Source organism: Salvia hispanica, chromosome 4, assembly GCF_029641045.1.
Source record: "Salvia hispanica isolate PSC_SH4W2 chromosome 4, Shi_PSC_v1, whole genome shotgun sequence".
NCBI lineage: Eukaryota > Viridiplantae > Streptophyta > Magnoliopsida > Lamiales > Lamiaceae > Salvia > Salvia hispanica.
In genome coordinates, this window is record NC_142695.1 from 23757249 (window position 1) to 23827644 (window position 70396).

At 35.4% G+C, this 70396-nt stretch overlaps 6 protein-coding genes and 1 pseudogene across 14 annotated transcripts; 3 read left to right on the top strand and 4 right to left on the bottom strand.

Moving 5' to 3' along the window:
• Nucleotides 1-2425: 2425 nt before the first annotated feature.
• On the bottom strand, nt 2426-9863 carry LOC125197128 (SEC-C motif-containing protein / OTU-like cysteine protease family protein). 4 transcript variants are annotated; one of them, XM_048095837.2, is made up of 12 exons: nt 9749-9863; nt 9577-9659; nt 9430-9490; nt 8906-9055; nt 8705-8766; nt 7269-7353; nt 6737-6886; nt 5102-5228; nt 4442-4575; nt 4243-4340; nt 3253-3391; nt 2426-2670 (listed from the first exon to the last, which is right to left on the bottom strand). In XM_048095837.2, the coding sequence occupies exons 1-11, from the start codon at nt 9794-9796 to the stop codon at nt 3265-3267; spliced, it is 1125 nt and encodes a 374-aa protein (XP_047951794.1). In that variant the 5' UTR covers nt 9797-9863; the 3' UTR covers nt 2426-2670; nt 3253-3264. The 4 variants fall into 4 exon arrangements, with proteins under 4 accessions (XP_047951794.1, XP_047951791.1, XP_047951793.1 ...); XM_048095834.2 differs by having other exon boundaries at nt 9415-9490; XM_048095836.2 differs by having other exon boundaries at nt 4442-4566; nt 9415-9490; nt 9749-9855.
• Nucleotides 9864-20860: 10997 nt separating this feature from the next.
• On the top strand, nt 20861-25987 carry LOC125192760 (filament-like protein (DUF869)). Of its 2 annotated transcripts, none has more exons than XM_048090399.2 (5): nt 20861-20912; nt 22247-22314; nt 22381-24688; nt 24760-24817; nt 25294-25987. In XM_048090399.2, the coding sequence occupies exons 2-5, from the start codon at nt 22308-22310 to the stop codon at nt 25768-25770; spliced, it is 2850 nt and encodes a 949-aa protein (XP_047946356.2). In that variant the 5' UTR covers nt 20861-20912; nt 22247-22307; the 3' UTR covers nt 25771-25987. The 2 variants fall into 2 exon arrangements, with proteins under 2 accessions (XP_047946356.2, XP_047946358.2); XM_048090401.2 differs by lacking the exon at nt 20861-20912 and adding an exon at nt 21123-21183.
• Nucleotides 25988-26161: 174 nt separating this feature from the next.
• LOC125192761 (protein IN CHLOROPLAST ATPASE BIOGENESIS, chloroplastic-like) lies at nt 26162-28502 on the bottom strand. Its single transcript, XM_048090402.2, has 11 exons — nt 28346-28502; nt 28145-28228; nt 27760-27834; nt 27632-27674; nt 27503-27560; nt 27190-27357; nt 27056-27118; nt 26877-26971; nt 26704-26785; nt 26503-26613; nt 26162-26433 (listed from the first exon to the last, which is right to left on the bottom strand). Exons 1-11 carry the CDS (start codon nt 28455-28457, stop codon nt 26293-26295), a joined length of 1032 nt encoding a protein of 343 aa, XP_047946359.1. The 5' UTR covers nt 28458-28502; the 3' UTR covers nt 26162-26292.
• A 5424-nt stretch (nt 28503-33926) lies between these two features.
• Nucleotides 33927-36369, bottom strand: LOC148927511 (uncharacterized; annotated as a pseudogene).
• A 9693-nt stretch (nt 36370-46062) lies between these two features.
• On the top strand, nt 46063-53432 carry CLF (SET domain-containing protein). 2 transcript variants are annotated; one of them, XM_048094645.2, is made up of 17 exons: nt 46064-46308; nt 47033-47134; nt 47228-47553; nt 47885-48046; nt 48499-48583; nt 48750-48896; nt 49006-49053; nt 49136-49207; nt 49591-50198; nt 50495-50648; nt 50725-50945; nt 51037-51168; nt 52142-52232; nt 52437-52484; nt 52570-52698; nt 52783-52860; nt 52934-53432. In XM_048094645.2, exons 1-17 carry the CDS (start codon nt 46261-46263, stop codon nt 53123-53125), a joined length of 2643 nt encoding a protein of 880 aa, XP_047950602.1. In that variant the 5' UTR covers nt 46064-46260; the 3' UTR covers nt 53126-53432. The 2 variants fall into 2 exon arrangements, with proteins under 2 accessions (XP_088913465.1, XP_047950602.1); XM_089057339.1 differs by lacking the exons at nt 52437-52484; nt 52570-52698; nt 52783-52860; nt 52934-53432 and having other exon boundaries at nt 46063-46308; nt 51037-51255.
• Nucleotides 53433-57396: 3964 nt separating this feature from the next.
• Nucleotides 57397-60709, top strand: LOC125197301 (PLC-like phosphodiesterases superfamily protein). Of its 3 annotated transcripts, XR_007172042.2 has the most exons (10): nt 57397-57545; nt 57637-57715; nt 57787-57909; nt 58002-58139; nt 58215-58313; nt 58407-58710; nt 58800-59023; nt 59098-59184; nt 60100-60484; nt 60567-60709. XR_007172042.2 is itself a non-coding variant. In XM_048096027.2 (9 exons), exons 2-9 carry the CDS (start codon nt 57647-57649, stop codon nt 60280-60282), a joined length of 1227 nt encoding a protein of 408 aa, XP_047951984.1. In that variant the 5' UTR covers nt 57397-57545; nt 57637-57646; the 3' UTR covers nt 60283-60709. The 3 variants fall into 3 exon arrangements, 2 of the variants coding, with proteins under 2 accessions (XP_047951984.1, XP_047951985.1); XM_048096027.2 differs by having other exon boundaries at nt 60100-60709; XM_048096028.2 differs by having other exon boundaries at nt 57400-57545; nt 57640-57715; nt 60100-60709.
• Nucleotides 60710-64874: 4165 nt separating this feature from the next.
• On the bottom strand, nt 64875-66900 carry LOC125192279 (F-box/RNI-like superfamily protein). 2 transcript variants are annotated; one of them, XM_048089808.2, is made up of 5 exons: nt 66655-66893; nt 66428-66574; nt 65803-65938; nt 65459-65557; nt 64875-65322 (listed from the first exon to the last, which is right to left on the bottom strand). In XM_048089808.2, the coding sequence occupies exons 1-5, from the start codon at nt 66753-66755 to the stop codon at nt 65110-65112; spliced, it is 696 nt and encodes a 231-aa protein (XP_047945765.2). In that variant the 5' UTR covers nt 66756-66893; the 3' UTR covers nt 64875-65109. The 2 variants fall into 2 exon arrangements, with proteins under 2 accessions (XP_047945765.2, XP_047945767.2); XM_048089810.2 differs by having other exon boundaries at nt 65206-65344; nt 66655-66900.
• Nucleotides 66901-70396: the final 3496 nt, after the last annotated feature.

The following is a 70396-nucleotide window of genomic DNA, read 5'->3' on the forward strand; positions in this document are numbered from 1 at the left end:
CTCTTTTACTTTACCTTCTCTTTAACAGTACATCAATTTCCAAAATTTCATGAAAATAAAAATTTGCCCTTGCTACTTTGGGAATAGAGAAAATAGTATTCTCTCAGTCCCACTACAAGGGTGGCGTTTCAATTTGGACGTTGTTTTGCAAAAATGATACTCCCTCCGTCCCCAAAAAATATGCACTTTGGGTTCGGCACGAGTTTTAATATAAAATTGGTAAAGAAAGAGACATGTAGAAAGAAAATGTAATTAAAGTATTATTAGTGGAGAATGGATCCCACCTTATTACAGAGAAAAGGTTGGAAAATGCATATTTTGTTGGATGGACTAAAAAGGAAAGAGTGCATATTCTTGTGGCATGGAGGGAGTAATAAATAATTATAATGAAGAAAAAGTAAAATAACTAAGAGAATAATTACATACATTATTTTCTATATTATTCTCTGCCTTAATTTACTTTATCTTCACTCTAACTATTTATTACTCCATCCGTCCCACAAAAGATGTCACACTTTCCTTTTTAGTTTGTCCCACAAAAGATGTCATATTTTCCTTTTTGAAAAAAGTTCTATCTCACATGAATATAAAAATTATATTTTCTCTCTCCATTTAACACACAAAATAAAACCTCCTAAAATCATGTACCGTCTCATAAGTGTGATATCTTTTGTGGGATGGAGGAAGTATTATCTTTAAAAAATAACGATTAGAAAGAAACGCTTCATTGGAGTTTTGGAGTACTACTAAAGTAAAAAAAAAAAATGGCATATTGGCATGCATGGCCTTTTCTCCTGTCGGTGCAAGGATGCAGGGTTGGGAAAAGATGCTTAAATTGGTTCAATGTGATTGTAGGTGACTTCTGCTTTCTCTTACGTCACTTGCCATAACAAGATCAAAATAAATTGGATCAATATGTGTGACTTCTGCTTCTTACATCATTTGTAATCAATTAAGGAGTGGGCATATTTGGTGCACACCAAACGAAAATGATAAATATTTGTACGATTTTTCTTTAAATCAACAAATTTATGACCAAATTTTATACAATTAAAAACTTATCTATTTAAATAAAAAATAGATTTATTTATATATTTAATTAAAATATATAGATATACATGGAAAGTACATAACATTGAGGTCATATATTTATAATTTATGTATAATTCTTTTTATTTTTTTAGAACTATAAATATAATTAGTACAAACTTTAGTTCAAATTTTAAAAACAATAGAAAGGAAATTCAAATATAAAAATAAAAAATAAGATTAAAGGCTAATAAGTCTTTTTAGCTTGTCCACTTACTATATTTATTATTTTAATATATAATTAATACATTAAATTATTCAAATAAACTTATTTTGGTTGTACAAAATTTGGTTGTTTATCATCACTCTTTTTAAATTTAGTCTCTAAGAAATAAGATTTGCGAATTTATATTTCTAAAAAATGAAGAATAACACCTTAATCACACTAATCACATAGTATTATTTTGATTCAAGAAATTTTAAAAAATAAGTGAAGAGAAAAAACAAAGTAAAATTGTATATAAAATAGTAGTACAATGCAAAAAGAGTGTAAGACATTCACAATAGTGGAGCATAAACCCGCTCTATAAATCTGCCATTTCCCATTTTCCTTCTGCCACATTATCATTTTATCTTTCAACCCTAATATCTGTAATAGCAATCTATAAATCCACACTATAAATCCGATAATTATGTTTTTCACGTCACTACTATTTTTATATTTTTTTAATTTATTTTATTATCAAACAAAACAAAATACTAAAATAACATAATATGAAAAACTTAGTGATATTCAAATACCGAAAAAAACAAGATTTAAAATAAAAATAAAAAGGTACAAATAAACTTCTAAGGGTTACTTGACCAAATATCTTAAATCATATCGCACTAATTGGCACCCTTGTGATCTCAGCAGGTCGCTGGATTGTTTAGAATCATCAGACTCAGTGATTTTTGTGGTCATAGAATGACCTAGATTTCTGGTATTTTTAAGCCCAATTTATCCCCACCTATATAAAAGGACCTTGTGCTTGAATTTTTGTGTTCACCCGAGTGTTGCCGCTAATTTTTTCACGATTTGATGTTTTATATACTATCAACGAAAAAGTTAAAGACTTTTAAGAGTATAAATAAATATTGTGTTATTAAATCTAGTAAGGATTGAATTTAGATCACATGAACAACAAATCCTAGTCAAATTACGTTGTGTTAATAAATCTAATTAGGATTGAATTTAGAGCCATGAACAACAAATTCTAGTCAAATTACAATTCTAGTTTTTCCTTACATTAATTTTAGTCAAATTAAAACTTTTAATAATTAAGTTTTGTAGAATACAGTTTAATTTCATTAGAAATTATCCAACAATATTGTGTTACATAAGTCCATCCCCGTATAACACATTAAAAAATCGAAATAAATTAAAATTGTAATTCCATTTTAAAGGACAGACTATACATAAGTGACAAACCTTATAAGTTCATCACTATTCTAAAATGGTCACAAACTCCCAAGTTTTTCACTATTCTAAGTTTCTATCCATCAAAACTCTGAAGTATGAGCCGTTTATGTGCCTCTGCCTCTGCGGGGATATGATAAAGCAATTCCTCCTCAATTCATCAAATTAGCTGCAAAAATGGCCTGCAACATAAAATAACAAAAAAAAAAAAAAATGGACATATGATCAATCCTTATCTTCTATGAAGACATACCACCTAAACGGACGAACAACATACGAATAAAAGTCTAGCATCAAATTCAGACAATGGAGTACGAGATTGCGGTTGTTGAACTGTTAACAAGTCAAACTTGGACGAATGAGAACCTAACTGAAATTTATGAATATAGTGCGGTGGGGTTTTGATCTATGCAAAACAGGATCTTAATACAAACACGCAGAACAAAATCATTAGGAGGACATTTTTAGGTCAATGTTAGTTTATTTTTAGGTCATTTTAATTAATGATGACCTAAAACGATCTAAAAATGACATCAAACTCAAATTTTATAAAATGACCTAAAACTGATTAATATTGACCTTCCGTGTTTTTGGTTAATTATTGACGATTAGATCACCTAATCCTAGGGCCAAGAATTGGTTTGTTGGATTTAGATGCATTTTTGTTTGGATCATCTCCCTAGTGCAGTGACATGTATATTGATGCATAATGAATTTCCATTGAAAAACTATTGACATTTCAAGTAGTATACTCTATTATCTACCTGGAGGTGTGGTTAAATGCATAGTGCACCCATGTCAAGCGGCCCTCCATCAGAATGGACCAAATTTGGAAGGATCGTGCCACCTTTTCTACCTTGCTTTCTGTCCTTCCGGCTCTTACCATAGTCAACTGTTTGGTTACTGTTAACATAGCAATGTATAGAATCAAAAATGAAGATATGGGTGGTCCGAGAATGAGTTGGTTAGTTATGTTGCAGTATCTGTATAGCGATAGTCTTTTGGCGTTTCAAAAGAATCTCAAGGTCGGACTTAAAAATCAGAATCGTTTTCGCCTTTCATTTTGAATCTAATGCAAAGAGGAAACAAAAAGAGAACTGGGATTTATACCTACTAAGTCGTTAGATTTCAAAGTGCCAAACACAGTGCTATGCAGTACAGAACAACATAACAAGATCAAGTACGCCTAGCTGCACTTCATAAAACAATAAGAGGCTTTAGGAAGTGTGTGTGTGTGTGTATTGGCCTAGTGGTAGATGTGAATGCCCTAGATCAAGGTATCGGGTTCGAGTCTTTGAAACAATTCTGTTTATTTATCTATCTAAAAAATGATGCTTTAGGAAAATTTGGAAAATGTGAACATGCAAAATAATTTGGCCGACTTTGTGCTGTTCATTTATGTACACATACAATAGTTTTCCAGCCTTACATGCTCTGCTGTGGGGAATAGTACGAAATCTTCTAGTAACCTGCCAAGCTGTTGAAGACCTATCTCTAAAGGAAATAGAGTAGTATTCGAGGATAGTAGGAATAAAAGGTCAAATGGTTAAGACACACTAGGCATCCAACTGAGACCAAAGCAACCATGAGGATCATGTTTTGATCCTGATAATTTAATTTGGCATCTTAGAGAAGAACCAGTTTTGACCATGAATAAGCTTAATGCCTATTTTACTAGCCAGGTGGGAGTAGCTTTTAATGATTGACAAAATAATCAACTGCGAAGAATTATAAAAAGGCATTAAAAATCATACACTGGAAAACTAGCGGATGATCTCCCAGCAACTGTACCGCAGCAAGCCTTGAACTTCTTTTTTGAGCCACATGGGCAAGCCTTGTTCCTCGGGATTTTCTGCAGTGAGAAAGTGATGCAAAGTCACACAGAAATCAGAATAAACATAGAGGCTAAAAAGTAGTTCTGAATTCGGCATCAGTGTCTTGCACGTGATAAACCTTTTCATCAAGTTGTGGATCTTTTGTGTTATTTGTCTCTGCGTCACTTCCAGATAATTCCAATTCGATTGTTGTGCTTTGAACCAGTAGCATATGTTGATCTTTGTTCTCTGCATAGTGTTCGTCTGGAGAACCTCAAAGATACAACATGAAACAAGTAAATATGTGGTCAATAAAATAGAATGATCATAAAAATTTAATGGAGAAGGGAAATAGAGCATGCTACAGTACAGGGAGAACTCCATAATGCATTACAGTGTGTAAAACTGATAATCGGAGATGGGAAAAAATGAAAAAAATGAATCCAAAATAGATTATTTCAAGTTTCGTTTCAATGATGATACCTTCATATTTTGAATGAGAAGGTTATTGGATATAAGCATGTGGCGTATAACACATAGCTCAATCACATCTTACAGTCTAATTGCCAAAGAAAGGGACAATAATATCTTGCTACATAAAATAGCACTTGCCAAATATTCAATTTTTTTTACAAATTCAGTTGCAGTTAGTAATTAGTAAGTATTTCTCAAAAATAAAGCCTCAATATCAAAAGACAAGCATAAATGTGCAAAGATACTTCATAAAGGATAACATATTCAAGCAGCATAACACAACTTAAATAACAGATGCAGAGGAATAATGAAGATTAAAACCAACCATTCCCCGTAAAGCTTTCAGTTAACGGAGAAGATTCAGCCTCAACAGCTATATGATCTGAAGATCCTTCTTCAGCCACAAGGACTTCTATCGCGGCATCAACATCCCCACCCACTTGTTGTAGAGCCTATATTGGAAATTAGAAACATAAAAAACAAACTATTACTAGAATAACTGATAAGCATACTCCATATGAAGTAAATATATAGCAAGCTCATATCAAGGAGACGAAAAATTTCTGTAATACCTCACATATCATACCAAAAAAAATCCAAAAATAGTTTTTGGTATAACACAATTTTCAGCACGGTAATGGTATCAATTTACCTATATTGCATTTACCTATACTGCAGTATAACGAAATATTAATATATACCAAACATTACGGTATATATAGTTATTTTTGGTATATACTATATATGTGACATATACCGCATACACGATAACGGTAAATAGAGAACAACAGTATATAGCAAAAAATATATACTACCTCCATCCTTTAAAAAGAGAAAGTATTTACATTTTGGTCCGTTCCTTAAAATTAGAAACTTTCTATTTTAATAAACTTGTGTTCCTCATATGAGGTAGTACTCATTCTTCACTAACATTAATTCAATCACTTTTCACTTTTTCTTTCTATATCTCTGTCTTACTTAACCCGTGAGTGCCAATGTTATCAAATAGCGGATATGGTGGCGCCATGGCGCTATGGCATGGCGTTAGGTGGTGAAAACGCCATAGGACCATGGCGCTGCCATAGCACCGCCATATCCGCCATTTGACAACATTGCGTGTGTACTGCATTTAGGAATGGGGCATTATGCAAGAAACATGGATGTTAGAGTTGTATTTTATGCTTTATTAATTGTTTTAAGAGTTTTAGATGATATTTTTTATTATTTTCTTATTTTTGAATTAATATAAATATATAAGTATTATTTTATTAATTTAATTATTGACCGCCATATCCGCCACACTAATACTCCATATCCCTGTGGCGGTTTTTAGGCGAACCGCCATAAGCCGCCATACGAGATTGATAACATTGCCCGTGACAATTCAAATGTTTCTATTTTTGAAAGGAGGTAGTAGCATTACATATTTTAAGAGTATATTTCTAAAATCTAAATATTATTATAAAAATTTAAACCCTAATCATATTCTCTACATTTGAACTACTGCCTCACGACCCTCACACACAGACTACACTCCCACAAATCATAGATTCAAAATTTCACAAGGCTCCCGCTGACATAGCCCCACCATGAGGTCTACCACTTCACAACTCCATCGTGTGTTAAAATAGTGTTTTCGTTATAACAGTATTTGCATAGTATGTTTTGGTATAACGGTATTTTCAATAGTATTTTCGGTATAATGGTATTTTCGGTATAACAGTATTTTAGTATGCCGTATTGAAATCCGGCATGCCACATAAGTCCACTAAAACGTAAAACTACGCTATAACAAATTTCAGTAAGACGTGCAGAAAAAGCAGTACGGTAACGCTATTGAAATTGGTCAACCGCAAATTCGGCATACCAAATTTTTGGTACAGTATACTGTATGACTGATTTACTACAGTATATACCATGCACCATGGAGGAGGGAAAGGGCATGTTCAAACATAATAACCTGGTCAACTTTTCTAATATCTTCACATCCACTTCTGGCCATCACCATTTTGATAGAGTCTTCACATAAAGCATTCCTTCGACATTCCTTTCTGGACTTCCTGGCAGCTGCCTTTGGTTGATTGGATTTTGCTGAAAGATCAGCATCACCCTTTTGACATAGATAGAAGTTATCAGATTCGAGCTAAAAAAGATACACTCCCTCCGTCCACGAAAAATAGTCTCATTTTTTCATTTCAGAGTGTCCACAAAAAATAGTTTCATCCAAAAAAGGGAAGTTTCTCTCAAACTATTAGCACTATCCAATTCACTTTTTTCTATCTCTTATATTTTACCCACTTTTTCTCATTCTCTCTCTTACTTCACCAATTTTTCATTAAAACTGTGTCGTCCGCCCATGGGACTATTTCTGGTGGACGCAAGGCATATTATACGAGTAATATGTGCAGAGATTTAAAATTCCTTCAGAGGGTACAAATAAATGTTAAAATTCCTTCAGAGGGTACAAATAAATGAAACCAATGAGAGAAAACCTTTATAACAATCGGCCTAGCTGGTCCAGAGCATGTGTCTTCCTTTGAGCGGACACTATTATAATGTTTTCCATCATGGTACCACCTGCAAGAGTGAGCAAACTCAGAGATGGAAAAGTTACTTGAAAAATATCGCTTGGAAGGTCTTTCTGGAGTGGGAGAGGAATAATAAAAACTATACAATGAAAAATATTGGTTTATAAATAATGATATACCAGGAGTTGAGAGAGTTGGGAAATGCTACTAATAATACTATAGGTGCTAAGTTAGGCAATATATAGTCTAAATAAATGGCATAGTCATGTATTCCATATATCATAACACCTTAATATCAAGCACGAGTTGAAAACATTGTTCAAGCATCAATAGAACTTTTCCAATTATTGCAACTAGCCGATATTTAGCTATTGGGTGATAAGATACATGGAGTTGCTTTAATGGGAAAGTACAAGCTAGTAGAGTATACTAGCTAACAAAGGGATATCTGAAGCTTCTTAAATAGTAGAAAACATACCTCCATTAAAAAAAATTGTACATAATTTATTTATTACTATTATTTATTAAAGGAAGAAATATTCTCCAAGATATCTCATCATCTCATTTTGTGAGCTAAGGATAGTAAAAAAGATGAAACTTGGGTGAAAACGATATAAACTTTATGAAGCAAAAGCAGGATTATATGTCAGGGTGCATTTAGTCCAGTGAAACATTTTAAACAGGCAAATGAATTTGTAACCTAAAGCTCAGCCACAGTCCACCACATACACCCAAACCACATTTTAATGGGTTTTTTTCTCAAATTAGACAAAAATAGGAAGAAAAAAAAAAAGTTGTGTTTGGGAGACTTTTTTTAACTTCCGAGTATGGGTAAGATGCATTTCAATTTCATGTCCCTACTAGAGACGCATAACAAAGACGTGTCACTTAAAAACTATATAGTTGGAAGCCAGCAGAACCAAGTTCATGTAGACTGTGTTGGCTTGAGTCGTGATCTCCTTTATAGCATCTTTTAAGTTATTTTTTCAAGGGAATTCAAAAGCAAATAACACAGCAAGCAATGAAAATGGGAGTCGAACTCAAACCAGTTCAATGCATGAGTCCGCCCATTAAACCACTAGAGCAATCTAACTTTTTACAATTTAAGTGACTTGTCTTCATTGGAGAGGTGAAACAGAAAAGCGTCACACATTTGGAGCCGCGAAACGCAAACGCTTCTTAAGTTTTTGGAACTTAAAAATCTCCCAAATATGGGATCTATTTTGTGCATGCTCCTGTTTTAGAAATTTACCATTCTAATGACTTCACAACAATCCATCAGTGAAGCAGCAGCATTGACGAAGGGAGATGTGAAATCATTAGAAGGCCAGATTTTCTAGAATTTTTTGTAATATGGAAAAGTTATCATACTCAAGATATGGACAATAAACAGTACTTACAGATGAATCATCGGAGCTTCATGTTTGTCAAAATTCTGTATGTACCACCGCGGAGACATATTCTGTTCGAATAAATTTATAATAAAACTAATTAATCAACAAAATCTAACATAATGTTCCATAAAATTGAGCACATAAGGCACTCATGCTGCTGATAAGTAACAAAATCTTGATGTTTTGGACCATGGAAACATAACATACTCTGTGAATGCATATGTTCCTGTGAGTAACAAGCGAAGCTGCTTGCAGTTCGATGTGCCCTGCCCAAGTACCATCCTCTCCCATGGATTGGCAGTAGTTGTCAAATGGAACCTCATCTTCCACAAAAGGCTCAAACGTTTCGCGGTTGTCCTATTAGATGCAACTCATCAATCAGCAATATGGCACTGAAAGGCCAAACTACGTTAAAAACAAATTTTATAAAGTGTCCAATTCTGCGAATAGTTGTTACCACCATATTGATCTCACTAAGATACTAAAGGCAACCTAAACCCAATAACCAGACACATTCTCAAACAATTCCACAACGAAAAGAACCACAATGAATCACAAACTCGATATAACCAGATGACAACAAACATCCCTATCATCTCAGTAAACAAAAATCATCATCACTATTGTAACAAATGCATAAGCTGCTATGATCACAAGGCCAATGCAATAAACCTAGTCTGAAACAGCAAAAATAACTCAATTTCTGATAAATCCACCTTGATAAATCTCACCACCATGCCACGATACTTCTGATGCTGATCCTCATCACCTTTCAATTGATCACCCAATGCCCTGCCACCAAAAGAAGAATTAATCCGATCACATTCGTCACTCGAATAACACACACACACGCGCATCGTGATCCAAATTGAACGCACCTGAAAAGGCAATTACCATCTGCAGTGACCTGAATTATCTTCAAACCTAAATCATCAAGCTGCTTCACTCCTCGCTTTTTGCTCTGTTTCACAACTCAAAACAAATATCAAACAAACCCCAAAACTTAGAAAAATAGCAAAGCGGCATCAGTGTTAACTAATGATTTATTACGTGGGTCTGTTTACTGGGTTTGGGCTTTTGATGCTTTGCTTTAGCCATATATTTCGCCTTCGATGGTTTTGTGACACACAATTTTCAAATTAAGGGTTGGAATTTTCAATTTGAGATTGATTTTTAGGGCTATCTCTATTATTTATTTCATCCCAAGTTGTTTATCATGGTAATTTCCTTATTTATTAGGGCTATCTCATTATTAAATTCTTTTACTTTATTTTATCGCAACTAACACGCCATGATAATTATTTCCTTAATTATTTTTCGATCACTTAGTTATTTTTGAAAGATTGAGATTTTTTTATATTAAGGATAAGGAAGAAGTTGAGAATAATATCAAAGTGCAAAGTGGGGTTATTACTTTTGGGGTTGAAGAAATTATTTCTCCACATTACTCCATAATAATAATGATGTGAACAAATAATCACGTTAGTTATCTTATCAATTAAATTTATACGTTATATTAAATAATCACATTAGTTATCTTATCAATTAAATTTCGACGTGATTTAACTTTCTAACAATTTCATTTTACATGAGGTTAATATAGTTATTCATGATATAAATTCGATTTTAAATCATAAATTGATTCTAGTTGAATTTAACAAATTATCTAATGTGAATATGTGTTCCAAATCGGGTTCATTGTTACATCAAAGGTTCGTGGATAGATTGGGGACGAAGGATCGGGCTGAAAAGGGTTGCTGAAGAGTACATAAGGACGGACCCGACCGGGTCAGAGCCAAGGGCTCAACCACCCATCCGAGTCACCGAAAGAGGTTAGTTATTCATAACACTTTCACCATGGGCAGAGCCACATGGAGGAATGGTGAGGCAAATGTCTCTCTTCAAAAAAATTATTTTAAATCCTTCTTTATATAAATGCCCCTCAATATCTTAAAATTTTGTACTCCATATAATATATTATTGCCCTTCCTCATATCAATTCATAGATCCGCATATGACTTTCACCACTTCCTCTTTTCATCCTATAAAATTTTGGTTCACTTTTGTGGGTGAACCTCATTATCCTTTTGGTTTTTGGTTAATCGGATCAAGAACCAATCTGGAAAAATCATCCATGGCTCGATTTCACAACGAGAAAATTCAAATTCACATTGTTTGGTATCAAGAGTGATTGGTTCTTTTTCTGTTTTACATTGATGGTTTAATCAATGATGAGCTATTCTCAAAAAGATATCTGATATTTTTTATTGGACGATATATTAATGTGAGAACATATATTTTTATATATTCATATATGAGATAAGTTTTTCTAAAAAGGAAATATGATATCTTTTGAAGGAATGTGTGACATCTACTAGAACAGAGAGAGTACTAAATTATCTTGCTTATAACATGATAATAGAAAACTAAAATAAAAGAATTCCTTTAAAATAATCTAATAAAAAATAAATTGTCTTGTGTAACTAATAAAAAACTACTATAAACTAAAAACTAAACTTGAAATCAAAATGAACGAAGTAAATAATCCTAATAATTCAAAATAGTAGTGCTTGACATCGACACTTGAGCTCCTCCTTGGCGTAGAAATTCATCATCATTGTCAAAGATGATCTTCTCATTTAGGTCACAAAACATCATGTATGGTTTCTTCAAGGTAGGTTTCACAGCATCACATTTCATAACCATGAACATGCATTCGAAGAGTTCTTTCTTCAAGGTAGGTTTCACATCATCACGTTTCATAACCATGAACATGAGTTCAAAGAGTTCATCAATCTCCTTATGAAGATTCTTCTTATATTCACCTTCACCGCTAAGATACAGCATCCCCAAACTTGCGTGAGAAGGTGGAGACGTCCAGTCCAATAAGAGCTTTCTTCTCATCGGGTGTTGATTCCATAGAGGCATCATCGTTGTGTACTTGGGTGTTTGGGTGATGTTTTAGAATATCAAAAGTTCACAGAGTGCATGTTATGTAAATATAATATACTATATACAGTAGTTAAAAAGGTTTGAATATGATTTGCATATCAAGAATATATATAGGTCGCGTTAAGATGATAGCTAGCTTAATTTGATAACTTTGCTAACCAATCAACAAAATATATTAAAAATATCAACACAACGAAATGAGTATATCAACAGAAATTTAGATCGACATAGCTTGGTCATTGCGTTGACATTTAAATATAATGGATGACAACTAGGATTAAGGTGATAACCATATAACTCAATATGGACTGCACAGTTAAAAATGTGTGGTCCATATTCATTCAAAAAAACTACTATCATTTTCAGATAAAAAAATTATAGAGTATCACTTTTCAGAAATTTTTAAGAGTAATTTAGTTACTGAGATAATTGAAAGGGATGGGTAATTTAGTGAATTGGACTACAAAATCACTTTCTATCTCCTAAAAATTACTTCATCCGTTCCCCAATAAAGTCTTGTTTTGTCATTTCCGTTTGTCCCAAAATAAGAGTCATAATAAAAACACTTTTACCATAAATAATAAGTCGGTCTCACATTCCACCAACTTATTTCACTAACGTTTTATTATAAAACTAATATATATAAGTCAGACTCGTATTTCACTAACTTATTCAACTCATTTTTCTTTATATTTCTTAAAACCCGTGTCATAACCAAATAGGACTCCTAATGCGAACGGAAGGAATATCTTAAAACTTTAAATTTTAACAACTCTCTCAATTAAAATTAGTTTTTAAAAAAAATATATATATATCAAGTTAAAGGTAATTTAACGAGGATTCAAACGAAATCCTAATTGTATGGTATTATATTAAAGGCTGAAGAAAACAATATTATAGTATAGGAACAATGATATTACTAAATATATCATTTTTATGTAATAAAAATATTATTTGTAATCTCTCGAAATATTATTCCACATTCAAAACAACAATCAAACACATCACCAACACCATATCATTTTTATGCAACAGAAATAGCATTTCTGATTCCTCAAAATTAATTTCACAATCAAAACAACAACCACACACATCAGCAATACCATATCATTTTAAAATAAAATATACCATTTTTATGCATGAAAATATCATTTCTAATCCCTCAGAATATCATTTCACAGTTCAAAACAACAGCCAAACAATACAATAACTTCGTATTCATTTTTCATTCAAAATATGTCATTTTTAATCCATGAAAACAATATCATTATTTATATCTTATACTCCTGATATAATACCATGCAATTAGGATTTCGTTGGATATGTTATAAAATTATCTTTGATTTGATTCTCCATCTGTTCTACGTTACTCGAGTCACTGACGGACCCAGGTAGGGTCGAGTGGGGTCGACCGACCCCATCGTCGTCCGCTGAGAGCTGCCAGAAACTCCATTAAAGGACTTTTGAGATCCGGCGCAACTCCACCTTCGACTCCACGGAGCTCCGCCTTGAAGCCAAGAGACAGATCTCCACCGAAATTCTTCATCCTTTGAAATAAAAGAGAGAGATAGATGAGAATAACAAAGAGATGGAGAGGAAGAGGGAGGTGTTGCCGCTGTGGAAAGGAGCGATGGAGAAGAAGAAGTGTTCTAAATTCTAATTCTATGAAATGGGCTAAATAATTGGGTCTACTCTTAAAAGTGATAGTTATAGATTAATTAAGAGTAATTATAATTATATGTTCATTTTATTAATGATAATTTCATCATATTTTTTATTTATTTATTTTTTTTGTAAAATTATTGATAAATATCAATAAGATTAGTTTTAAAAGTAAAGATAACATAAAAAAAAATAAGTTACTAGAAAATAAACTATTTAAAGTAAATACTTTTTAAAAAATAATTATTTAAATAATATATTTATTATTATTTTCTAGTGTATTCGACCCCACGAGTTTTAATTCCTGCATCTGTCATTGACTCGAGTCACTTCTTTTTTGCACTCGTTTTGAAAAAATTATAATAAATAGTAAAAGGGAGAGAGTACTATCTCTCAACTTTAAATATTTGTTAAGTATCATTTTCCCAAAACGACTGCAAAAAATAAATGACTCATGTAACGTGAGACGGAGAGAATACATTTTTTGTAAACAAATAATTTAAATTTAAAGTGTTATGAGAAATTTAAAATAAAAGTTGCGGTAAAATAAAGCCATATAAATCTAGCTGTAACACTTGGAAGAATTTAATCTTCGCTTATTCGTTAAAAAGCAACAAGTATGGTAATATGCACGTGATAAGAGATTTAAGTCTTTGACTTTTAAAGATTTTTGAAATCTCAAGAAGATATAATATTGCAGGATACTAATACAAGAATCATATATATAAATGAGAAGTGGGGCCCCTTTGTGTGCAAGATGCACTTATGAATTCCAAAGAGGTGTTCCATGGCCGAAATGAACACAAACATGAGAACTGGTGGAGTTGAGACAATATTTGTATTTATGTTATTGGTTAGCAATACACCAATGAGGAATAGTTCAAGGCATCGCATCCACTAGCCCACAACTATGTTTGATAGTGTTAACTATGAAAGGTTCAAAATCACAGGTTACCTCTCCAAATGCAATAACGTTTCTTGAGAACTGATCAAAGAGTTTGCATATATGCATATATGTCTTGTGTTGATTGAGCTTGCAGTGCTCAATATGGAGGATTATTGGCATTAACGTGAATAATGACCAAGAGTAGTGGAGTGAGATCATGGAAAGCCTTTTGGCTCTCCACCTCCTTAATGAATTTGATATATTGCCGTTTAATGCAAGACCTTTCATGTGGTATCTTAGATAAATTGGTGGATTTGAGAAATGAGAAATACAACAAATCAAAGCATTTATCTCTTTTCTCTTTTAGCTCTTTAGTATTTTAGTTTGCATTTTATGAGCATTGTGTTGTTCGTTTCTCGTCTCCAAACCAATTTTTGCGGAAAGAGGATACCTCTACAGTCGACTTGATGAAGATAATAGTTTGTTTTCTTATTACTTTCGTCATATTATTTTTATAATATTTACCTTTTTTTTCTTTTGTAATAGCAAGAGTTTTATGTGATATAAAGCAACGCATGGATCGGACAACTTACAAAGAAAGTTCTAAAATTTTCGAAAAGAGTAATGTGAAGAATTAATAAAAGGTATGATCAAATGATTGGGCAACTTACGAAAAAAGTTCTAAAATTTTTGAAGAAAGTAGTGTGAAGAATTAACAAAAGGTAAGATCAGTAGGGGGATATCACAATGCCCCATTCTTTTATTGCTCCATTTGCTTGGTCTTTGTTACCCTCTTTTAGTGGTAGGTGACTTTATAATTGCAGCTATATTAATCAAGCAAAATTAAAGATAATTTGTCACCATGAAGTATTTGAAAAATAAAACGCTAACAGTAGTAGTTAGTCCCATAGTGGAAACCAGATCATTAACTTTAATTGGAAGCTAAAAACTAAGAAACATAACGCGACAAACCGTCCCACTCAGCTCTCTATTTCTCAGTAGGTAACTAATCTAATCAATAATCAAATGTGATTAAGGGGTGACTTCAATTTGTTGGGAAACAAGCTAGGCATCAGCCACATAGCAATAATTGCTGTCTAATTAACGGCATCACCGACTCGTTTGATAAAAAAGATGGGATATGAGAAGATATGTAAAACTAGATAAGAAATACGGACTTCATGTCAAGATATGCAAAGATATGATTTTTTTTCGTTGTTGTTTGATAGAAAAGAAATTATCTAAATTTATATTGTATATTAAATAATATGGCTTAACTTGACAAATTGGTAATATACATAAACAAGGTTAATGTTATAATTTTGGTAAGATTAGATAGGGTCCTAGTCTTATACTGGGCTTTGAGTTAAGCTTAACTATGATATCAAGCAATTAGAAATGTCCATATATAATTCTCTATCTTGGTATTACTAACTTATCAAATATGCCCTAAGTTGAAATAAAACAACAAGAATATCACGTTCATTAATCTCATTAATTTTCTTCATAGGGTAGTGATAAAACGCAAACTCATATATTGTATAAACTCTAAACTTTTCAACACAGTATCAACACAATGTCAATCCAGTGTAAAATTTCAAAATTTTGATGTCAACACAAATTCAACACGGCATCAATCGTTGACACTATGTTGACATTTTTTGTTGCTATTATTTTATCATTTGTTAATATTTTCTAACAGTTCAAATCATAGTTTGAAGTTTGTATAATATTTAGAGTTTGCGCTTACTCAGATTTCATATTTCATATATATCATTTTATTTTTTGGCAGTGCTGAATGAACGTATAACATTAACCCTTGAAATTTGGTATTCAATTGGCCAGTTTTCACATAATAATAATGATATGTACATTATATTTTTAGACATTGTTTATTCTTATGTTTTATAGTACTTTTTTAATAGTTTAATAAATATTGTATAATTGTTCTCCACTCACAATATGATCTACGTAATATTTATTAAAAGTACTCGTGTTATTATACCTGCTTGAAAGAGGTGGTATTATATTTTAACAATATAAGTGTTTTTTTTTTTTGCTTTTTCGGGAAATAAAAAAGAAAAGAAAAGGTAGTAGTAATACTTTATGGTGCATTCTCTTTGGTGGACGTTAGATATTTTCGATAAAATAATAAATAAGAAATTTTCTCCTTTTAAATCCCTCTTTTCTATTTTTCCATGAAAAGATGGAAAAAGTTCTATTAATTCTCTTCGTTTTATGGAGTACTAAATTTACCCAAAAACTCAACCTTATCGGTTAAGATTTTTGGAAAGGCCACCCAATGCTCTCTGACATTTTGTTGACCAGATGTTGAATTTATAGTTTTACTCCATGAAGATAGAGAGTCATAATTAACTAATGTTAACGTTACCTTAATGAATTGGTAAGTTATCAAGACATGATCATATTATTCATATTTGGTCTAAAAATATGATAAATGATCATATTTGCTTAACTTTAGTATCTTACATATATAATTAAGATCTGTTTTAACTAATACGAATGGTAATAATTTAGAATGCGAAAATATATTTTAGCTATTTTCTTTAATATTAATTATATAATACGTATATTTTTAGAAAATATGAATTATTTAAACAAATGAAATTTACTTATATATAAAAATTATTGTGACATGGATCCCCTAAGATGAAAGTCCTAAATTTGTCAGCAAAAAAAGTCCATCCGAGAAATCATTATATATCAAAAGAAATTAAGCGTGTCCCCATTCAACCTAAATCGTTAAATAAATATATGAAATTTGCATAGAAAATTAAAATACAATGAAGGAGAACTCTAAATTATGGCAAACTAAGTTTCACGTGCTGTCGTTTGAATATATGCTTCAAACTTGCAAACAATATTATGTCATTTGTTATCATTAATATCAAATAGAAGTTTTTTTAAAGAAATATCTCATTTATAGCATAACAAAGGAACTATATATTTGGAGACATCGAATATACTACTCTCTTTGTCCCAATTAAAATGATATATTTTCCATTTTAGTCTGTTCTAAGCAAAATGATACATTTTTATTTTTGGTAACTTTTTCTCTCAAATTAATACATTGAGCCACTTTTCTTCTCTCCTATTAAATATTTAACACTATTTCTCTCTCTATTTAATACCTACACCTACTCTTTATTTCTTCTATTAACCACATTAACAAACAACTCCTAAAATCTCATGGCGACTAAGAAATGTGTCATCTTAGTCGGGACGGAGAGAGTAATTATTAGGTATTAGTATTTGCAAACGGAAGGGGGCATTTTACAAGATCTCACATTTGATTAAAGTTTTATGAGATATCGTTTATAAGTCTAATTTATTTTTAGAGGACAGCAAATATAGGAGTAGTAATTGTTACTCCCTCTATCCGCGAATAGGAATCATGTTTTCTATTTTAGTCCGTCCGGAAATAAGAGTTCTGGTTCACTTTTATCATAAATGGTAATAGGGTCTCACCTTCTACTAATTAATTCTATTCACATTTCATTTAAAACTAATATATACAAGTGTGACTCATATTCCACTAACTATTTTCCACCAGTTTTTCTTAACATTTCTTAAAACTCGTACCACCTATAAATGAGACTCCTAATGAGGGACGGGCAGAGGGAGCATGTATTAGAGTACTATTTGTAAACGGAAGGAAGCCTTTCATAAGATCATATATATCGAAATAAAGTTTTAGAAGGTCTCGCTTATAAGTCATACTATATTTTAAGTTTTAACCCAATAAAATAGTTACTCCATATCCCATCATCAAATTAAAAAATTTAAAATTAATTTGATTATATAAAAGTTAAGTGTCATTGTCACTAGCTTTAATTTAACCTATACGAGACCATTATGGCAAGTACTAATTTATTACTATAGGTTAATTAAACTCCATGATTGGTTGCTTAATAACGCACTAACCTGTTAATTAAAGAATAATTAATATAATGATGATAAGGTAGCAATTTGTCAAACAATGACAACTCAATAAAAAAAGCCTTATGATGAACTTTCACTTCTCCACTTTAAAAAGCACCGTCAACCAACTACTACATTTAAATCTACTGCTACAAAGGAGGTTGAAGTATTTTATTTATTTTATGTTTATTGATATTTATGTAAAAGATTAGTCCCTTTACCACACTCTAGTTAAATCGGAATACAATTTTGATTTGTTCAATTATAGTTGAATCATTAGCAAAAATTAATGTAATGTATTTAATTTTTTTATTTTATTATTTACTATCATTTCAATTAACAAATATTTCCAATCCATCCATGAAAAAATAATCTTAGTAATAGACGGTTTGAGTTTTAATAGAAATTTAATAAAGTACACAATAAATAAAGATAAAATGTGTTTAAAATATTGTTAGTAGAAAATGAGAATCATATCTCTAAGAGATAGAAAAACAAGACTATTTTTTATGGACAAATATAGCATTTTATTCCCTCTCCTTATTTATTACATACTCAATTACTTATATATTGTCTAACTATTTAACTAACTAAATATAATTATTTTTAAATCTTATGTTCAAAATTAATGGGATAGACAAAGTATTATAATAGCATGAAATTTTGTATCAGTATGGAGTAGTTGGTTTTATTTAAAATCAGGCTAAATTTGAAAAAGTTGATTTTACGATGACAAAATGAAACCAATGATAAGGCATTTCCATCTCGTATATAGATCGAGGTTTCAGTGTATGAGTGCGTTTTTATTTTCCATCCAATAATAATGGTATTATAACATACTAGCTAGTTACTTAACCAAGAAAAATTAGAAAATAGATTAAAAATTAATGCATTGTTATTAGATTAAAACACAGTTCAATTCTCATCGTAAACTTCGATTTGCAGTACTAAATATATCTAAATACAACTTGTAAATTTTGTCAGTCACAGAAAATAAAATAACATTAAATTTTTATTTCGTTACAAACGACTAATTGTTCGGTTTCAGAAATAACATTTCCAACGACCACTCGTTCAATTTGGCGTCACCATAAATTTATTAATTATAATTGAAGTTGATCGAAAAATAAACACGAAATGATTATAGGTTAGAAAGAAATATCTTAGCAAAATAATTATATTTTTTTTTTAAACTTAATTATACCAATGGATGGTTATGAAAACTGATGGATACATTCGATATTGACGCCCGACCTTCAGCTCATCGGGTCAAAGCAACCCGGATACTATCCATTTTCTCTCTCACTCAAACCCGACCCACCCAACAACTCAATATCCTGAAATATCCATTTTCAAGAAAGTATTTAAATGTTAACCTTAATCGAAATAAGAAAATAAAAAAATTAAAGAAAAAATATACACACAAAACTAATCTGAACAATCCCAAAAATACATGGGTACACACAAAAATGCAATTTATTTGAGTTTGTACTGTCAGTATCTATTAGTATAGCAATACCTTACATATATCCTCCCTCCGTCCCGGCTAAGATGACACATTGCTTAGTCGGCACGAGATTTTAGGAGTTATTGGTTAAAGTGTTTAATTGGAGAGAGAGAAGGTGGGTGTAGGTATTAAAGTAGAGAGATTAAGATAGATGGATATTTTAATAGGAGTGAGAAAAAGTGGTTAAGTGTATTAATTGGAGAGAGAAAGTTACCAAAAAAAGAAAATGTGTCATCTTAGTTGGGACAAACTAAAAAGGAAAACGTGTCATCTTAAGCGGGACGGAGGGAGTAGTATTCTCTCTGTCCCAAGATAGTTGGGACATTTTCCTTACGCACGGAATTTGAAAAATTGATATAATAAAGATTAAAATTGAGAGAATAAAGTAAGAGAAAGAATAATTTAAGAGAGCAAAGTATATATGAGAAATGATAAAGTTTTTGCTAAAAAAAAATAACTCAACTACCTTGGGACGTAGGGAGATTATTTAATGTTTTAATTTAATTTTATTTCCGTGGCAACCATATTTCATAGTATATCTCGGCTTTCTCTATTAAGCTTACTAATTAGTAACTCCAAAAATATAAATAAGTTTAAATCTTAAAAAAAAAACCATGTGAGAAAATTTGGCTCTTCATATTTAATATTTGTTGTTGAAATTCAGCCGATTTAATATTCCATAAATTTCCCTCCCTAAACTCAATATGGAATTTCTACCAACCAAGAAAATACTTAAATCATAATTTATCGTCTTACATCAATAGGAAAAAACAAGTTAACTCGAATTAGAAAGTCGATTTTTCAGTATTAGACAAAATAGAAGAATGAATTACAAGTAAGAGAAAAACATAGAGAGAGCTAAAAAGTGCTCAAGATTTCATAATTCTATTTTGTGTACTATCAGAGTGCTTTTTGTTTAATTTTGTATAGAATTGATGTACCTAATAATTTAATAAATAAATTTAATAGGAAAGTCTGGAATATTGGTTGGCACATAAAATAATCATATGCAAAAATGAATTAAAACCTTGAATAATATAAATCATTTTTTATAAAATAAAATGTATTAACCATATATAAAATCCGCAATCAATTTTCTTTTCTATTATTATAATCCATCCACAAAAATCCACAAAATCTTTCACTTTTTTCTTTTTCTTTTAGTAATAAAATATGTAGAGTATAAATATGTGTGTGTAAAAATAGGAGTGATATATTTGCAAGTTGCGATAGTGGTGTGCTCTATGAGAAGCCATCGGAAACCGGTGAGTCATCGGAAACATGTGATTGCTATTATTATTAATCTACTTTTATTCATTACTATATTTCATTCTCTCCTTCCAGATTCATTGTGTGCATGCAAATCCGTGTGTTGAGAGATTTATTTTTAAGAAATTGAAGATTAGTTGCGTTATTGATTTGGATTTCTGTTGCACTGCTTCTAAATTTTTTTCTGGTGGATTGGAATTTTCATCAGAAATTATTCTTCGATTTTCTATTGTTGCAGCTTTTTAAGGAGCAGAGCATGAAACTGAGGTTTTATTTCTCCATTCTTTCTAAATCTCTTCTTCTATTTTATCATAGCATAAATTTTGGAATATATATCTTTGGTTTTCGTTAGAAATACAGCCTAAAAAAAAAGAACTTTACAAATAATGGGTACTAGATTTATATGCTTTTATTTTTTGAATTGGAACTCCTTTTTTATAAGTAACTTGTCAAATTCGGGACTCAATTGACACGTCATTTCTTGATTAACCAGAAGGGGAGATCTTTAGTTTTAAGGTAAAACCGACGTTTGTGTTGTGTTTAAATTTATCTATGAGTTGGTAGGTTTTAGTTTTACAACCACAATTTGTTAGCAACATCTTAGATCATGATTTGTGGTTTTTGCTTCTTGATTTTACTAATCTCTTGTTTTATTTAATGTCATTAATTTTCCTTTTACTCCCGTTTTTCTTCACCTCATCGTATTGTTTGATGAATACCTCAGGGTGTGTTAAAATACATAACTCTAATCTTTATATTTTCTTATTACAAGTGCATACGATATTCATTACAAGTGCATAAATTTTCATGGTTAGTAGTTCTATAATAAGAGTTTGTTATCAAATTATTACGATCCCTCGTTAAAGTGTTGAAATTTACAATGTTAGCAACTAGTACTACATCCAAAGGGTATGGTAAATAATTAAAAACTTCCTTGTCCTATAACAAATTAAATGTTTTCTTTTTTTTTTATTGCCCAAGTAAAAAGATAATATTTTTTATTTTGGACTGTGCCATTAAGAATAAAACATTTCTTAAAATGGAATCAAAATCATCTATACTTTTTCCTCTATCTTTATTAATTCATAAACAACACTACATAAAATTAAAAAAGCATATGCTTTGAGTTTGAGGAGTATGCAGCAACATGACTGAGGTTTTTGTTTGCCAGTTGCCACATTGCCGCATAACATAAATAGGCTAACAAATTTACACTGAATAAATGTATATGATCTATTTTAATTTAAATTAAATAACCCAACTGTAACATTAATTTTCATCCATCATGTTCCATTTTTACAGTTAACCATCCAATTTAATGTTTCTTCAGGTACAGCAACTTGTGACACAGAAAAGGCACAACATAACATTGTAAAGTAACAAGTCAAGGTATGGCAGGTAAACATCTCTCTCCCCCCCTCCCCCCCTCTCTCTCTCTGGATGAAACCATTCATGCTGCTGCAGGGTGGGAGAAAGCCAAGAAGGATGCCATTTCTTTGAAGAAAGACCTCGACAAAGCGCTGCATCAGAAAGCCGCTTCGGAAGAGAGAGTCAGCCACTTGGACGCGGCGCTCAAGGAAAGCACGCAGCAGCTACACCATGTGCGAGAAGATCAGGAGAGAAGAATCCACGGAGCTATGATGAAGGCATCGGAAGAGTTTGAGAAGAAACGGATCGATCTGCAAGGAAAGCTAGCAGAAGCTGGCAAGAGGATCGCTCGAACAGAAGCTGAAAATTCCCAACTCCGTAATGCTCTATCCTCGAAGGAGAAGGCCATTGAAGAGTTGAGCAAGTATAAAACTCAGCTCGAAGCTGATCTGAATGCCTTTGCGCTGAGAGTAGATTCCTCTGAGAAAGAAAAGGCTTCCCTCAGCTATGAGGTTCGTGTTCTTGAGAAGGAACTTGACATTCGGAACGAGGAGACAGAGTTCAATCGCCGCACAGCAGAGATAGCTCAGACACAACACCATGAGAGCCTGAACAAAGTTGCCAAATTAGAGTCCGAGTGTCAAAGGCTGCGTCTCCTCGTGCGCAGACGGTTGCCTGGCCCTGCAGCCTTGACAAAAATGAGGAATGAAGTCAAAATGCTTGGAAAGGATCAAGCTGGAGCTAGAAGAAGAAGATCGAATTCTTTCATGATTACCTCCGCTGATTATCATATTGATGATGCAGCAGCTAATACAAAGATCAATCTTCTGACGGAGCAGCTGCTTAGATTGGAAGAACAGAACAGGAGTCTTCAGTATGCACTTGACAAAAAATCAAGCCAATACCAGTTTTCCAGCAACATGTATGCTCAGGCAGCACCCGGGTCATCACAGGGCGATGCACAAGAGGAAGGATCGTTCAAGAAGGAGCGGACTGAGCGGTCACTGGCAGCACTGTCTGATTTGGGGAGTGATGACAAAGCTAGCTGTGCAGAGTCTTGGGGTTCTACATTAGTATCAGAGCTCGAGCGTTTCAAAAATGAGAGGCAGTTGGCCACACAATCTAACGGGTACATGGAAACTCCAGAGATGAATCTCATGGATGACTTTGCTGAGATGGAAAAGTTGGCCATAGTTAGTATTGATTATCCAGCCACAAGCTCGCATCATTCCTCTGAGGAAGGCAATGGTCCCCCAGAAGGGCGTTCCTTGCCAATAATTGCTAGTGACATGGTTCCGGTTCATAGCAATGAATCACAAACTTCAATTTCAGACAAGGATATTCAATCTGGAAACACTTCAGCCAATAGATTTCCGAAGAAGCTGGATGACTTGCTGAAGATGCTTCTTGAGTACTGTCAAACATTGAAAATAAGCCCTCATGAAGTATTGGAGGATATGAAGGTTGCTTTAGAGCATGACAATTCAGATGCGGTGTATTTTAACAAAAAAGGAAGTCAAAGCCATCTTCATGCAACGACACATTCCCCAAAAGTAAGCAGGCAAGCCTCAAATAAATCTTGCAACCTAGAGGCTGATACAGGAATTGCCAGTCATATCTCAACCACAAATAAGACAGATCAGATGGAGAGTAATGTGGGCACTCAGATAAGCAAGATTCTTGAGCTACTTGAAGGGATTAATATATTACCTCGAGATAATGGTGCAGCAGAGGATGATAAGCGTTTACCATACAAGAATTTGGCAACGCCTACAGGCTACATGGTCCGAGTGTTTCAATGGAAATCAGCTGAGCTATCTGAAGTTCTAGAACAGATTTTCCAAACTTGCAATGAATTGCAGAAAGGAAAAGCCAATCTTGATCAATTTGTGCAAATTGTAGCTTCTAGTTTGGACTGGTTGGTGAACCATTGCTTTTCCCTTCAAGATGTTTCGAGCATGAAGGATGCCATGAGGAGTCGTCTGGAGTGGGATGAATCAAGAAGTGAGAGTGACTTTGATAGTGGATCAGCTAATCACTCTACTGGGTCTAATAGAGTGAGCACCCAAAGAGAAGATGCTAAAAAGTTGACTGTCGAACTAGAAAATACATATTTGTCAACTATTGATTTTGAAGGGAGGGCTCAGTCACCAATTTTCAAGGCTGAAGCTTTCAAGAATCAACCCAAGAAGGAAACAGCATTGCAGTCTATGGGCAATATTGAAGATCAAATAAAAAATCTGAACATGACAGAGGTCCAGGAGACCAAGTTCATGGACACTAACCATGAACAGAGAAATGCTTGCATAAAAATATCATGTCTGAAGAATGATCCGGAAGATAAGAGTAACTCTGTTAAGAGACAGGAAGAGACATGCAGTAACCAAGAGACACAGCCAAAAAGGTACATTTTGTTCTAATCTTAACTTAGGAAACACATTTTTAGGCTTTCTTTTTCTAACTTTGTCATTTCAGCATGAGAAGCAACGGAGTTCAGGATGATGGAAAGCCCTGTGAAAAACAACTCAGAGATGTAAGTCTACGTCATCCATCATTCAACATTCCGAAATAAAAATGATTTGCAAAGATCTCAAATTTGCATCACTATAGATAGGTGTTGCAAATTCAATCATATTCTTCTAGGAAACACAAATTTTAAAAACCATAGATAGGTGTTGCAATCATATTCATTCAGTCAGTAGAAGAAAGAAATGGCTCTTGTAGAGTCAGTAATCATCATTTATTCATGTAGTGTTCTGCTGCATATGCATATCTATGAATCTCAGTCTTGTACTTAGATGAGCCACAATAACCAGATAATGAGAGGCTCATCCAAGATATAAAAAAAGGAACGAGTAGTCTTGGAAGATAATAACTTTGCACTAGATGTACGTCCTCATTATTTTGAACATCGGGCAATTTGCTTGTCTTAGCTTAAAGAGTAAAAACAGTTGTTCGTGTATAATGCACCTTTGACTTCATAACCCATAATTACCTCTAATTTTCCAGGATTGGGAGATTAGTGCAGCTTCCGAGAAATTGGCAGAGTGTCAAGAAACTATCCTCAATCTTGGAAAGCAATTGAAGGCATTGGCTTCACCAAGGGATGCAGCTATTTTTGATACTGTTGTGTACACACCTGCTGACTATGTAATTACCAGCACACCAACTTCCAAAAGAATCCTTAGCAAAAGATTGTCTCTACTAGATAATATGCTAGCAGAAGACGGTGACAAAAATGGTGCTTCTCCAACAACCACAGATCATATTCAAAATGGAAACACCGGTTCCATTGTAAGTACTAATGCCGCATCAGAGTCGTGGAGCAAGTTTACTGATTCGGATGGTATCACAGGCAAGGTAAACACAAAAGAAAAAGTTTCCATGGCTATCGTCCCTCGCAAGAAAAAAGAGGGACGAAACTTTTTAAAGAAGTTGTTTTTGTGGCAAAAGAAAGGCGACAGAAAGAAAGCACTCTTCTCTTAATCCGCAATGTCACAATGGAGCTCAAAACGGATTTCTATTCCTGCTGTATTATTCTTCTACTGCCTATATAGAGGGTGAAGTCTTAACAAAGGCTTGATTATTTTTGTATATCTTGCTGTAAATTTAGCCACTAGATGGATTATTGCATATAAAGAACTCAAAATAAAGATGGGAGTGAAGAGAGGAAGATAAGAATACCCATATTCGAGTGCTGCCACTGCTGGGAATTTTTCTTCAACTCTATAGTAGAAACGCCGCTTGTGAACACAATATCTCGGTCGGCTGATAATAATTTGCTGTACAACATAAATATAATAATAGACATAGGAGAAAGAGCAAAATGTATGTTTGCAACGTAATGTGTTAGGAGATCAAAGCGTGTGAGAAGCTCTTCAGAAACTTTTGGTCAGTTTGGTTTCTTTAACAATGTAGAATAATTTCTTAAGCATGTTTCACACAATTGAGGAAAACAGGCTGACTGCCAGCATAAAATAAAAGCCGAAATAGCTTCAATGTAGAAAATTAATCTCTGTAAAGAATAAAAGTGGCAATATCATCAAGTGCAGCCTGCCTGTAACAGTCAGCAACTCTCTCCACACATGCATCCCAGGTTCCTTCAACTGATGCTAAATCTAATAAGAAAGCAGCTTCGTCCAGCGCAATCTGAAAGGAGATCGACTCTTCAATAAGATCTCTAAACACAAATATAACTGGAATTGGAAGGATCAATACCTGAGCAGGCTCCTTTCCCTTTTTCAAGTCCTCTTGCCTTCCTTCATCCGTCACTTTCTCTTTTATGTACTCAATTTGTTCATCATCCCATTGAGCTATATCAGCAACTTCCTATTGACCATAACCGAAAAGTGACATCAAATATGAGCTTGTAAACATTAAATACCGAATGACTCACAGAGACTGTTCAATGACAGATACCTGATACTTACAGCCCAGTGTCCACCATGGTGATTTCAGAGCACCCCTTGCAGCATCCTTTGCTTCTGCAGTTCGTCCAACTCTATGTGAAAATAAAAGCATACCATGAAATGAGTAAACAGAAGGTTGGCAAAGCTTGTCATTATGTACAGTTAAGGAACAATAATACGAACTTGAGCAGAACTTCAGCGTTGAACACAAAGGGCCGCCCAAATCCTGGAAAATGCTCCTTTTTAGTATAGAACTCCCCAGTTACCAAAGCTGAGACCTTACACAAGCATGTGTTGGGCATCACCAAAACATAACAAAAGCCAGTTCACTCAGATATGCTGCTTTGTCAAAATTATCTTACATGGTCTCCTTTGTCAAAGTGCTGCTTTACTTTGCGTTCAAGTATGTCTGGAAACAAACCTACCTGCAGTAGAATTATTGCTTTGTTAAACATGCTACTACAATTTAGACTAAGTGAAGTCTCTCTTTCGGTACCTTCTTCAAAAGATATGACTCTAAGCTTGCAATCCCAGACGCAGCAAAATCACCCTTCTCATAAAAGTTATTTCCTGCATCAGCTGAAGCACTAAATAGCTCCTCGTTTCTTTCCTGAGGGTTCTTTACATCTTCTTCCACTAAGATTCTCTTGATATACTGCTCAACCTGTTGAGATGGAAAGACAGAGTTTACATATTACGCTTTCTATGCAAACACAAACCAGCAAACATACAATGAAACATCGTGAAGCAGAACTTCCTCATTAATATGTATCTATAACATAATACATGAACATCCGCAGGTTACTCACGTTTTTAGCCAAAAGCCAAACCCCATATTCACGAACCTCCACTACCGGCATCTCCATCCTTGTATATTTGAAAGAAATATAAATAGTCGAAATAATAACACTGAGCTGTTTATAACAAATGGAAATTACCCAGTAGGAGCAGTTGGCCACCGCAACAATGCAGTTACAGAACCTATAATCAGCAAAATAAAGATGATGTCAAAATATTAACAAAACAACTTTCCAAATAAAAACCCCTAGTTTCCACATTGATGCACCTGAGTTAGTTTTGGAGAGGGGAACAGCAAGTGGAAGCAAACCTTGCTTAGCCCCAGGAGAAACAATTTGCTCTCCTGTTAGGGTGTAAGATAGACAACGTTATGGTGGTTAATGAAATCACAAAATTTTCAGCAGACAACTGACACTATTTACGCTTATCATAAGTTAACAATTGAGAACAAAAGCTATGATTTCTCTTCACATCACATATAAACCAGCGAGCTAATTCAATTGAGAACATCTCAGTTTGCTCCTGAGATCCTCAAAGATAAACTTAACAGCTCAATTGTATATAGATTCATTAATTAAAGCTAATTAAAGTAATTTGATATTCAAAGCTCGATAATCAAAATCTGCCAAAGTTCTCAAACATAGTGACCATACCTCTGACCTGAAGTATTCTAAGAAGTTGATTCAAATGCTCCGGCGGTTTTGCGGCAGCGACATCTTTTATGAACGAAGCGTGGTCTGGATTCAAACAACACAAATTCTCTCACACTAGTGCGTGTCAAATGCGCATAAATTTGTGCATTTTTTTATAAAATTACACATATATGTAGAAAAGGGCGGGATTTAATGACAAACCTGGAAGAGATGAGGAGTAGCAGCGAATGGCAGGGCGGCGATGGCTGAAGAGAACTGCGGGAAACGCGGAGGCGCGTGGAACTCCGAACACCACTCCACCGCCAGCCTTCATATCTGTTAAGCCAAACTGGTAATTCTGGTGAAATATTGTGGATGTTATATTTGAATCCAAAATTGGTGAAATATTGATTATCCACGAATTTAGTAAGGCTGTCAATTTTGGCGATAATTCGACACAAATCCGTATGACATTAATGGGAAGCTTATTCGGTTCGTGCTCTTATCAATACGAAAATTTCGTATTGTGTTTGTGCCGGGTTCAGATTACCCGTTAAGAAATTAATATTATTAATTTTTTTATTTTAAAATTTAAGTTATGGTACGCAACTTGAGGAAAGTGTAAATTTTGATTTATGAAATGTGAATTTGTTAATACTTAAATTCACTCTCATTTAATCACTTTCCAATTTAGGGTTACACACACTGCGCCGCTCGTCACCCTTCTAGTCTCTGGAGTTAATTCATCGTTGTCGGTCGTGGATGGAGTTCGCCGTTGCTCGCCATCCACCAATAGACCCATCCTTCAATGTCTACCACTTCTCAGCTTCCGATAATCAATTGAACTATTATAAAAACACGAAGACCTAAATTGTTAAATCTTGAATTAGTCGGCACTTCTAAAGTGCCAATACCAATACTCTCACGCATTTTTTTCTTTATGCATTCTTTCTGCATTACTCTTGGATAACACCCGATCATTATTCTTTCGATATTTTTTCTATTTCTCAAATCATTATTGCAAATTGTTAGAGTATCTCTCTTTAAATATCGAATAATAAGAAATGTTTCACTAATAGAAAGTTGAAATTTGCGACTACATAAATGAACAAAATTATATATCTTACAAGCAACAAGAAAATAATGGGAAAAGATCATATTATAAAATAATACTCCCTCCGTCCCATAAAAGATGTCTCACTTTCCTTTTTAGTTTATCCAACAAAAGATGTCACATTTTCATTTTTAGAAAACGTTCTCTCACAATAATATAAATATTATATTTTCTCTTTCCTCCCAACACACAAAACAAAACCTCCTAAAATCTCATATTGTTTCACAAGTGTGACATCTTTTGTAGGACGGAGGGAGCAGTAAATTTTAGTTAGATAGTGATTATATTGATTAAGCTTTGTTAATTAGGAGTGCTCTGTTTCTTGTTGAATGATCACTAATCAGACTACGCAGCAAAATAAAATGGGGTATGTTTTATCTAGGTGTCTTAATTAGGTAGTTAACATTTATATGTTTTTTCATAATATTCGTACATTATTCATTTATTCCACTATTCTAAATGTTTTTTATTCATTATATGACAAAAATTGATAATTATGTCCATCAACTTTGGACCGGAGATTATGGAGGCTCTCCAACATAGGAAGTCAAACGCCACAAATGTCAAACGATGAAGAGGCCCAAGACGTAAAGATTATGAAGAACCCTAATTTGAATGCCCCTAAGCCACCAAAGACAAAAAAAAAAAAAAAAAAAAAAAGAAGAAAATAAAGGTTAATTGTATGGAATCACTTTAAAGTTGAATTGGATGGTAGTGGTACAAAGACATTTTTTTAGCCATAAAACTTTATATACATAACCAATCTTGAATTACATTTAAGAAGTATTTCATCAAAATGATAAAAGCTCATGTAAGTAGTAAAATCAGCACATCCGTAGCAAAATGTGGTACGTAACCAAGTTAGTAGTAAAGCAAGAAAGGTTTAGCACAACTACAACTACTGCAACATTTTAATAAGAACTCTTTTATGACTTCAACAGAGGAGGAGACCTTGTTCAGGGAGTGTACCAATTTTGAAGCAGTGAAACAACACTTCCGGAATCAGCACGAGATACCTCCTTCCTCAAAGCAGAATCAGCTCAAGATGTCTCCTTCCCCAAATCAGAATCAACATTTCCACATGCCATAAAGGTCTCAATCGGCTGAGGACGCTCATTTTGTTTTCCCTTTGCTTTAGCCAACTGTAATTTGAAATGGAAGTCAACACGTTCATTAAGGTTTTCACTTCCACGGGGAGAGGCATACGAATTGTTTCAATTGCCAAACTGGCTACGCATGGAACAATATGATGGGGTTTGGTGCCCCTTGCACAGCGGAAGACTTGTACAAAACAAATAAATCAGATACGGATCTATTTGACCGATTATGCGATTAATCAATTCACATGTTAAACAGAAAATTGCATGCTAGAACGCAAATAATTCATGCTCAAAGAAAGTAAATCCTGAAACATGAATTCTACGGTTTAGAGTTACCGATTTTGATTCTCCAAAGAATCGTCGATTGCTCGCGCCTTCTCCACGTGATGATCTTCAATACTAGACCACGGATCTTCTCTCTGGTTCCTGAACTGTATCTCGATATCAGGGTGGGCTGATCTTATCAAAATACTAGGACTTAAATAAAGAAGACAGAATAAATCCTTTTGGGAAAAGGTGAAGAATTCGAAATCCTCCACAGCTGGAGAGTTCGAAATTTTCGAAAATTTTGAGAATAAAAGTTGTGATTATTCTGTCTCCTTTATTCTCCTATTTATATTAAGTTCCTTTTGGGCCCAGACAGGGATCTATGGAAGGTTTTAGATATGGGCTCGCCCAATTAGCTTTTTACTAATTAAATTGAACCCACAATTTAATACAAGCTTATATTGGAATATTACGAGCAACCACTACAGAAGTAATATCGCACTCCCCATCCAAATCCGAAATTACAAGTAATCCGGTTTCCATTATTTATATTATATATTTCCCGCGCTTAAGATATAAATGTCCATTAATTAATTAATGTCTGCTATGTACTTAATTAATTAACATCTTATTAATTCCAAGAGTGGACTTAGCAAGAAACACTTATTTATTATTCATAGAGTAATAAAACTCCAACTGGCCAGTTTTCCGAATAATAAAACATTGTTCAAGCTCCTCTTGAGGACATTATCAAACGAGACTCACCTCGCGCACGATTCAACATAATAGCAATCCTAGCACCGCTAGATATTAATCACCACTACCCAATATATCAGGATTATTGGGTTGCGAAAAACCCGCACCATTTGATAAGTCAAAGTAGTGCATAATCAATACTGTATGCTCAATGCTAACGTATGTAGATTAAGAAATAGTATTTTATCAAGACCTAGTCTTTCAGTAGATAGCATAAAGACACGTCTTGCTGTTAGATCCATTCAGTGCTATACCACACCAACATCATCTTATTTCAGTAAGGCTTAGAAATAATCGGACTGACATTGCAACCTTTCACGATAGGTAGTCTAAGCCTATCTGGGTTGTGAAATTCTTCTTTTTCTTTTGCAAAGCATTGCATAGAACCGACTGTGTTACCTTAAAGTGGACGACGCCCACAACCAGTCTACTAAGCAAAAGACTTAGACTTTGTTTGCTTCTTATACATTCAAATGTTTATAAAACATCTTCTAAATGCACAAGCAAACACAATGTAATAATATACTGATTCTATTCGTGCGAAACTGCTCGAATAATTCTGAATCGGGTTAAAAGTGGATTATAGAGTTTTACGTATACAAGCAAGATTCTATTCGAGTGAAACATGCTCGAAACATGCTTTTCAGTATACCAAACCTAACACAATACACCCTCTCTCTTCCTTCTGAAATGGAAGTCAAAATCAAGATGATGCTGAAAACCACGTTCTTTAAAGTTTCCACTTCCACAGGGAGAGGTATACGAATATTTCCATTGCCAAAATAGCTACAAATGGAACAATACACCCCCTCTCTTCCTTCTGAAATGGAAGTTAGAATCAAGATGATGCTGGAAACCACGTTCTTTAAGGTTTCCACTTCCACCGGGAGAGGCATACGAATTGTTTCCATTGCCAAACTGGCGACAAATGGAACAATACACCCTCTCTCTTCTTTAATCATTAACAAAGGTTGTAGTTTCTTTGTGAGTAGAAGTCAAGGACACTACCTTCTTAGAAAATATGTGGAGTTCAACAACAAGATTAATATATGGGGGCCGAATCTGAAGAACTGAATATGGTCAGCAGCCATAGGGTAGTATAGAAATCTAGAAGGATTTGTCATGTCAGCATTGGACATTTCCTCAGTATGAATAACATTTGAAGGCAGGTTCTGAACAACTAAACTGGTTTACGCTGCAGTCGTAGGGTAGTATGGAAATCCAGAAGTATTACTCATACAAGCATTGGACATTTCCTCTGTAGGATTAACCAGTAGGATTAGCATTTGGAGGCAGGACTGGTGGGGGCAACCGTAGGGTAGTTAGTGTGAGCTGAAGTCATGAAAGCATTGTGGTTGAAGTGGTACAAAGACATGTCAATGTTTATATTGTAGTCATGTTTATCAACGAGTTTCAAGTAAATTTTGAACATAAAACTTGCGTTGTCATTTGCATAGTTATCCTAGAAAGAAAACAAAGGATGTTGGTGTGATTTTGTTTGAGGGAATATTAAAGTTTGACCCTATGCATTTCCGTCAGTTGTTGTGTGATGTCATGATGTCGTAGTTGTTCATGATTTGTCATTTCAATTTATGGAGTATGAAGACATTATGGTTTGTTTTCAGTACATTAAATAAGATATAAATTTATGACTAGAAACACGTTGAAGATTGATGTCTTAAAAATGTACGAAAGAAAAAAAATTGTGATTAAGATTAAATGTGCTCTGGTATAGGTTCTACCTTGTTGTTGTAGTGGAGATAGCCAATTATACAATGCATTCAGATGTGCAGGAGCTTCCAATGAGAAATACAAGAAACTTAACTCTCTACAGAAGTTCATATAATCAAGCGGGATACTTATGATTTAATTCTAGGGTTACGATGGTTATCCACTTTGGGCGACATAGGCTGGAGTTTCATCATTGAGATTCAGACTGAATGGAGTTCTATTTGAGTTTAAGGGTGACAAGTGGGGTTATAAGGATACACGATTGAACTACTTAAGTTTAGTTTCACACGATGGAAAAAGAGCTATGACTGATATCAAAATCAACAATATCATAAGTGTTGTTGAGGGAATTCCGTTAGGATGCTTCAATATTCAGTAGTAAGAGTTATGGCTTAAACTAGAGCAATTAATACTTTATTTTGCTGATATATTTGCTAAATTATGGTACAACTTATATGCAATTAGGTACATATCTCACCCTAGTGGTCTCTGAACTACATATCTATGTGTGACCATTAAAATATGTTATGTTTATGCCAATGTTATGGATGTCGTATGGTGGCTTACGGCTGAGCCAAAAAACCGCCACATGGATATGGCGTATCAATATGGCGGGATATGGCGGTTGATAAATTAATTAATAAAATATTAGTAATATATGTATAGATAATTTCAAAAAAAAAATATAATAAATGTAAATATCAACTACTAAAACGGTTAATAAAGCATAAAGTCATAAGCAATTATATTATGCCTATAATAATAAGTCTTAGTTCAACAATTAAAATATAAAGTCATCATCATAATACATATAAAATCTAAATTAAAATCATCCTCAATCATCACCATTCACAACATGATTATCCTCCCCAACATAGCCATCCTCATCCTCATCAATATCATCGTCCTCTGGGTCCTCTGGCTCCAAAGAAGTAGATCCTTCTTCTTCATCTCCAACTTCTTCATCCATAAGCTCTCTTTCTTCGACCACTGTCACCAATCTGCCTTTCCCTTTCCCTATTTAGTCTTTCCCTTTTCTAGACATGGATGTGGTTCTTGAGGCTTTCCTAGAACTTGATGAGGTAGAAGTTTCTTTTTTTTTTCTTTGACCTAGACTTAGTATAAGTGATAGGCCCTCCAACACCCGATGCCTCGTACACAGTATCCCAATCAAGCGAATCTCCATAAAAAACTATATCATTACCTTCACCTTCAGCACCGTCAAACTCTCCAACCAGCCACTCGTTACAGTGATCAAGGTAATCGAGTGAAAGAGGATCGAGTTCATTTCTTTGTTCGTACCTCTCATATAATTTTTGGTTATATTTCACATAAACCAAATCATGTAACTTTTCATGCTCAAGCATATTTCTCTTTTTTCGTACGAATCTGCCACATAAATATAATAATAGGTTTATAATTATAATATTATATTAGAAGTTTAAAATTGAAAAACCAAAATATAATAAAAATTTTTTGTCAATTACATGCTCAAAGACACTCTAATTACGCTCACACCCTGAAAGCACTACAAGTCAAGCTTAAAATTTTCATCGCGAATTTTTGCAACATAGGAGCTGAGGTGCCATGCAAACTCCACCAAATTAGCTACAAAGTCAAATACAGTACTTACATTCGAAATTAGAACTCAGAAATTTAATGGAGTTAAGTGTAAAGATTCAGACCAGGAGGCAATTCTTTAATTTGCTCTTTTGCAATTTCATCATCAAATAAGTATGATGTCACTTTGTAAATTTCCAACTGCTTCATTGTCTCTTTTTTATCTTCTTTCTTTGGCACCACTCGTTTGACACATTCAAACAACCCGGAAGTTATCTCAGCATCAAATCGCATTTCTGGATGATCATAATAGATGGACGGATTCAAAAAGTGGCCAGTTGCATGCAATGGCCTATGGAATTGGCAATTCCACCTTCAATCAATGATCTCGAAAACATTGGAGTATCTATGCTCAAGCCCATTAAAAGACTTCGCGGTTGTTTCTTTTGTCTTCTCTATTGCCTCATAAATATGGCGGATTGCCGGTTTCCTTTCAACACCCACTAATCTAAGAACCCCTACAAGGGGAGCCATAACTTTGAGAATGTAAACCACATTCTTCCAGAATGGAGAATATTGTGTTGTCCTAGCTGCTTCCTTCCTCTTAGCTTCTTTTGAAAGCTTGTTTTGGATCCACTCATCAGAAATAAACATTTTCCTAATATTATATTTCTCCTGTTGCAACCTTTCTAATGATATAAAGGATGTAGCAAACCGAGTGATGGTCGGCCTTACCAAGTCCTTTTTCTTTGTGAAAGTTCTCAACAAGTGTAAGGTAAAATCGTGGTTATAAATATAGCCAACAAGACTAATAGCCCTTCGAATTGTTCTTTGAATGACCGGAATCTTACCAATGTCCTCAAGCATGAGGTCTATATATTAAGCTGCACATGGAGTCCAATAAAGATGTTTTCTCTTTTCCATCAACATCTTTCCGGCGGCTACATAGTTACTCCCATTATCTGTTACTACTTGGACAACAAGTTCTTCGCCGATCTCATCCACAATAGAATCAAGCAACTCAAACAATTTTTCCCCTATTTTCACAAAGCTAGATGCATCAACAGATTTAATAAAGACCGATCCACTAGGAGAATTAACCAAGAAGTTAATAATAGTCCTTTGTCTCCGATCAGTCCATCCATCTGACATGATTGTGCAACCATAAAGCTTCCATTCGTTATTCTTTTTCTTCATCAACGAATCTGTATATTTGATCTCATTCTCTAAGAGAAGAACTCGAATGTCATGGTAGCTAGGAGCAGGCAGATACTTGCCAAAGTCACCAACTGCATGGAGCATATCTTGAAAGCTTGACAATTGAATAAAGTTGAATGGCAACCCGCTTGATACCAAAAACGAGCAATGTATTGATGAACTCGGGTTACAGCTTCTTTGTCAACAGATTCCCTCACATTCAGCTGCCCCAGCCTCTCTTTGCTTTGCTTTTCATCGTTGTCTCGGCATTTCTAGTATACAAATCCATAGGCCCTTTCAGGTGCTTTCGTTTATGTTTGACCTACATCAGGTCTCATGTCATCTTCATCTTCTTCATCATTAAAACCAAAGTCACCAAGATCATCATGTGTAGCAGAATGACTAGACATAGGAATCTGAGAAGATCCAACAACTCTTTTGTCGGTAAAATATTGCCAAAGTTCTTCACGAACAATTTTCGGACGCTTAGGGCATGCAACAACCTTTCCCTTCTTTCCCATTGAAGCTACTGGGTTTAGACTGTGTGCTCAGTAAGGAATATCAAGCTTCCTAGGTCCAGCGAATCCACTAGATCACAGGTCTAGGAACTCACGGATCGTTGGGAGATCTCGGTCGTCGGACACACAGAATACCTCTTCAAAACCCTCAACCACGTATACTAAAATTAGCACAGGGGAGTAGGGATCGATCCCACAGAGATGAATGCGCAATTAAACATGTTCAAGGATTAGGGACTATTTTTGGGTTGGCTGCTGCCATGCAATTTGGGTTGAGGAAATTAAACTAGACTTGGTGTTGAAATCTGCTATGCTAACAACTAGATCTAGACAAACAGGAAAAATGCATTTAACTGAAACGGCGGGATAATCACTAGATCTAAGAAACTATTCTCTAAATTACCCAGACCTGGGAAAACAACTGACGGTGGGGACCATTTGCTGAAAAAGTAAAGTACGGATGAAAAGCTGGAAAACAACTAACTAAAGTACTAACTAACAGCGACATCATCTTCTCCAACAATTTGCATAAAACCTTCAGTAAAAATAGAGATCGGACGTAAATCGAAGCGAAGCAGACTGAATTTAAAGCAATAAAACGAAGAATAATTAAAACTACGGCAGTTCTACGGCTACTAGACGAAGTAAAATAAAAAGAAAGCAGAAAGTTCAAAAATCCATGCAAACTCGGTTTCCCCTGTTCAGATCCACACTTCGGATGCTAAATCCACTCCGGATCCAAGCATCCGAAACAAACTTCGACCAAAATTATATCCATAACCAAAGATTCGCCGATTCACCACAGATCAACAACAACAGCACAGATCCACAACCTATTTCCCAGATCAAGCACAGAAATATCCAAAACAGAGAATAACATTCAACTTCTGAAATAAACCTAAAAAACACAGAATCAACGTAAATCAATCACAAGTTAAACACCGTCATAACGTAAACTAAATGCATAGATAACGGTAAGTAGCAAACAACCAGATCGGCTTCCAAAACGTTGAAGTTCGACGGAATAACAGTGCAAAAAAATGAATGTAAACTGATTGTATCTTCGCCCTTCGTGAGGACGGTGTTACCACTAACTCTCTCTGAAGATGAAACCCCTAACTACCCCAGAATCCCCATTTTCCCAAGTGTGTGTGAGTGTGTGAGCTGAGAGCAAAATCATGTATATTTCGTGTGCTGCATGCTCCTCTTTATATAGGCGTAGAAGTGGGTCCAGCAGGGTGTGAATAGTCTTCGTTGCCCTCGGCTTTGGACTTCCTTCGTCTAGCCATTTTTTCTCCTCCATTCTGCTCACTTTCCTTCGCTAGTCCATTGCCTTCAGCTCTTCCTGGACCTAGCGATTTCCTTCACACACCTGGCTTAAAAATTGCGTTAGACCCAGTGGAATAAAGTGATTTTCACCATATAACCGATGCATGAAATTAGCCTTATCACCCATCAAGTGTTCTTTGCCCCTAGTGATGCCACCATTCATTTGTTTGTCGCAAAAAATGCATTGTACCTTATTAGTGGATCCCTTGTCCACTTGAATGCAATACTTCCACCCCGGATCTGTTCTAGTAGCACTAACATTATTAGAATATGCACCATTCGCTGCCATTGATGTGGCTTCTTCTCCATGAGACATTGAGAAAATTGTATTTAACTGTAATTCAAAAGAGAAGAAGCATGCTTTTTAAAGTGAATGATAATATTTTGCAATTTTGTTTGAATGTGAGATAAATTATGCTTAAATTTACTAACTTAAATGAATGGAAATGAAATTACCTTACGGGTGCGTTCGGAACACGGAATTGGAATTGAATTGAATTGAAATTCTATGGAATTGAATTGAGTGGAATTGAATTCCAATTCAATTCCAAATCCATTGTTTGGTATTATTACAGAATTAATGTAGAATTGTATTATAATTCCAAATCCATTGTTTGGTTACTTAAAATTGACATAGATTTGGAATTGATATGAATATTCTTTAAATAACATTCACTATCTTTTGATAATTACTATCACATTCACTTAGATCCATATATTATAGTATCATATGTATAAATTAAATAAATAGATCAATATTTTTTTCTTATCTTCTAAAGCTAAAATATAAATAATATCAGTACGTAATATTATATATAATGATAGAAGCAAAATGATTAATTTTGTAATATATATATATATATATAGTAATCTAAAAATCATGATCATATTAACGCATCTGCTTATATTTATGAAATAGATTTTAAAGTAGTATTTGCATCCTGCTAAGAGTGGTAAAAGAACAACAATAAAAAGACGTACTACTAAGGTTGAGTGGTAAAAGAACAACAATAAAAAGAGGTACTACTATGGTTTCAACAATACATTCAAAGGTACTATTCTTTATAGACAAAGTCTCCTAGAATAAATACAACATATTAAATTCAAATAAAGTTCAAATTGAACGTCACTTATCAAGTTGCGCTTATGTTGCGCTTTAAGCCACATGTACTTCAACTCTACCGGTATACCCACAAATGTATCGAATAATATGCCATTGTGCATCATCAAATCGAGAGCCTTGATCAACTGCGTCTCATCCAAATCAATCATCTTCAACTCGGCTAATATTTCTTGGGGGTTCATCTTTTTTTGTTTTTCTATAATAAGCTTCTTCTCTTCTATAAGAAGCTTTTTCTGCTCTATATCAAGCTTTTTCTGCTCCACAACAAGCTTAGACTTATTCTTTTCCACCATTAGATAGTCACTAAAATTAGTACTCATTCGTTGCACACAATCAGATATGACCTTAGTCGATGACGCTTTCTTCTTTGATCCTAGAGAACTTGAGGAAGATGTTGTCTCCTTTCGTTTTTTTCGGGCCAACAAATCTGCCATAGCATTAGTTTCTTCAACACTCATATCGAGTGATTCTCCAATGGTAGCAGAATCAACCTCAATGTCAACCTCCTCATTAGTATTTTCTTGAAATGTTTTCGAACCTTGACCATCAGCATGATCTTGAGAGAAAAGAGCACAAATATCATCCGAATTCTCTACAGCAATTCGTTTCCTATAAGGTGCAATTTTTGGATTTGCGTACAAAACAATAACAACCACAATTAACTTCACATACACCAAAACACTCCCAATTCCAGAAAAATAATTGAGAGCAAACTTTAACTTTCACATAAGTGAGTAGATGCATACAAGTCATACAACAAATTTAATTCCTCTCCTATTGGAGCTGCTCCATATATATTTAGTAGTGTGTGTGTACCAAAAGTTCGATCTATTGTGGACATGGTAAGGAAATACATCCCTTTATACTGATATCACTAATCATTGTGCCTCTAATTCATTCCATCATCATAGATATGCAGCATATAGTAGATGCATGACTAAGATAAGAATGAGTAGATGCATATTGTAACTAAAATCAATAGATGCATAATTTGTGGCTAATAATTTGAAAGCTGCAAAATTTGTTGTAATAGTAGCTGTGGCTACATCCAAATTGGCCCATAAAGGATTAGCAACCAGTTGTCTATGGGATGAAAAGCTATAGCAACAAGAATCAAACAAAACAAAAGAAGACATTGTTAACCATGTCTGTAGTTAATTGATACAGATTCAGTTGGAGCATATATATATGTGAGGGAGCAACAACTGTTGCTTTATCAGATGCCATATTTGACAAAAAAGGCAATGGCCGAAAGAAATTTCCTACAAATATATCACTTGGCTTGCTCTGCTGCAACCAAAGGGAATCAAGCTGTGAGGTTAGAACCTCTTTCTCTCTCTCTCATGCTCATGTCAGCTTGCCTTAACACAATAATTATGTACAGGAAAACCAAGTGTATGGATGAATGAAATTGTTACGGTGCATTTTTGGAAATGAGAAGGCAACAACTATTGAAAGCTTAAAGACAATAATCTCTTATAAAAGTATAAAGACAAGAATATACAGAAATAAACTTACATTTAGTCGTTCATTCCACACGTTTTCATCATGAACCACATGTTGGAATCTATGCCGGTCAATGGACTTTGACCAAATTATAATTTCAATGAGACATTTAATTTTGTGAAATTAAATGATATAGCGTCGATCTACGTTTGGAGTAGATGACCGTGGTATATTTATTTTCTCAAATCCGATTCCCGGTGAGTGAGAAATAATGGATTAAAGTTGTGCAAAATTGCAAACTTAATGAGCTATGAGAGAAGCTTAGGGAATAATTAAGAGAGTTAATTATCCCACATTGGAAGTTACAACCTTATTAAACTAGTATTTAATAAGAAGCATTATTACATGTAATAATTATAGTGGACTAAGATGGGTTGTAAGAGCCCACACGCGCGCACACGCGCCCCCCGCCCGCCCCGCCGCGAGCCCGAGCCCGTGCTTGTGCCCGTGCCCGTGCCCTTGCCCTTGCCCTTGGATCTTGACAATTGGTCTTTGGGCTGTTCATTAGGCCTGGTCGTGGGCTTGGTGCTTGGGCTTGGCCCAAGGCTAGTGGGTCTAGTGGACCGAGCCTATAAATAGGCTAGCCATTCCATGCATTCTACACACATCAAACACTAGAAAACATTCTGCATCATAAGCTCTCTCTCTCTCTGCATTGTTTTTCTGTCGAAAGCTCTGCCCTCTCCTCCATCCAGTTCGCCGGAGCTCTGTTGATTGCGGTGCTGCTTCATCAGAGACGCTAGCCGTTTTATATTTGGAGACGAAACGCCAATCCGAAGAGCACTACCGGGGCGTATCTCGTCTTGCGGAAAGAGGCCTCCTCGACTCGGCTAAATTCCTTTTACGGTTTATTTTTTTCGAATTTTTTGTTGTAATTTCGATTCAGTTAGATCATTTGTATTTCTTCTTAGGTTGTATTACGCCCGACTAGTTTATCTCTTGTAAATCCAGAAACCAACACCACAATTCTACCCGTTGTGTAATCCCATGTGATTGGACTGCCAGAATTGCATGACATCAACACTGGATGCAATATATCGTGGTGTTTCTCCCAAGTCTTTAAACGAGTTTGAATATTTTGCTTATCAACCTTCACGTTTAGATTCACCCGAAGTGCATTTATGGCAGCTGTCCAAGCGGTAGACTTCCAAGCTGATTTTCCATCAAGCTTGTTTCCTTGATTAATTTGCTCTATAAAGCTGGCTCCAAGAATTTTGTCCATCTCGGGAGTCCAAGTCAAATATTTTGATTTCTCTTTCAATGCTTGTGACTCAGCGGCCATCTACAACAAACAAGAAAGGACGAGATGCAATATTTGAGTTTTCATTAGAGCAAAGATAGCAAATAACAGGATGGAGATAACTGCTATCAGAAACTATTTCTTGACATTTCACCAAATCTATCACCAAAACAACCATCTTGCATGAAAATCACATTAGGAAAAGATTTTTAAAAACCAAAAAAAAAATTTACCCTAACTAGCAACTACAATTGAGATCTGAAAAAAATAACCCTAGATAGAAACCCAAATGTCACACCTCAACCCTTATGACGTAACCACTTACTATAAATAAATTCAAAATTTTAAAATAAACAACCACACGTCAAGTCCATAAAACACCCATATTATATCATGTCAAAAACCAACATTTATCAAGTACATATTTCAAAATATTCTAGACAGCAGTGGGACCCTCTCACCACTCTATATACACTACACATTTATCTACATGCAAAAAATGATGAGGATGAGAAGGTTGCCAAAATGCGTCAGCCGCTGACCCTTATAACACGTGCAGTTCCTACGACCCATGTCAACCAAAAACTTCACTAATATCTTATTCCTGAAAAATAATAGTGGTTTATATGAGCCACAACTCATTGTATATAAACCTTACCTTTAATTTCACACACAAATATCAAACACATTCTTTCACCAAAATATATCACCAGAAATAATAAATATCATAAACAGTTTAGTATTCATATGCATATGTCTCTCCGTTCTTTTTATTATTCTGTGACAGGTCAAGCCTGGTATCTGCCTGGGATTTCTATTGTATACGACCTGAAGGTCCCTTTTCATTATTTGACATTTCCACGAAGACCCCTCTTTGCTTTTTGACCTTTCCACGAAGGCCCCTCTTTGCATATTGACCTTTCCACGAAGGCCCTCTTTGAGTTGACCTTTCCACGAAGGTCCCTCTTTGCATATTTTCTTTGACCCGTAGGTCCATTATCATTGTATATGACCCGTAGGTCTATTTTCATTACCATTGATATCAGACCCAGGGCAAGATTGTCACATATCCTCTTTAATTCCATGATTCAAATAATTCCAATATCATACATCAATATATTCATTGCACCAATAACCTATCCATATATTCCATCAATTAACTCCAATATTATAGATTAACATACTAATCGGAAAATCAATTTCCGACTAAGGTCATTTCTTTGGGGTGTTACACCAAAAGCCAAAATCGTCGGCTAAGATAAAGCTCAATTCAACACAATTGAGATATGAAATTTTTTTGGGAGATATAAATAAAAAATGAGATTTAACTGTAATACAAATCCTCAAATTCAAAAACACGAAAATACATACAAAACATAAGATGGTGGTAAATTTGAATTTTTGATGGGGAATACTTACCTTGAAGAATCGTGTGAACCAGAGTCAAATCTGCAGAAGTCTGCAGAATCAATTTGATGGTAAGAATCAATTTGATGTGAATCGAATTTTTGATGGTGGTAAGAATCAATTTGATGGAGGAAAATCTGCAGAAGTCGCGAGAACGAGAAGAAGCGGAGAGAGTTGGGAGAATAGAGTTATGACCCGATTATTGTTTTCACCCGCTTAAGATCCGCGTGATTTTAAGTTTGAGCCGGGAATTGAAATTTTTGAATTTGAATTTTTTGGTTGAACCATAGAATTGAAATTATAGAATTGAATAACTTGGAATTATAATTCAATTTCAATTCCATACAATTTTTAAATACCAAACAATGGAATTGGAATTCAAGCCTCCAATTCCAATTCCATGACTCCAATTCCATAGCCCCAAAAACGACCTAAGATTCTGGGGCTGCACTGACCGGCGACGGGGGGCGGTGCTGACCAGCAGGAGGCAGTTTCGTTTGGTGCAGCTAGAGTTTTTTTGGAGGTCGCCGGCTAGGATTTTTTGGGGAGAGAAATCTGATTCTAAGAAAAAACCCCCCTAGATTTTGACTTAATTCTCAAGTTTTTTATTAATTAGATCGGGTTTAGGCCGGGTCAGGGGGTAGAATACATTTGGGCCGTCTTATTTGCTAATTGAGCTGAGGACTGGGGGCAGCCCAATCAAAAGTGACGCCATACATGTCATGGCATCGCCATGGCGCCTCATTCATGGCGGCAAATGGCAGATCGTGGCGATGACGTTTTTTCTGAAACCCGTCATGCAATGACGCCACATTGGCGCTTTTTAATAACATTGGTTTATACCAAAGTGATATGTGGATTATCTGACCAGTGTGAAAGATGTGAAATGCATATAGTGGGTTTTTATTGGTTTTTGTCTTCTTGTATATGAAACATGTTATGTGATATTTGTGATGATTTCTTCTCAGCCCAAATAAAAATGACATTAAATCCGCTCTCTTCGATTCTCAATAACAACAAACTTAAATATCCAAATTATGTTGTCTGAAAACGGCATCTTAGAATTGTTTTAATTGTTGAATACAATATGTTTGACCTGGACCAACCTTGTCCCCCTTATACCTTCCGCTAATTCGTCAAATACGACAAACATGCATACGAAATTAGACGGTGAAATAAACTGCTACATTTTAGTTTCAACGTCAAATTTATTTCAACATCAACATCAGCTATGCACACAGTCGCACCATTATGTTGAAATCTAATGAATGGTGGATCATCTAATGATCTAAACAAGATTGAAATTTTTAGAGGGATAACCGATTTAGAATCCCAAATAGATATCATTCTTATGTCACTTTCGAGTAACTTTCAAAATTCTCATATAAACTATGATATGATCAATCACGACCATACATTAGCAGAATTGTTGACTTTGCTTCAGTTAACAGAGCTGTCATGAGGCAAAGTGAGGAATCATAGATGGTACCCAAGACATATAGTTTTATGTGTGGCAGAAAACCGCGACAATTGATAAGTCAGAGAGTAGTGTATAATAATGTATGCTCAATATTATATACAAAGATTAAGAAATACAAATCACTGAAACCTTGTCTTTTTGTAGATAACAATAAATATTTGTCTCAACTTTAGATATATTAAGGGTTATACCACATATGCGTTGTTAGTTTCCTTAGTGAGAAAAACTATCAAACAAACACTGCATCATTTGACGATAAGTAGTCAAAACATCTCAAGGTGTTGAAACTGTTTTACTTATAAAGTAACTGACTAAGTCACCTAGAGTGATGGCTTGTTCCATTACCCAGTCTACAATGCACAAGACTTGGGCTTTGTTTGTTTAAACAAATCACTGTTAAAAACATATATCAATAAACAAAACACAATATAATAAAACTATTTCATTTCTTAACGGGTGAATGTGAGTTGGAGTGTAACGTATACAAACAACCGTTCGGTTTGGAACACACTTTTTTTCAGTATACCAACTTCAATAGTATTTTCTAATAAGGGCATCACAACAATGATCTTCTTTTCAGCTTCAAATCAGTCAAAACTCTATTTTTCAGCCGGGTTATTTACCAATAAATACATAAACTTTGAGCTTTTTCTTATTTTTTCTCCTAAACTTTATAATTTGAATATAAATGCATGAACTTTAGAAGTTTTTTTATTTTTCCCTTATGTAGCAATCAAAACTATACCAACATGTTTATATTAATTACAAAAATAATAAATTTGAAATCCACATATTTTAGTACCAAGTACCAACCAAACCATCCCTGCTCTATCTTGTCAAGCTCTACGGGAAGGTTACCACTTGCGATCGGAGATGTATTCTAAACAGTAGATTTAAAAGTTAAAACAGTATGGTGGATAGGAAAGGCAGTGGTGTGGGAAAGGATTTAGAGATTTTAGGATATTATATTTTGAGGGAGAAAATTGGAGAGAATTTGGTGTCGACAATGTGGAAAGCGATACCACAGAAGTACCGGTGACATGGTGGCTCTCAAGAAAATAGGGGCCTCCAAACTTATGTCACACCTCAGGAATTGCCTCGACTGCAAGCTTGCCTTCTTGTCCTTCGTCAATCACCCCAACATTATCGCCTCCTCCATGAGCTTCATTTTCTTCATGTCTTCGAATTTTCTAGACTAATTAATTTCCCAGTTTCATTCAACTCCATGGAGTTCTAATAAAACATCTCCGGCGCACGTCCCGTCGCCGGCGGCAGAGCCTTCCCAAAGAGCTCGACAAGATAGGACATGGATGATTTGGTTGGTACGGCAAGATATGGCTTATATGGATTTCAAATTTATTACGCCAACTGTTTTTTTTCTAAAATAGAAAGTTTATAATTTTAAAGTTCAAAAATAATATTTTATTACTTTTGTACTAGTACTATTTATTTTGTAAACAAAGTTCTATGTTAGAAGAGATAAAAGGACTACTCTTCATTATCCATAAATATTAAATATCATAATTATTCGTAACCTACAAATTGCAATAATAAGTTTTGTTAGGTAAAAGTCATAAATTATGGTTATATAGCTAATGTTGAGTATTGGTATCGGTATGGTATGGGAGGCGACCAACTCTGAAAAGCGCCCTTCTCTCAGGCCCACCACATCCGCCACCTCCTCACTATCCATTTTTAGGGTTTTCAAATTCCAAGCGCCAAATCCCCAATTCCCATCACCTTCCCCCCCTTTTGCATGACTCCGATCTGCAATCCGACCTCCATTGCCGATCGACTGCTCCTCCGCCAATGTCGGCGCCCAAACCCTCTCCATCCGCCTCCGGATCCGACCTTCATGTAATTCGCCCCCCTTTTTTCTTCTCCGTCTTGTGTTTTTTAGAATGAGACTCGATTCGATTTGCTAGATGATAGATGCTTTGCGTTTTGCTAGCAATAATGCTCAATCTCGTTGGGTTGGTGATGATGGTGATTAAATAGGAATGCGCATTGTGATTTTGGATGGCTGGAGCTTAGATTCGCTTTGGTTTTGTATTGACCTTTTTTTTATTGTCAGTTTAAGGAGTTGAATTTAATGCTGAGGCTCACCTCACTTTACTCTTATTTTTTTGCATATAGTAACAGAATGATACAGTATTTTGCACCTAGTGGCTTTTGATTTGAGAGTTTACTGACCTGTTGGATAATCTGGTGAAACAAAGTTTGTTCTTGTGGATGTTATTTGACAGAATTTGTTTACAGGTCCTCCTTGGAGAGTGCCTCATTAGAAAAAATATTTATTTGATGAGAAGGCAAGATTTAGAATTAATAGCTGTGTCCAACCTAATGATAACATTAGATTACTAAACAACTGAGTTTGAAGTCTTTTCAGTCTTCAACCTGTGTACTCCTTATTGAAATTGGTCTCAATTGCATAGTTTTATGAAGAGCATACGTTAAAAGACTCTTGAACCCTGTATGTGCCAAATTAGATGGATAAATACGAATCAATATACTTCCCTCTTACTCATGTTTCAATTGTGTCGCTGATGTCACCTTGTTCGGTTTTCTGTAACTTGGACAGATAGCTGAGCACCAAGAAAATGGCTCATCAACACTGGAGATAATATCTGTTATTGACTCTTTAAAGGCAAAAGTTGCTTCCGACCGCTGTGCCTATATAAAGGTGCATTCGTGAAATGCATATAATTCTACTATTGATGACTATTGAGTTCATTTTAGCACCTAACACTTCCAAGTTACTTCTTTGGCCTCTCAGAAACGGATTGAAGAAAATGCTGAGAAAGTGCTTGATGTCACAAAAAATCTATACAAGTTATCAATGGAAAGAAGAAATTTTAAGATTATTTGTGGTGATGGAGGTGTAGATTTGCTAGCAAAGAGACAGAAAGATGCGATTGATATGCATAATGGTATTGGCACAAGCAATGGAGATAATGAAAGTAGTAGCTCCCAAGAAGATGGATATGCCTCTTCAGCAATTCTTTTAGGATCCAGTATTGCAGTCAAGAGTGCTGTCCGGCCCATTAAGTTGCCGGAAGTGAAAAAGTTGCCACCATATACAACATGGATTTTTTTGGATAGGTGAGTCAATATTGTCAGGTGCATGGTGGAAAAAACTATAATGTAGTCATACCTTTCTGAACTACAAGTCTACAACACCTTTCTGCCACAGTTCTAATAATCTGTGAGAAGTTGTCTATTATTGCTATTGTAGTTCTAGAATCTTTATGGATTGATAGATAATGTTTTAAATCTTTGGAAGATATTTTCCCTCTGAGATGCTTGGCCCTTGTAACCATCCATCAACCCCCCTTACCCTGCTTTGTTTTCTGTCATTATTTATTTTCTTGCTTGTTTCTGGTTTGTTTGTTATAGGTTCTCTAATCAGGTAATTTATTCTGTTGCTATACAGAAATCAAAGGATGACAGAAGACCAGTCTGTGGTTGGCAGAAGGCGTATTTATTATGACCAGAGTGGTGGTGAAGCTCTAATTTGTAGTGACAGTGAAGAAGAAGCGGTTGATGATGAAGAAGAAAAGAAAGAGTTTGTAGAATCTGAAGATTATATTTTGAGGTTGGTATATTTGTAGACCCATTTTGGCCTTTCTTTTCATTTCTTTATGTGCTAAGTTTGCTTGGACATGCTTTTTTACAGTGCCACCCAACTTTTCTGTCATCTTTTTCTTCTCTTACTAAACATTGGCCAGACTTGAGTCATCTTTGTGAGCTAGGTAGAAGCTAAATCACTGGTACATGCATAAGTTTTGCAATGTTTCATGTGGTGGCTTTTGTTTACATTCTAGTATATAATATCTTGGTTTCCAATCAAAGATCTGCTTTTCCAATATTTGGCCCATTTTTAGCATGTGCTCGTGCTATCTATATGGAGTATTATTCTGGTAGATATTATAATCTTTGTGTGAGTGTAACATTTTAGTTCATGCCCTGCTGATTTGGCTTCTTCGGAATTGGGCTGCATTGGAAATCAATGGGTACCTAATAAATGTTTCTTTCCTATACTGGCAGAATGACCATCAAACAGATGGGATTTTCTGATACAACATTGGATGTGTTGGGCCAGTGTCTATCTAGAAGATCTGGTGAACTCAAGGTATGCAATTCAATTGCCAACAATCGACCAGTTTGCATCTCTTTACGTTCCATTATTATCTTGAAAAGAAAACAACTGGTCATTGTGAGAGGCGTTGGTCCAGCTGTTTCCCATTCGTGTTTTGCTGGCTTTACAGAGATAAACCACCATAGAACATCTTATACAGGCAAGATTTGAAGATCATATCAAGAATAACACTACTATGTCTCGTGTGAACAATGGAAATGCAGAAGGCTTTGTGAATCCCTATATTGATAAAGATCTTGATGCCGCTCTTGATTCATTTGATAACCTATTTTGCCGCCGTTGTCTAGTAAGCAATAATTTTGACTGATTTTGTTACTTTGTGCTCTTTACATACATTCATTTCATATCATTTTGCATAATTTTCTCCATCTAAGTTATTCTCCCTTCCGTGGCAGGTTTTTGATTGTAGATTACATGGTTGTTCTCAGGACCTGAGCTTTCCTGTAGGTCTATTATTTGTTGACCAATATAAATTAAAATTATTACTAGTGGTGCTGGTATGCTAATATATTTTTCTCCCTTCAGGTGGAGAAACAAGTACAATGGAATTGTCCAGATGCTGATAAGGAAGCATGTGGTCCAGGCTGCCATCGATTGGTAATCTGTGTTTGCACTTTTAGTTTATGTTTTTAAAGTTTTAACAATTTGTCTCTAATGGTCTGCTCATAGTGTAGCTTATGCCTTCTGTTTGATGAGCATTGCCTCTATAATAGTGTTCTTGTATCCATTAGGTTAGAATCAGTACAAGTATTTCACATGTGCTTTTGTAGGTAATCTTCTAAGGTATAACTAGTAGGTTATGAACAATTTAACTATGATTGTACCCTCTAAGTTCCACTGATCTGTCTTCTCTTTAACATTGTTATTTTTTCCATGTGTATCCCTTAGACCAGAAGTCAGTAATATTTGCAGATTTAGATTTTTTTTTCTTTAATAATTTTACTTATGTTCTTTAGGACTCATTAACTTACAACTGTCAGGTCCTTGAATCGGAAGGGTTGAGCTCCAGGCAGGCAAATCTTGAAGAAAAAGCTGCCCCTGCATGTAATGCTGCCTCTATGCAAATTCAAAAGAGGAAGCAAGGAGGCACACCTATCAAGAAGAAAACAAAGTCTTGCCAGAGTGAAAGTGCTTCTTCATCCGAGGTTAAACCTACTAATGATATCACAATGCCAGTGAAGAGTGCTGGAAAATCTGGCATTGATAAAAGAAGTAGCAAGAGAATAGCTGAAAATGTTCTTGTTGCTAAAAAGAAAAGGCAAAAGAAAATGGTAACATCTGACTCTGATCGTCGAGAAAGTGAAGATAACAGTAATCCACCAAATGTCAAATGTACAAGTTCTAGAAAGTCTAGAAGGAAGGAATCTCCATTGCTAGACTCTGACAGATCTTTGCAGGATGAGGCTGCTAGCGGTGCCTCAAATGAGAGCGAGAGTAATCAGCCTGTGACTAGCAGCGCTGAAACTTTAAAGAAAGAAGAGTTTATTGATGAAAATATGCATAATCAAGATTTAGTTGACAGCAAAAGTTGGAAACCATTTGAAAAAGCACTTTATGAAAAGGGCATTCAGATATTTGGCCGCAACAGGTTAAACACCATATTTAGTTTGCTTCTGTTTGCTAGCTATTACAACCCTTCTGTGCTTGCAGTAAATTATATGAAAATCACCAGTTGCATATCTATACATTCACATCTGGCAAACAGGTCATTATATTTTAGATCCCTTAGTTATCAATGGAATAATGCAGAACAGAATTTCATGATCCATATTATCAAGATCTTTTGCACTTTAGATTAGCCAGTCTTTTTGACAGATTTACAAGCTGCTTGGTTACATATACACCAGAACTATGCTCTGAGGATGGACTTTGTATGTCATGCAGCTGTTTGATTGCTAGGAATCTCATGAGTGGCTTGAAGAGCTGTTCAGAGATCTTCAAATACATGCATCGTTCTGAGAACAGGATAATCACTCGAGATGGTGATGGTATGGTCCTTTCTGATGGCTGTCTAAAAGCTGACGGTACTGAGACTGTGGTAAGTCCTTTTCTGTCCATTCTCCTGTATTTTGAGTTATGGTGCAGTGGAACAAATTTCAATGATTTTTATACAGGGCGGTGGTGCACGGAGAAGATCAAGATTTTTACGCAGAAAAGGAAGAGTTCGTCGCCTAAAGTACACATGGAAATCTGCAGGATACCAATCCTTCAGAAAGCGGATTTCTGAAAGGAAGGACCAGCCTTGTCGACAGTATAGTCCATGTGGATGCCAAACTGCATGTGGGAAAACATGTCCATGTCTTGTAAATGGTACCTGCTGTGAGAAATACTGCGGGTGAGCTAACTGTAGTTCCTGTGATACAGTTATGTTTTTAACTTATATCTGAACATACAAGTTGTCTGAACCGTATATAATCTCTTTGCAGATGTCCAAAGAGTTGCAAAAATCGATTCAGAGGATGTCACTGTGCCAAAAGCCAGTGTAGAAGTCGTCAATGCCCATGCTTTGCTGCTGATAGGGAATGTGATCCAGATGTCTGCCGAAATTGCTGGATAGGGTGTGACATCTTTTCATTATTTTGTCCATTTCCTGGCATGAGGTCTAGAAGTCAAATCATATGGAACTAAATTAAAAAAAGAAAAGTGTGGGTTGCTTTTTACTTGATTTTTTTAATATACAGAAGCATGCCTATTAAGTAGTTTTTCTATGATAGAGCTATAGTGGTTTTTTCACAAGAAAATTCCTATACACGTTTAGGTTAAGTTTTGAGTTGAGCTCCCCAAATTCCCATCACCACTGGCATTGTGTTTTAAAGGCATTGGCATGAATGTGAAGACTTTATCCTATCTGCTTAATTTTCTGGGGGCAAGCAAGGTTATTCAACTATCCGATGGCGGTCTTGCTTGCTTTTGGAGGTCACACTATGACTTGCATATGACATGATCTTAATGTCACCTAGTTGTCAAGACATTCTTAATAGATTTGACTTGTATATATATGCTGGGAATTGCTTCATTGAAGACTGGAATGATGCCACTTATCTATTTATCTACAATACTAGTGATATGTGTAGCTTGATGAGATTGGTTTGACCTCAATCTGGAGATAAAATACTGGTAAATTATGTGTCAGGTGACGACATACCTATTGAGTTGTGAACACGAGAACTACTTCTAGATGATTTCTGGCAGAAATCTTTTCACATTTTTCCACGGAATGTTTAACGACTGAGTGAAACAAGCAAGTAGATAACAAAAATACATCTGGAATACTATTACATTTTTTACATTGTTAATGGTTTCTATCTGCCCCCCACTGGATGTCTTTGCTCTGTAGTTTTGATATGGGTTGGCAACTCTTGAAGCAACATCTATCTAAACCTGAATGATTGAGCCCATCAGTCAGCTGGTGTTTTCTTGTTCTGTCCAGTCTAATCCAGTAACTGGTGGATTGTAAAATGCATGTGTTTACTTTCTTTAAGATTAATTTCACTTTGGCAAGTTGTAATATTATCTGAATTGGCTTGGCAGTTGCGGTGATGGCACCCTTGGGATACCTCCTCAAAGAGGTGATAATTACGAGTGCAGGAATATGAAGCTTCTTTTGAAACAACAGCAGAGGGTAAGTGACTTTCCTCTTCAGCTTTGCTCACATTATCAGTTAGGTTTGATATCACATCATTTTATATTGTGTAAGTTTCTTGGGTGTGCATAGCTACTGTTTACTGTATGGACCTCTCTCTCTGCTGAAATTGCAGATGTAATAAGTTGTTGATTTTAGATAAATAAAACTTTCTAATAGCAGTGCTTGTTGATTCAATTGTAGGTTTTGCTGGGAAGATCTGATGTATCTGGCTGGGGAGCTTTCTTGAAGGTAATTATTCCAGAAAATAGTGTTGTTTGTCACCAGGATAAGTTTTATCCCGTTCCTAACTCCCCTACACTTCAAAAAACTGCAGAATAGTGTTAGCAAGCATGAATACCTCGGAGAGTATACTGGCGAACTAATTTCACATCGCGAAGCTGACAAGCGTGGGAAGATATATGACCGAGAGAACTCTTCATTTCTGTTTAATCTGAATGATCAGGCAAGAATAACTCAAAAAATATTTGTTTAATACACTACTAATTTGGAAGAAAGTGACTAATGATGATTTTCCACTCATGCTCAGTTTGTGCTCGATGCTTATCGCAAGGGCGACAAGCTGAAGTTCGCCAACCATTCCCCAGATCCAAATTGCTATGCTAAGGTAAACTGAGTGGCAAGATACGATAAAAACATGGGCTGTGCTTACAATAACATGATACGAAATGAATTGGCAGGTGATAATGGTGGCCGGAGATCACAGAGTGGGTATATTTGCGAAGGAACGGATTAACGCTGGAGAAGAAATCTTTTATGATTATAGGTACGAGGCGGACAGAGCTCCAGCCTGGGCTAAAAAGCCGGAGGCGTCCGGGAGCAAGAGGGAAGACTGCGGACCTTCAAGTGGGCGTGCGAAAAAGCACACGTAAGCGTCGGAAGATAGATTTTTGCGACAACTTGTGGTTGAAACTCTAATCATTAGTTGCTGGAGATAAAAGGTTAATCTCCAGAGTAACCTAAACCGATTCTTTTTGGTGGTGACTGTTGAGTGAGCTGAGAATACTCATCCTCATCAAAGCGGGAAAGAATACAAGCGTAGTCCATGTTTTCCTTTTTTTTGAATATATTTATATATATTCTTATGTAAAATGCATCACTTGCTACGATTCATTTAGCAAAATGGTGTACATTTCATTCACATTTTACTCAAAACAATTCTTCATTTAGACTCCCAAACTATGTTGTATTCTTCTTCATCTATCTTGTTTTTGCTTTTCTTGCATATCTCACATAATATTCCCAGAAAAGTTAATTTATTTTTAATAATTTTATAAATTTACAAAAGCAATCGCACAGATTTCTTATTATCTCTTTTCAAATTTCTTTCTGACTCAAAATTATTTCTCTATATTATATAAACTTAATTTATCCGAATACTTTGGTTAATTATAATTTATTGACATATTATATGTTTAAGCATCGTGAAATTAGACTCTTGTTATATATTATTTTGATTTTTATGGTGCATGTTGTCAGCAGTGATTACAAAAACTATTTTCTAGTAATAATGATATAATCTAAAAATCACCTACACGTATTTCTGTTAGCTGCTTAAAATCAGCAGTATATGGTAGTAGTAGTACTATGTAGTAAGAAATATTTGCAGGCAATTTCATTACCCAAAAAATACAGTAGAGTTGATAGTACATAAGTACCAATTTTAATGTAAGAGAAAAAAGATTGACGTCAAAGAGAAGAATTATAATTAATAAAAAATTAATTTCAGTAGATGGATTATAATGATAATATGAGAGCATCCGCGATGGTCGGCTAGCGACCGGCTAGCCGATTCGTCGCGCTGGCCGATCGGCTAGCCGAACCATTGCAGTCGGCCAGCGCAAAATCGGCGAGCGGATCGGCGTGGGCTCGCCGATCGCTCGTCGCTGGCCGAAACGCTAGCCGATCGGCTAGCCGCCATTGTGGAGGCCCGATCGGCCAGCGCCGTTTTTCAGATTTTTTTTTTTTTTTTAAATCATATATAAACGCGATTTTCGTTTCATTTTCATTTGCACCACTTGTTTTAACGAGTTTTCTCTCTCTCTAACTTTCTGTTCAAGAGCATCATCGAGCGATGGATCACGCGGGTGGTAGCGGTAGCGGTAGTGGTGGGGATCCTGAGGAGTACGAACGGAGGATGAACGAGGCTATGGAGGCCTACATGAACCGCGGGATGGAGCGGTACATGCGTATGGTGGAACAGCAGGCGATACCTCGCCCTCCACGAGTTGTCCACCACCGAGCAGTGATTGATCGGGATCACGTAGCTGCACATCAGCGGCTGTACGAGGACTACTTTGCAGAGTACCCGCGGTTTCCCGCCAACATGTTCCGGCGGCGTTTCAGAATGCGCATGGAGTTGTTTATGCGCATCGTTAGGGCATTGGAGCGTCAATATATGTGTTTCCGCTTCAGGCACGATGCGGCTGGCAGACCCGGCCACACCCCTATCCAAAAGTGCACGGCGGCAATCAGACAGTTGGCCTACGGAGGCGCGGCAGACATGTGGGATGAGTACCTCCACATCGGTGAGTCGTCAGCCCTGAAATGTCTGAAGGAGTTCTGTGGGGGCGTGATCAGCATTTTCGGTGAGCAGTACCTTCGAAGCCCTACTCCCGAAGATTGTCAGAATTTGATGCAGATGCAAGGGGAGAAGCATGGGTTCCCCGGGATGTTAGGCAGCATAGACTGTATGCATTGGGAGTGGAAGAACTGTCCGACTGCCTGGAAGGGGGCCTACACGACCGGCTACAAGTCAAAGAACCCCACGATAATCCTCGAGGCCGTAGCTGATTACCGGCTGTGGATCTGGCATGCGTATTTTGGAAGAGCCGGGTCGAACAACGACCTCAATGTCCTGAACTCGTCTCCCCTCTTCAACGAGAAGTGCCAGGGCGTCGGTCCAGCCGTCTCATTCGTGGCCAACGGCAACCGGCATGATATGGGCTACTACTTGGCGGATGTGATATACCCTCGGTGGCCGATCTTTGTGAAGACGATCCGACAAACAAGTGATGAAAAGAAGGTCTACTTTGCACAACGACAGGAGTCGGCGCGCAAGGACGTGGAGCGCGCATTTGGTGTGCTCCAGTCTCGATGGGCGGCAATCAAGGGCCCAACGCGTTTGTGGGATGTCGGATGCGTTTCCGAGATAATGTACGCCTGCATTATCCTGCACAACATGATCGTCGAAGACGAAGGCGTACAACTGACTAGTTGGGTTAGTGACGATGAAGCCGGTTCAAGCCACGGAACGGCCACCCCTAGTGTACGACAGGGGGTACCCCTCGATGAAGCCGGCCGACTCAAGGAATTTGCCAGCATGCGCCAAGTGGATGCTCATATTCAACTCCAAAAGGATATAATTGAAGAGTTGTGGGCACGGAGGACTGCACGACGATAGTTTTTTTTCTTTATTATGCATGTACTTTTTTTTTAATCTATGTAACTTTTTTAAATGCAATTAATGAATTTTCCCGTACACGTGTCTAAATTTAATTCCGTATTTTAATCGTAATTTTAATTCCGTAAATGTAGTATATTTTGAATTGTTTTTATTGCGGCTGGCCTATGGCTGACGTGGCAGGTGGTTTTTTTAGTGTTGCTGACGTGGCAGAGGAGAGAATGGCTGGCCTATGCACCATTGCGGATGCTCTGACTCAAATGTAGCATAAAGAAGCGGTGGCCCCACTGTACAACACTTTTTTCATTAATTTCGGGCAGCTGCAATGGCTCTTGCGTGGCTCGGTCAGTCTCGACTAGTCGAGTTATGGGCGAGTCCGCGTTGCAGCTTGATCGGGAGGGGGGGAGAAGGCTGGCGAGCCAGCGTGCCAAGCCCCCCACCCCACGCGGTGTGTGGCAGTTGGGGGTTGATTTTCAACCATTTCAATTTATTTTTATTTTATTTTTTTTTAAATAAAAATTAATAAAAAATTTCAATTTTTTCGAACATTACCCTCTTATTGTCTCATCCAATTTATTATAAACTCATCTAAAAAAACCTCATTAATCATTATACATTCTTTTACACCAAAGAAACTCTCTTACTCATTTTTTTCTGTAAAAATTTTCCTTTCTGATTCTAAATTCAAGTATGGCTAATGCAATGGAGAAAAATCCTTCAAATCCTGGCAGAATTGTTGCAAGAAGAAAGAGATAGGGAGAAAGCCATCGCGAACCCTCCTGTGTCTCCTGTGCCGCAAGACTCTAAACAAGTTTTTTTTGCGCAGTTGTAAGAGTCGGAAAGATGCTGAAAGAGGTTTGGGGTTCTACAAGCACGATTCTCAATCATCAAAGCTCCGTGCGAAACTTCGCCGACATTATATATGTGTATTATTATGCACAAATGATAATCGGAAGCGAATGATCGGTATTGGAAAATTGGTTTTCCAATGAAACTCCCTATAACTCCACCGCAAGCAGTTTGCCACGTCGGGGTGCGCCGCCACAAATGTGCGAGAAATTAGCAATTCGAGCATCGACGTGCGATACCACCACCCACACCCAACTTCCTAAAGATCTAATGAAGCACATTTTGACGAGATGTGGCAGCCATTGGCCGATCTCCCTCAACATTTTTCTGGTTCAACTCTTTAGTAGTGGTAGGTGATTATCACGAATCATTCAATTTTAGGATGATGTATTTCAATGCTTGAAATAAATTGTAATTTTAGGATTTGAATTATATGTAATTTTTATAATTTTAAAATAATATTTAATCTAAATTTAAATTAAGTTTGCTGGAAAAAATATAAAATGAAATGAGGATCCTAAGTGAATAGATTGTTAAGAGATAAAGTTGCAAAGAGATGGAGTAAAATATATTGCGAGACTAATAAATAGTGAAGAAAAATGATTAATAATAAACCAAGTTGCTGGTGGTTTTAATAATACTCCTACGTTAGTCTAGAACATTAGTTGTTGTCAAACATTGATTTACTAGTACTTACTAATTTTGGTAGTCAATGCTAGCAATTAATTAATTTAATTACGTACGCCACTCTCCATCAATTGTAGTTTATACACATGTTCAATTATTCAAAATTCCTAACTACCAACACTTAAAGCTTGAATGTTATTCACACCAATTCCAAAATCACTAAATTAAACATAAACAAAGCTAAATTAATATGCATTGCCCATAATATAAGTGATATCTGTTCCTTTATTTCCTCTTTCCCTTTTGGCTTTTATTTTCTTGTTTGTGTATGTTGAGGGTTTCCAGTTTCGGATAGAAAGAAGAAGAAGAGAGATAGACGCAGCAGCAGCAAACACAATCCCAGTGAATCACAGGTGTTTGTACAGTATAATATTCATGATTGTGTGAATTGTGATAGTTTCAGTATAGCTGCTTCACTCACACTCTTCTCTCTCATCTCTGCAGCAGCCGCAGTATGATGAGGACATGCACCACTGCTACATTTCTACTCATCACAGCTCTCTTCTTCACCGCCGAACCTCAGGTCTCTCCCCTTCCCCGATCCCTTCCATTTCCCCCCTTTTCTCCCCAATTTCACCTCAATTCTCCCCGCAGCTTCTCAATTCCTGCTCCACCGCCAATGACTGCCCCCACGGCCTTTACTGCGGCAATTGCCCCTCCCTCGCCAAATCGCAGCCATTCTGCATCAGAGGCCAAGCTCAAATCCCTACTTCCGTGGTACTAATTCATTCAACTCTCTCTATCTCTCTTCTTTTTATTGTAATTCTGACTGTGTGTGTGTGTGTGGAATTACTGAATATGATTATTAGGTCAGTGGACTGCCGTTTAACAAATACTCCTGGCTCCTCACTCATAATGCTTTCTCAATTGTGGATGCGCCTCTGCTGACTGGTGCTCAAAGAGTCACTTTCTACAATCAGGAGGATTCTGTTACTAATCAGCTGATGGTATGATGCTCATTTCACTTGATTTTTACCTGACCGCCTCTGTATAGGATCTAATTGTATTGGTTTCATGTGTAGAATGGAGTGAGGGGGTTGATGCTGGATATGTACGACTTCGCGAATGATATCTGGCTCTGCCATTCCTTCCGCGGCCAGTGCTACAACTTCACTGCCTTTGTAATCTACTAGGGCCTTTTTTTTGTCTTTCTTTACTTCAATTCTCTGTATCTTATGTCGTTTGTGATGTTGCTGTGGAAATGAAATAAGTAGGAGCCAGCAGTCGATGCATTGAAAGAAGTGGAAGCGTTCTTGACACAGAACCCTTCGGAGATTGTTACCATCATAATTGAGGATTATGTTCGTGCGCCCAAAGGGTTGACACGGGTGTTTGCCGAGGCTGGTTTGGATAAATATTGGTTTCCCGTTGCCAAAATGCCAAGGAGAGGTGCGGATTGGCCCACTGTCAACACCATGGTGAAGAACAACTATAGGCTGCTAGTTTTTACTTCCGATTCTTCTAAAGAGGCGTCTGAAGGAATTGCATACCAGTGGAAGTACATGGTGGAGAATGAACGTAAGTATGGAATTGTTATCGAGGTTTGCTTCTGCATTTGGATTAGTGTGGTCATGCAATTCAAGTCCCCGTTTTGTATTTTGTTACAGCGGGAGATCCAGGGGTGGTGCCTGGATCGTGCCCTAACAGAAAGGAATCAAAGCCACTTAACTCGAAAAGTGCCTCTCTGTTTCTGATGAATTACTTCCCAACTATTCCAGTTCAAAGTGAAGCTTGCAAGGAGCATTCTGCACCACTTGCTGATATGGTGGGAACTTGTTACAAAGCTGCTGGGAATATGATGCCCAATTTTGTGGCAGTGAACTTTTACATGGTAGTGGAATTTCCATTTGAATTTCAATACCTTACTACTTTAAATAATAATTTGGTTTTGCTATCAATTTGCAGAGAAGTGATGGAGGAGGGGTATTTGATGATCTGGATCGAATGAATGGCCAGACATTGTGTGGGTGTGCAACCGTCTCTGCTTGCCAGGTTTGTCCATATCTTGTGTCTAAAGGGATTTTTATTGTTGAAAATAGACATTTCTTGTCCGAAGTTTAGTTTCGTCAATCAAAAAGATCTTCTGCTCTTTATCATTAATGTTTTTGCAATACAAAATTTGTTTTGCATACGAAAAGATATTGTGCCAGCAAAAAGGTTGTTCTATTTTTTGAACATAGCTTCTAATGCTGATTTAACCTAAGATCCAAATTAAGCCCTAAAATTCTAGGTGCCTTGTAGTGACATACCAGTTTTCCTCTAGACGATCATGCAATCATGGATTAAAAAACCCCCATGAAACAATCATAACTACCAACAATTGATGCTAATTGTAAGGAAGTGTTGTTTGCCTGCAATTAAATATGACTGAATCCAGGACCCGTGGTCCCATTTAGGTGGTGTTCGGTTTGCAAGATAAAATAATACCAAGATACAGTCTAGGATTGAGTTGTGAGATTATTTTAGTCATAGGGGGTTAGCTATGACTAATTATCCCATGATTATCCATCTAGGATTGAGTTGTGGGGTTGAATTTCATGAACCAAACACACTACAAATTTAATCCCGGATACAATCTTGCAAACCGAACACCCCCTTAAATGTCCTTGCTGATGAATAAGATCTTTTTTCATGCTGGTGCAGCACAACCACTCATCTTAAGTTCTTTTGTGAGTGAAATACGCCTGTGCTATGATTGCTTCATGCAACAATTTTCTTCAATGAGTGGACAATTCTGTTATTGTAGTACCGTAGTGAGAAACATTCCCTCTAAATTACTCCATCTCCCATCGTGAAAGGCTGGAAACTTATGTCATAGTATTAGGTTGCAAGAGTTTTCATTTGATACGACTACAAAGTTCCATTTTAAAACTTGATACAGCTGCCTTTGAAATGAACTTATTGCAGGCTGGAGCACCTTTTGGAAGTTGCAAAGCTGTTGGCATGCCTAACACGAGCTCCACAACTACAGGCAATGCTGGAAGCTTCTCTGGGTCTGTTCAGTTATCCGGAGACGCATCAGCGGTCAATGCTCCTGGTGTGTCATTCATGTGCTTGTTTCTGGTCCTTATAACCTTTTGCTTATTTTGATGAGGATCGAAACATGGAAGCTCCGTTGAGGTGCACAGATGAGTTAAACCTAGGGTCTCCTATTGCTGTAGCCTCTGAAGTTTTGGGTTCAGAATATATTAGCTATAGATAAGACGATACTATCTTACAGCAGACATTGAGGAATCAACTACGGAGCTCGGAATAGAGAGAGCGACAGGGAAGACAGGCCAAATGCTATGAGGTGCGGCCACTTTCTATATATACTTCTTCCATTCTACGTGTGCGCCTGTGGCATGAGTTTCTGATCTCATTTTACCGTGTAGTTTGCTGGTCGTTGAGTTGTGGAGATTGTCAAAAAAGTGTGGATACAGCATTATTGTTAGACATGAAAATCTAGTACTATTATTATTGCATACAAAGCACCTCTTCTATGTTCCACTTGCAATTATAAATCATTTATTTTCAATTCCAATGTCTGATTTTTATTTTATTTTGAAAAAGTAGTTTAGCATTGTTGTCCTTGTTGGAAGTTTTGCATGTTTAAGTGAAAACTTGCTCATGAAATGATGCAACATTTACAGATAGTTAATATTGAACGCAAACATGTCTTTTTAATTTGCCAATTCAGATGGCGTGACTGCTGACTAGGAATATAATGTAATCTCTCTTCGTCCACGAGCTGTCTTTTGAGACTGGAGTTAAGTAATGAGTGGGTAGCATTTTAAGTGGGACAGACTAAAAAGGAAATAGTGCATTTATCTTTTGAATTTTTTTTAAAATCTAAACGCATGTTTCGACTTTTCTAATTTTTCCCTAAAATATAATTTTTCTCCAAATTAAAGTTGAAGTGTTCACCGAAAGTGTCAACATGGCAGAAACGTCGGCAATCAAAGCGACATCGTTTACAATAAAATGAAGTTATTTGAGCGACATCGTTTACAATAAAATGAAGTTATTTGCTTGTAAATACACAACGCATTTGAGATATTCTACTTTTTCCTTTAAACTGTTGAAAAAAAATTCCCAGGTCAGAATGGAACTTTCTGGAATTTTTCCAAACTTTCTTAGCTAAATTCATTGTCTCTACATGTTCATTGTAAGATATCATAAAAAATTCACAAAAACATATTTTGCCAAAAACTCAAATTCATTCTATCATCTTTCCATTCAAATTTCAAATTCATTCCATCATTTTTCCATTCAAATTCTTCGTTATTTCATGGCACTTTAAAAATTCATCATTTTTCCATCCAAACAACAATTTCACAAAATAAATATCACCAAAAATTAACAAAAACGAGTACATTTTTTTTAAAGTTGTAATCAATCATCGTTCCATGTGTTGGTGCGTTTTGACTCTCTTGTGTTGAACGAACTTTAATGACATTGCTATGTTCAATCCTTGATCTTGACATTCTTAGAATCTCCTTGGTCACATACGTTACCTTATTGTGAGAAGACATCTGATTAATACTCCCTCCGCCCCTTAAATATTGTCTCAGTTTGACCGAACACGGGTTTTAAGAAATGTAATGGTAAGTGGGTTGAAAAAGTTGGTAGGACGTGAGTCCTACTTTTAAAGTATTAGTTTTATAATAAAATGTGAGTGGAATGGGTTAATGGAATTTGAGACCCACTACTAAAAATGGTAAAAAGTGAAATGTGACAAATTTTGTGGAAATGATGGAAATGGAAAAATGTGACAAAATTTCAAAGACGAGGGAGTATACATTATGACAGACATAAATTTTTAAAAAATGAGATTTAACAAAACAACTTTAAGTTTAATCGATATACCCTCACTTGACAAATTTTTGTGTTCCTTGGCTCGAGCCTGCTAAGCTATTTTATTGTGTACTTTTCTTTGCATGCCTTCCCCTTTACCCCAGTGAATCATATAGAAATATAGCTATTAATATAGTTATATAAAGGTATTAGAGGAAACATCACTACCTTTTCCTTAAGTGTTTTTTTTAACTCGATTGTTCTTGCAACCCTTACAGTGTGCCCTTGTTGGTGACAGTTTTGGCAAGTCATTTGCATTTCACTCCTTTTTTTTAGGAAATTTAGGATATTTTTCCTCATGTGTTCTTCTTCCCTTTTTCTTGGGTCGACCATGCACTCTTCCTATCACTGGAAATAAATCATAAACGTATACCTTTTGTTGATCACTAATGAATGTCCATCCCGCTCCATCTGCTATTTTAAGATCCTCAATGAGACACCTTAGAGCATAGAGAAGATGTATAAAAAAGGTATATCATCTATTTACCTTCTCAAAAGGGAAATATACTCTTCCAAAAAGTAACAAACTCCAAAGTTAAAAGGTAAGTTATTTTCTAAAATAAAAAAAATAGTACAAGATGCATTCCAAAACATAAATCATTTTTCATGAAAAAAGAAGTTAAATATGGTAGGTATAAGATTTTACTCCTCATTTGATGGAGAAGTAAAGATACCTCTTTAAAATGGGAAAAGGGATACTACATTCTACTCTTCCCCCTTGAAGGGTTTTTAATGAAAAGAAAGAAAATATAGTAGTTATGAGACTTTACCTCACCATGTACCTCTCCCCTTGGAGATGCTCTTAGAAACCATATCCAACATTGCTCATTATCTATCTCAACTATAGCCCAAGCAATTAAATATATTTCCACCAAAGAAAGTCTTTAAAAAGTAGCCATGAAGTGCAATCAGAGGCCTGCAATTCATCTTGAAGTCTTTCACTAGCGAACTAAAGCCTATGTAGTCCAAAAACATCCCCATTTCCCAAAAGCAAATCAAATCAGCCCTTCATCAAATTTTCTTAGTTCAGCTATGTAACTTTTGAGTAAGCCATAATGTTCTTCAATTGATCCTCTTAAGAGGTCTGCAGCAATGACCTCAGCTTTGTAAGGTCTATTTTTATTGACTTCACTTGCATATCTTTGTACAATTTTCATTGCTTAATCCTTCACGCTAAAGTTTGGTCGCAATCTAAACACACTCAAGAACTTTTGGCAATCCATTTTATATGTCAACTTTACTTTTCCATCAAATAACTATGGTCTTAATATAAATTGGGCATGTGTTTGGAGTACCACAATTTAAAAAATACTCCCTCCCGTCCACGAATTGGAGTCCCGTTTTTCCATTTTAGTCCGTCCATGAATAGGAGTCCCGGCTCAATTTTACCATAAATGGTAACAGGGTCCCACCTTTCACTAACTCATTTCACTCAGATTTCATTTAAAAGTAATTTATACAAGTGGGACCCCAATTCCACTAACTTTTTTCTACCAACTTTTCTTAACATTTCTTAAAACTCGTGCCGCCATGAAATAGGACTTCTAATGGTGGACGGAGGGAGTAGCAAGTAATAATAAGTCCTTTTTACATATATTATCAAACAGAGTAAGCATCTCCCAACAAAAGAATAAGAAAATCACTAAACCCTACCAAAACATAGTTTAAATATTGATCACATAACTTACCTATGCCACTTTTCTCTAGAAGATTTGGATGACTTGGGACCACCGAAAATTCTATCCACCATTTAAAGTTATTGTCATCGTCCAAGGCGAGGAAAAATATTGAGAGAAGTAATGGTGAAAGGGTGAGAAAACCAACGGTAAAGAGATGACAAATGACTAAGGTTTTCTTTTTATCCATGTCATATTTTCTTTATTCTCATTTTTTGTCATGTAGATAATAAAATAATATGTATTTTCTACATCAACTTCAATTTGATCGGAACTCTTAATCGGAGGAAAAACATAAAAATTCAAAGTTCATGTATTTATATTTCAAAAATTGGAGGAAAAAACAGAAAAAAATTGAAAGTTATGTATATGACTTATTAATAAATCTGAACTTAGTTCGTTTAATTTTTATTTAACCAGATAATAATCTGTTTTGAAATATGGACAATTTACACTTGTTAAACTAATTTAAGAAAATGCTTTATAATATTATTAATATTTCATTAAGTTTAACACATCAACAATTAAATAACCACAATTAAATAAAAGTATTCGTATTCAAGAAGAATGTCTTTTTTTATATGTATCTTAACAATACAAAGGCAAGGCTGAGCTGGGCTAACCCGAAACTGAAAAAACAGAGCCCAACCAGATCCAAATTGAATCTTTTTGAATTATGAAAGAACCTATATCCAAATTGTTCTGGATTGCGCAGACAGGTATTTTTTGCTAGCTGACAATTCGAAGTGAATATTAAAATGGATAAACAATAGTATAAGGATTATTAAAAAAAAAGCATAACTTTGTCAATTCGTGCATAAAGAATTATTTTGTAGTAGTAGTAGTAAATACGAAATTGACTAGATTGAGAATATTTTGGTAGTAGAAAACCTGTTCCTTCCACTCTAGGGAAGGTTTGAAACAGTATTTATATGACAACATGACTCATACCTTTAAAATAAAATGTCCAATTTATTACGCTTTGAACTTGCCCATTCATTAAATTAAACATTCAATTATTCCACTTCTATCACGGATAGTCAACGTATTCATCCATCTAAGCAACTTATCGATTACAAGCAACCAAAAATTTTCTAGCTCTACAACTCATATTTTAATAATTTGAGCAGCTCTTGACCTAGGAAAAAGGTTTCATCAGTACAAAAGCAATGCGATGAATTGAATACTATACAAGTTTCAAAGTTCTTTACAATTTAATGACATTTCACAAAGCAAATCACAAATAACATATAACAAAAGCAATCGATACATACAAAGATAGATACAAGCAATCTTTTCTTCATCAATTGAAGGAAGAATCATGTTTTTTTATTCATATCAATAAATCCAGAGATATTTCACCATTAATGGAGTTTGAGAAGCAGAATGCAGTTGTATGTAATCATCAATAGACAGGCCAAGCATGAAGTGTTTCGTCATGTATCGCTATCCCTTTAGGCTGTATTTGAAGGGCCGGGCTGATAGTAAGTAGGCCGATGAAGCAGTCTAAAGGAACCCTCATTCCCCACACGTTTATGGACTCAAGTTTACGGCACTTATTGACAAGAGCTAGAAGCCCGTCCTCAGTTACATGACGACAACCCCACAAGATGATAGTCTGGATGGAGAAATCACAACATCTAAGCTTCGAACGATTATCAGAATGATGAGACCTCTTACTTCATTAAGTAGACTCTAGGCATTAATTTTATGTATAATAGATCAGAATCATGTTTCTCTAAGATGAGATGTACCTTGAGATGAGGACAGCTATCTGCAATGGCGAAAAGGGACACGTCTGTGATAAACGTACCACCAATGTTCAGGTGATGCAGTGAAGTTGCTCTAGAAATCTGCAGGAGAAACAATGTGTGAATCAGCACTGGCTCAAAAAGGATGGTGGTGGGAATTCTAGGTTGCGTATAAGAACTCAACAAGATAGAGTAAGGGCAATGAAGTTCTCTACATGATTCATAGTTATTATTGTAAAGAGTTAAATAATGGCACTCTTACTCTTCATCAATGGTCCATTATTTGTTTTAACTACGAATGATACCTTCATATGCAAACAAGAAAAGAGGAAATAGCAACGGTATACCATTTGCACAACTCCTATGTCTGTGATTCCTGTCGAACCCCACAGAGAAATCGAAGAGAGATTGCCAATACATTTCGCCGTGGATAACTGCTTCAGCCCGTGATCAGTAATTTGGCAGCCCCATCGGCTCCTTGATCTATAATTTCCATAGCAAATTAGCACAAGAAGCAAACACAGAGACCATAGCCGCTCTCTTCTATATTAACAAAATTATGTGATTTCAATTAATAAGACAGAAAATGATTCTAAATCAACAACAAAGATCTATACACAAATCAGAGCATTGCAAAAGCAGAGACTTAGTATAGCACTTAAATTTCGCCAACATAATTTCTCCGTGAGGCTTCCTTTCAATCTATAACAATTTTGCATCACCAAAAACAGAAGAAGCTTGATTGAATTTAATGATCATACTCTAATTCTATTCCAACACAACAACATTCCGAAAACACTACGATTCATCCAAATTGATACCAACAAATATAGTTTCGTACTAATAAAACACCTAATATCAAACCCTAGACGACTACTTGTTCACAAAAAAAATCAACCAAAAGAGCAAATACTGAAATACGCATAAAAACAAACACAGCGTGCGTGTAAATTAGGAATTGAAAAACAGTACATGTCGAGGTCCTTGAGGCTATAGGCCAGCTGAACGAGGCGAGTGGTGGAGTCGTCATCCGTTTTCCAGCCGGAGAAACTCAACGATTCCTTCCGAGCCAGGGATTCCTTCACCCCCTGTCTCCATTTCCTGCACACGCCGCTGCTCCTGCGCCGTACAAACACAAAATAAAATACGTAACCGCGATTCGGAAAACGAAGTGGAAAATCAAAATTGAATGAGCTTACTGAGCCAGATCTTTGAAGGAAGTGAGGAGAGAGAATATATGCGCCAATAAATCGACAGGCAGGCGATCGATATCGGCTTCTTCATCTCCTTTTGGCCACATATTTGCTTCGTTGAATCGGAAAAATCGGTAAGTGTGGGGTTGGGATGAAGATTGGAATGATGAATTTAGAATGTTTGAAGAAGGAAAGAGAAATTGGAAGATAGAAACAAGTGAGTCATGATAATGATCAAATGTTGTCATCATTTCGTCATTTTATTGAATCTACAACCATAACCATATGATTTCTATGGAATATTCAAAGCCAGATTACGACTATAGCATCCACGTCGATAGAAACATGTTTTCTCTGTTTATGCACACGTATTTTTATCTTTTATTTTTCGCTTTTAGCTAGTCCCAAAATTTTATTCCCTTCACTCTAAATAAACAAAACTTTTTTTTTTCCACAAAATTTAAAGAATTGATATTTAAAAAGTTAAAATAGAAAAAGTAAAGTATAAGAGAGAAGGTAGAGAAATAAAGATAGAATAAAGTAAGAGAATAATAAAATAAGAAAAATAAATTTTTTTTTAAGAAGAAAAATGGCTCACTTATAATTCACGAGTCTCAATGCTCAATTATTTAATATAAAAATATAAATTTCCAAAAACATTTCATTAATTATAAAATTTCATTATAAAACTCGAAATAACATTGCAAATTTCTAAAAATTTAAAATTATATCATTTATATCCTAAAAATTTTAAATTGCATAATCATAAATATTAAAAATACAAGTCGATGAATTCAAATTTTAGTGGAACAGACTACTCGTTATCGAATTTTTACCAAATATGTTCTATTAGATCTTCATGTGGTTGGAGGTGGGCAGTGGTCTCACGCATCAATGTTCTTATTTCTATCCTCTCAGGCGCTGATGGAAAAAAATGATTTTTTTTTAAAAAGGGTCATAAAACGGCTCTATTTTGGGAAGTTTTTTTTCCCCAGATTTTGTGTGAATTTAAAAAAAATAAAACTACATTAAAAAGACGCTCGCCCGCCACGTGGGTTGGGCGCGTCGGTCCGTTCCACCAAGCAATGCTCACCTGCAAAAGCAAGCTTGTGACGTCAGCATGAGCACAACTTCGAGCTTGTCGTGTGCCGTGCCGTCAGCACGAGCACAACTCTTCGTGGCGGCTGTGGTGCGGATGCTCTAACAATAGTACTCCATTTGTTCAACAGTAGTGGAGACGTTTCTTTTCGGCACGCAATTTGAGAAAAAATGTGTTAAGTGAGTTAAGTAAATGAAGAATAAAGTAGGATATTAAAATAGTAGAAGATGAAGAGAGAATAAAGTAAGAGAGAGTAAAGTAAGTGAGAAGAAACGTGTTGACTTTTACTAAAAAGGGAAATGACTCCACTACTATGGAATGTAACGAAATAGCAAAATGACTCCACTATTATGACACGGAGAGAGTAGTATTTTTTATATAATGCAAATAAATACTCCCTCCGTCTCTCAAAAATAGACAACTTGTATATGACACGGGTTTTAAGCTACAATTGTTAAAGTAAGAGAAAGATGAAAAAAAGTACTAAGAAAAAAAGAGAGGAAAAAAATAGTGAAAATAGTGTTAGTGGATTATGGGATCCACATTATTATTGGTATATAATTGGTTAAAAACTTTCTATATTTAGATTTTTTCTAATTTTTGGGGATGACCCTAAATCGTAAAACTAGTAGTATATTTTTTGAGGACGAATGTAATATAAACCTAAGAGTTAATAATTAAAAAAATACATTAACCAAAGGAGAGTGGTCGAATGGAATGAGACTCGTCCATCCTTGACCAAATTATCAGGGGTATGGAGCAGCTTTAAATTCTTGGGCAAATCGTTCCACTCTTTGAGGTGCTTACGAATCAGCGTGAAAAATAGTTACTGAGTCTGCCATAATCAAAAAATATATATATATACATTAGTAAATTTATCATAATTAAACTTTTCGGCAAAATTAATCCTATGTGATGTTTTTGTTTGACAACTTAACATACATGAAGTTTGAACGTAGCAAAAAAATACACCAGCTACAATTATGATAAAAAAAATACATTAATTTTTTATGTCAATAACACTTTAAAAATACTCAATAATATAAAATTTTTGGCTTAAGTTTGATAGTTCATGGTTAATATTTTAAATTAGTACACTTCATCAAAAATTACTAACACCATTACTTTTTCTTAATCTTCACCATATTCATTCCAAAATTATTGCTTACATTTTTCATCCTATTCACATGATATTAATTTCTTTATATAATATCACGACAAAAACCGATAACAAACTAGGTGCCCAAGCTAGAAAGCAACATTTGAACTAACTACTAACTCTCATTCATCTTTAGCCATATCAAGGGAATGTTTGGTTGTGACATTTGATTAATTTTATATTTTCAATATTTTTAACGTTCAGAATGATTTTGAAATCTTCAAATAAATCATATCATATGTCATCACTTGCAAAAATTAGGTGTTGAGAGAAAAACAAAAATATCAAATCGTACTATTTCACGTTGGTGAATTTTTTTTTAATAAGTTTTGGTATATAATAGCAAAATCATAAAAAATAGTTAAGCATTATGAAAATTGATGTTTTTCTTTTCTCATCACGCCATAGCTAGTAAACTTCAGATATTCTAATTTTTCAACATGAACTTATATATTTAGTACTAACAAATTAGGGATATAGAGTGAATATGATGAAAAATAAGAAAATGTAATGATATTAATGATTTTTAACTGAACGTACTAATTTGAAACACTAATCATATATTAACTTAAATGTAAGACTAAAGTTAAAAAAACAATATGACTAAAGGTTAAGAGACTAAGGGTGCGATTGGTTCACTGATAGTATTTTCTTGGGTTTACGTATATGAAACTTTTCATATATCGTTGGATATTCTTTTCCAATAGTTTATGTTGTTTGGTAGAATTTAGCCAAATTAAGAAACCATATTATCGGATGTTTGATGGATGAATTTTACTAATAATTTTCCAGATGTGGATAATTAGTGGAATGACAATGATGTCCCTGACTTTGGCCCATGAAATTATCATATACCCATGCTCATCCTTCACCAAACAAAAATGGGGGCTACATTCATTGACTTTGGCGCCATCCTCCCTCTCATTCTCCCTCCATATAAACTCGTTCATTGTACACACATGTCATCCCAATTCCAAGCAAGGCCTACTCCTTTCTTGCTTGCTCATGAAGAAACAGAAAAAAAAAAAAAAATTCCTCCCCCACACATTGAACAAGCAAAAGGAAAAATGACATGGTCGTCCAAAATAACAGCTCAAACTATGCCTACACACAATTGTCTCGGAAACACAAACATATCGAATCTCACCGTTACAAATGGTAAGAACTACAAATACAATGGTATCCATTCTCGACATTCTTTGCACAAAATCGAAGTAGTAACATGTGCTTAAACTATGAGGAATTCATGTCCAAAAATCCTTATGAAATGCCCGTTGTCATAACCTGAGGGATCAAGGTTTGCCTGACCAGCAAAGCAAGTCCCCCTGCGTCGAGGTAATATTTTCGCACAATCAGATCAATTCCTTGAACTTTCACAAAACAAATAAAAAAATACATTATCAACACTACAACAACTAATACCCCCTTATTATCAAACATCAAATTGAATTCTAAGTGCGTTGAGTAGACTCTGTCGGATTAAATTCAAT

Bases quoted from the DNA above. Each gene is read 5' to 3' on its own strand.
- LOC125197128 (XM_048095834.2), bottom strand. From the start codon at position 9,796: ATGGCTAAAGCAAAGCATCAAAAGCCCAAACCCAGTAAACAGACCCAC. The intron at 5,229-6,736 runs GTTATTATGTTT...TTTCCAATATAG, and splicing joins ATATTAGAAAAGTTGACCAG to GCTCTACAACAAGTGGGTGG. The intron at 3,392-4,242 runs GTATGATTTTTA...CTATGTTAACAG, and splicing joins TCATCCGCTAGTTTTCCAGT to TAACCAAACAGTTGACTATG.
- LOC125192760 (XM_048090399.2), top strand. The intron at 24,689-24,759 runs GTACATTTTGTT...TTGTCATTTCAG, and splicing joins CAAGAGACACAGCCAAAAAG to CATGAGAAGCAACGGAGTTC. The intron at 24,818-25,293 runs GTAAGTCTACGT...CTAATTTTCCAG, and splicing joins GTGAAAAACAACTCAGAGAT to GATTGGGAGATTAGTGCAGC.
- LOC125192761 (XM_048090402.2), bottom strand. From the start codon at position 28,457: ATGAAGGCTGGCGGTGGAGTGGTGTTCGGAGTTCCACGCGCCTCCGCG. The intron at 28,229-28,345 runs GTTTGTCATTAA...GTTTGAATCCAG, and splicing joins CTACTCCTCATCTCTTCCAG to ACCACGCTTCGTTCATAAAA. The intron at 26,972-27,055 runs GTAAGATAATTT...TGCTTGTGTAAG, and splicing joins ACTTTGACAAAGGAGACCAT to GTCTCAGCTTTGGTAACTGG.
- CLF (XM_048094645.2), top strand. From the start codon at position 46,261: ATGTCGGCGCCCAAACCCTCTCCATCCGCCTCCGGATCCGACCTTCAT. The intron at 49,054-49,135 runs GTAGGTCTATTA...TTCTCCCTTCAG, and splicing joins CTCAGGACCTGAGCTTTCCT to GTGGAGAAACAAGTACAATG. The intron at 49,208-49,590 runs GTAATCTGTGTT...TACAACTGTCAG, and splicing joins GTCCAGGCTGCCATCGATTG to GTCCTTGAATCGGAAGGGTT.
- LOC125197301 (XM_048096027.2), top strand. From the start codon at position 57,647: ATGATGAGGACATGCACCACTGCTACATTTCTACTCATCACAGCTCTC. The intron at 57,716-57,786 runs GTCTCTCCCCTT...TTCTCCCCGCAG, and splicing joins TCTTCACCGCCGAACCTCAG to CTTCTCAATTCCTGCTCCAC. The intron at 59,185-60,099 runs GTTTGTCCATAT...AACTTATTGCAG, and splicing joins CAACCGTCTCTGCTTGCCAG to GCTGGAGCACCTTTTGGAAG.
- LOC125192279 (XM_048089808.2), bottom strand. From the start codon at position 66,755: ATGTGGCCAAAAGGAGATGAAGAAGCCGATATCGATCGCCTGCCTGTC. The intron at 66,575-66,654 runs GTAAGCTCATTC...TGTACGGCGCAG, and splicing joins TCCTTCAAAGATCTGGCTCA to GAGCAGCGGCGTGTGCAGGA. The intron at 65,558-65,802 runs GTATACCGTTGC...TTTCTCCTGCAG, and splicing joins ACATAGGAGTTGTGCAAATG to ATTTCTAGAGCAACTTCACT.